This window comes from Aethalodelphis obliquidens, unplaced genomic scaffold, assembly GCF_003676395.1.
Source record: "Aethalodelphis obliquidens isolate GAN/ISIS:26980383/991018 unplaced genomic scaffold, ASM367639v1 scaffold9, whole genome shotgun sequence".
Lineage (NCBI taxonomy): Eukaryota > Metazoa > Chordata > Mammalia > Artiodactyla > Delphinidae > Aethalodelphis > Aethalodelphis obliquidens.
Genome location: NW_020837953.1, coordinates 25,161,386 through 25,232,512, shown reverse-complemented (window position 1 = coordinate 25,232,512; position 71,127 = coordinate 25,161,386). Strand labels below are relative to the sequence as shown.

The 71,127-nt window shown below is 50.1% G+C and overlaps 3 protein-coding genes across 6 annotated transcripts; all 3 read left to right on the top strand.

Moving 5' to 3' along the window:
* Positions 1–28,534: 28,534 nt before the first annotated feature.
* Positions 28,535–31,891, top strand: GJB5 (gap junction protein beta 5). Its single transcript, XM_027109183.1, has 2 exons — positions 28,535–28,669; positions 30,699–31,891. Exon 2 carries the CDS (start codon positions 30,723–30,725, stop codon positions 31,542–31,544), a length of 822 nt encoding a protein of 273 aa, XP_026964984.1. The 5' UTR covers positions 28,535–28,669; positions 30,699–30,722; the 3' UTR covers positions 31,545–31,891.
* Positions 31,892–33,510: 1,619 nt separating this feature from the next.
* GJB4 (gap junction protein beta 4) lies at positions 33,511–35,634 on the top strand. The gene is made up of 2 exons (XM_027108277.1): positions 33,511–33,549; positions 34,646–35,634. The coding sequence occupies exons 1-2, from the start codon at positions 33,511–33,513 to the stop codon at positions 35,465–35,467; spliced, it is 861 nt and encodes a 286-aa protein (XP_026964078.1). The 3' UTR covers positions 35,468–35,634.
* Positions 35,635–63,654: 28,020 nt separating this feature from the next.
* GJB3 (gap junction protein beta 3) lies at positions 63,655–68,788 on the top strand. Of its 4 annotated transcripts, none has more exons than XM_027109187.1 (2): positions 63,655–64,302; positions 67,129–68,788. In XM_027109187.1, exon 2 carries the CDS (start codon positions 67,185–67,187, stop codon positions 67,995–67,997), a length of 813 nt encoding a protein of 270 aa, XP_026964988.1. In that variant the 5' UTR covers positions 63,655–64,302; positions 67,129–67,184; the 3' UTR covers positions 67,998–68,788. The 4 variants fall into 4 exon arrangements, with proteins under 4 accessions (XP_026964988.1, XP_026964986.1, XP_026964987.1 ...); XM_027109185.1 differs by having other exon boundaries at positions 63,656–64,302; positions 67,151–68,788; XM_027109186.1 differs by having other exon boundaries at positions 63,656–64,302; positions 67,030–68,788.
* Positions 68,789–71,127: the final 2,339 nt, after the last annotated feature.

The following is a 71,127-nucleotide window of genomic DNA, read 5'->3' as shown; positions in this document are numbered from 1 at the left end:
CCACAATGAGAAGCCTGTGCACCCAACGAAGAGTAGCCCCCGCTTGCCGCAACTAGAGAAAGCCCGCACACAGCAACGAAGATCCAACGTAGCCAAAAATAAATAAATAAATTTATTTTAAGAAAAAAGAATCAGGTAGGGCTACTAGGCTGGAGGCAGAAGGGATCTTACTCTGAAAACTTTCTTTTTAAAGCAAAGCAAGAAACAAATGGCTCTGCAGTCCACAGGGATCACCTAGGGTTGGAAATTTAAAATGCATTAAGGTTGAGCGACCTATAAACATGTCATAACACCCTCTGCAAGCTGCTGCCTCCGTGACTTGCGGGCACGGGAGCCCCAACGGGCACAGGCAGGCACGTTCCCCACGCACACAGATGGACACACACCCATGCGCGCCCATCCCTGGAACACACTCTTTCACGCCTGTGCTCATATGTGCATGCATTCTCCCTACTCTCCACACACAGCTCTGTGCACACGGTCCCCCAAACATACGTGCATTCACAGAGCCTGCACATGCGCTCCTATAGGAAGAGAAGCGCCACTACATCCAGCCCCACCTTGTGCATACTCACACCTGCTGCATTCACACATACACACAGATTTGCACGCTAGTCACCCCACACCCTGCACATACCTTCACCCTGCATATACACAGATGCACACGCTCACTCACACCCGCCCCACCCACATATAAGGATGTGTGTGTACATTCACATACACTCATCCAAAATATAGACATTAATATGTATACACAGTCATCCCACACCAAGTGTATGCATTCGCTTTACTCAAAGCAAAGATGTGCACAAACATGAATGCTCACCCACGCACACAGAGCATGTATACAAACTCAGTCCACTGAGTTGCAACACAATCACATAAACATTCAGCATTCCCACAGACTCCAGTAGCCATCTGGGTGACCACCCAGCCTGGACTCTTGATTTTTTTTGGCTTTCTTTTCTTTGGAAACGATGCCACCATTTGCCCAGTGGCTCTTCTGAAAGCCTGAGCATCACCCTTGATTCCACCACCTTCCTCGCCCTCCACATCCAGATCATCCTTAAAGCCAATCATTTCTCTCATCTCCGAAGCCATCGTTCCACTCCATGGCACCGTCCCTCATCTGCACCACTGCTACAGCCCCCTCCCCAGCGTCCCCATTTCTCCTGTAGCCACCTACAATTCATCCTCTACGTGGCAGCCTGGAGCAAAAGACCTTTCAGTGGTTTCCACGGCACTCTAACTAAAAGGCAGACTCCTTACCCAAGCCCACAAGTGGATGTGATCAGACCTCTGTCTCTCAGGCCCTGACCTCATCTCACACCTCCCCTCCCCTCTCTCAACCACCTCGGCCTCCTTTCATGGTCTCGAGCAGGCCAAACCCTTCCTCCCTCGGAACCTTTTCATATACTGCTCCCTCTGCCTGGGATGCTCTTTCCCTGACTTTTCCTATGGCCACACACATCCTCTAGGTCTCTACCGTAATGTCACCTCCTCCAGTAAGGACTCCCCTGATTTTCTAATCTAAACAGGATGCTCCCCATCATTTTATTTTTTCTATTGAAGTATAGTTCATTTACAATATTGTGCCAATCTCTGCTGTACAGCAAAGTGACTCAGTTTTACACATATATAAATTCTTTTTTTAATATTCTTTTCCATTATTGTTTATCCCAGGAGATTGGATATAGTTTCCTATGCTATACAGTAGGACCTTTTTGTTTATCCATTCTAAATGTAATAGTTTGCACTTACCAAACCCAAATTCCCAGTCCATCCCTCTCCCTCGCCACCCCCACCCCCCTTGGCAACAACAAGTCTGATCTCTATGTTGTGATTCTGTTTCTGTTTTTGTAGATACGTTCATTTGTGCCATATTTTAGATTCCACATATAAGTGATCTCATGTGGTATTTGTCTTTCTCTTTCTGACTTACGTCGCTTAGTATGATAATCTCTAGGTCCATCCGTGTTGCTGCAAATGACATTATTTTATTCTTTTTAATGGCTGAGTAATATTCCATTGTGTATATATGTACCACATCTTCTTTGTCCATTCATCTGTTGATGGACATTTAGGTTGTTTCCATGTCTTGGCTATTGTGAATAGTGCTGCTATGAACATGGGGTGCATGTATCATTTTGAATTATAGTTTGTCTGGGTATAGGCCTAGGAGTGGGATTGCTAGATCATATTCCCCATCATTTAAATCCACTGTATCTTGTTTCCTGCATAGTACTTACCATAAGCAATTTCTTTATGTTCATGTCTGCCTTTCCTCCTAAGCCTGCACTGTCCAATAGAGTAGTCACATGTGGCTAATTAACTAAAATTAAATAAAACCAAAAATTCAGTTCCTCTGTCAAGTTAGCCACATTTCGAGCTCTCAGTAGCCACATGTGGCTAGTGGCTACTCTACTGCACAGAGTGAACATTTCCATCATCACAGAAAGTTCTAGACTGCAGCTTGGAGAGAGCAGGGCAATGTCTCCTCTACTCACCAACACGTACTCTGTGATCACCATGGTGTCTGGCACACGGTAGGGGCTCAGGGAATATTTATTGAATGAATTCACACATGTGTACACAGTCCTAAAAAAGAGATACCCCTTCCACATATCAAAGACCCCATTCAAACGCCACCTCTTTCTTGAAGTCTTCTCACCATCCTTCCCTTCCCCTTTCTCCCAGCCATGGTGCATATATCTCGGTCACAGATGGGTCCTTATTGGGCACAGACCTGAGTTTGCTGCAGGCCCTTTTACCCGACACTGGCTGTGAGATGAGACGAGAAGAGGAATGGTTCAAGCTGTATCCTCATCAAGAACCCCCTCCATTCACCTCTTTAAAGGCAGCAGAGCAACTGCATTAAAAGCACAAGCACTGGACACAGGCAACCCTGGTTCACACCCAGCTCTGCCTCTTACTAGTCATGACTCTGGGTAGCTTGCTGAACCTCTTTGAGCCTCAATTTCCTCATCTGTAAAATGTGTGTAATAATGCAGACTTCACCGCTATTAAAAGTAAAAGAAATAATGCACGTCGAAGATGTTGCAACATTCCCTTGGAGGAGGGCGTTGCCTACCTTAGCAGAAGTAGGATTCATTTACATCCCGCCAGCCCTAAACCAAGCCTTGTGTGGAAACCTCAGTTTCTTCCTAATTTATTCCAGAGATGTCTGAAATTCCTGATAGATGGCTGCTCCAGATCACTGCCCAGATGGCCTAACGATTAACGAGGCTCTGATCCTGGCCCCGTGGCTGCAAGTCTGGAGCAAAACAGTCAATGGCTATACCTCAGTAATTAGTTTACATGCTATTAAAACACAAGTATTCATACCAACATTTTGTTAAAAGCAAGCTACAGTTACCACTGAGCCCCAGCCATGGTCCTCGGAGGTCACTCCACCCAAGACGGGGTGAGGTCCATGGAGGAGCCTCCTTGGTCCTTCTGGCTTGAGTCTCTCCAGGTAGGATGATGGGGGAAGAAGGCCCTGGCCAAAATAAATGATCAGAAAGGAAGGAGCAGGCCCCCGGAGGAAGCAGCTGGTTCAGGAGGATAAAGGACGGGCGATTACAGGGACGTTAACCCTCCATGTCTTGGCTATTGTGAATAGTGCTGCTATACGGAAAAGACAGTATGTGCAGTGATAAAGTCGTGGCATCTGACGCTAAACTGCCTGGGTCCAATCCCAGGCTGTTCCTCACTGGCTGGGTGACCTTGACCAAGTTACTTGTCCTCTCTATGCCCTTGTCTGTGTAGCAAGGAAAATTGTAGTACCTACTTCAATGGGTTTTTGCGGGGATTGAATTAGTTAATATTATAAAATGCTTGGAATAAAGCCTGGCACCTGTTAAGTTCTGTACATCAATTGGGAAAGAGAGTTGAGGTGCACTAAGAATTGGGTCTGGGGGCTCTCCCTCCACCTTTGCCCTCTCTTCTTCCTTATGTCACCTTACAAAACCTTCCCACTTTCTCCAAAGTCCTCTGCACCCAACCAGCCCACACCCCAAGTCTAGGCAGATTCCATCAGAGACCCCGAGTGGCTCTGAAGGAAATACAAGCGACTGAAACGGGGAAAGAGGCTCAGACACCCATCCTTCTTGTCATCCAGGGTGCAGGAATTAAAACCACGACGAGGGATCTCGGAGAGTCTCACAGAGGGCCGAGATGCACTCAGAACGCTTCTGAATGAGTGCAGCTTTGTTCAGTTGGAAATCTTAATGCAGCATATAATTCTCTGGGCAGGCCTCAGGTGTCCATGATTCAGGTTTTTAAAATACTGAAATAACACTGGTACAGTAACCAAAATTGCCTGCATTTCAGTACAACAATACAGAGTACCAGAACACCAGAATATTACATTTTAAAAAGTCTTAGAATCCCCTTATCACGCCCAGATTTCATGGTCAAGAGCTGTTTCAGAAGAGAATACGTGGCCTGTCCACTGAGGCAGCCTCTCCATGTTGCGAAGCCTAGGGCCAGGGGTGGGGGGTCGGGGAGGAGGGAGAAAGGCGGAAGAGGAAAAATCATTGAAGAAGACAGATGGGCATCAGGCCTGTGAAAGGCAGTGTAACCGCCCCTAAAGATGTCCACATTTTAGTTCTTGGGATGTGTGAATGTGACCTTACAAGACAAAAGAGACTTTGCAGGTGTGATTATGTTAAGGCTCTTGCAGTGGCGAGATTATCCTGGATTTTCTGGGTGGGCCCAAAGTAATCACAGGATCCTTATTCTTATAAGGAGGCAGGAGAGTCAGAGGCAGAGAAAAAGAGAAGATGGTGATGACAGAAGCAGAGGTTGGAGTGATGTAAGGCCACAAGTAAAGATCTGGGAGGAGAGCATCTCAAACTATATGATTAGCCTTTGCTCTGTAACAAACCACCCTGAAACTTAATGGCATAACAAAACCATCATGTGTTTGCTCCCAGTTTTGCAATTTCAGCAGAGCTCAGGGAGAATGGCTCATCTCTGTTTCATGCAGCATCAGTTGAGATGACCCCCCTGGGGCTGGAGGGTGTACTTCCAATATGGCTCACCCATATGGTCCAGCAAGTTGGGAGGCAGACACTACACGAGGCTCTTCCACATCTGCTAGCCTCTCTCTATATTCCCGATAATGGAGCTATTAAGAACTGGGGGCCTCAGATGTTTAGTTTATACCATGCCCCCAAAGGGCTGCATGATGTGGCCTCTGGTGTGTCACAGACACACAGTGGGCAGTTCGTCACCCCTGCTGCTTCTAGAACTCAGATTGTAGGAGGAACTTCCTGTGTGCCAGGCACTGTTCTAAACTTTGTATCCAGATGTATTATCTCACTATATCCTCACAATAGCCTTATGAAATAGGTCTTATTACAGATAGGAACACTGAGGCCCAGAGTCACAAAGTTAGAAATTGGCAGATCTAGAATTTGAACCCAGGTAGGTTGATTCCAGGGACCACTACCCTAGACTGCCACATAGCCATCATTTGAAATCCCCAAATTTAAGGATGGCAGGAGACCCTGCAACCTTCCCTCTTATGGGGAGAGGCACAGGAGATGCAACAGACCTTCCTGGAGAGGGGCACGGACCAAGGCGGCATGATGTTTCAGGAAAAGAACCAGCTTGGAATAACGTATACACACTACTATATATAAAATAGATAAAAACAAGGACCTAGTGCATAGCACAGGGAACTATACTCAATATTTTGTAATAACCTATATGGGAAAAGAATCTGAAAAAGAGCTCTTATATATATATATATATATATATATATATATATATCTCTGAATCACTTTGCTGTACACCTGAAACTAACACGACACTGTAAATCAACTATACTTCAATTAAAAATAAAAAAGGAAAAGAACCAGCTTGAGAGTCAGATCAGTGTGGAACCAAGGCCTGACTACCACTTCCTAAGGGACCACAGGGAAGAACCTTAGATCCATTTAGCCTCATCTTCCATTCAATAACACAGAGATCCTCATTCATTCAGCAAATAGGTACTGAGCGTCTTTTATGTGCCAGGAACTGTGCCATGAGTGACACACACACTGTCCCTTGTCCTCATGAATCTGACATTCTAGCTAGGAAGACAGATGAGAAAACAGATGAACACACAAAATAGATTTAAGCCCTAATGAGATCCATGAAGGAAATTAACAAGGAGCTGAGGGCAAAGAGCAGGGGAGGGTACCTCTTTGGGATGAGAATGGTCACCCTAAGGATAAGAAGGAGCCGGCCACGCAGAGAGGAGGCGCAAGAGCACCCGGGCAGAGGGAAGGGCACGTGCCAGAACCCCAGGAAGTTTGGGAAGCAGAGGAGCCCAGCAAGGCTAGCGCGCAATGAATGAAGGGATCATAGCAGAAGATGCTCGTCACTCTTCTGGGCTTGTCATGAGCTTGGAAAAGGATCCTGCTCGGAAGGCTGTAGGCATGACGCCTTCAGTAGGCATGCGGTAGACACTTAATAAACGTGAATTCTCTTTCCTCCCTGAGAGAGCTGGGTGCTCTGGGTCCAGAGAGAGCCTCCTTCTCGGCCAGGAGCTGGGGTCAAAACTTCCGGGCATCTTCACCCACGAATCCCTGATGGCTGCTCGAGGTCCCCGAGCTCCAAGCCTGTTTGCCACCATCCAAGTGCGCATTTTCTCCCTTTGTCTAATTATTCCTAATTGGAAGAAAAATTGTTTGGAAAATCAGCTGGCATCTCCTCAGCTCCGGTGTCCTAGCAACCCAGCTCTCGAGGATGACACTAGGAGAGGAGGCGCTTTGTCGCCTCCGCACTGCAGGAAGCGCCAAGGAAGGGCGAGCGCCACAGCGACGCCCCCAGACTGGCGGCTCCCCCACGCGCCCCTCCCAGCCGCACCCCATCCCCACGCGCGCACACACCCGCGCACATCCGCGCGCTCACTCCACTGAGGCCACCCGCTCTGTCCCTGCCTGAAACGTCACCTCAGCCTCTCTGGAAAGCAGAAGGTGTCTCCAAAATAGATTTCTAATTTTCCAGCCACCTGCTCGGCTGAAAGATATTCTGGAGTCTATAATTACTTTTTAGGCACTTAACTAGAGTCTAGTTTCTAGGGCAACCTGATGCATCTCTTAATGTGTTTATGGATAAATCGCACCTTCAGGCTTAGGTAGAGTGGCCCGAGAGTGGCCCAGCTAGGCCCCGGGGGAAGGAGCCGCCTCCCAGCTTCATTCAGACGTTTTTTGTTTTTTTTTTTTTTTTTTTGCAGTACGCGGGCCTCTCACTGTTGTGGCCTCTCCAGTTGCGGAGCACAGGCTCCAGACGCGCAGGCTCAGCGGCCATGGCTCACGGGCCCAGCCGCTCCACGGCATGTGGGATCTTCCCGCACCGGGGCACGAACCCGTGTTCCCTGCATCGGCAGGCGGACTCTCAACCACTGCGCCACCAGGGAAGCCCCCATTCAGGCTTTTTAAGAAAAATAACACTGACCTCCACGAGTCTGGGGAAGGAGTAAATGAGATGATGTGGGTACAGCTCCTGGCACAGGCCCAGGGAAGTTCTCCGAGAATATTTAGCAGCTGTAGTAACAGTTTTAATGAAAACAGATGGCATGGCCTCCACCTTATGGAAGCATGCAGACTCGGAGGCCAAGCCTCAGAGGCAGAAGCCACATCTAGCTTCCACCTGACACCTTTGGAAGGCAGAGAGTGTGGTGGCTGGACCAGGGTTCCAATCCCCACGGCACCATTTACTGGCTGTGTGATCATGGCAAGTTACTCACCATCTCTGTGCCTCAGTCTCTCCCCCTGGAAAGTAGAAATAATGATGGCACCCCCCTCAGAGGGTTGTGATGGGGCTTAAAACAGTTAATTCATGGAAAGCACTGAGCACGGTGCCTAGCTCATCGTGAGTAATGAGTAAGTATTCTATTACTGTTATTATCAAAAAAAAAAAAAAATAACAGAACAGCTCCCCCGGGGCCAAGAAAGCCCCGTGTGGGTGTCAGGAGACAGAGATGGCTTCGGGGGGGCTTACAAACTAGAGCAGAGGTCTCCCATGGGAAGAAAATACCCACATATTGTAACTTCCATTTGTGTTTTTATCTCATCCTTTTTAATTTATATTTTATATATGTCTTATGATGCTTATATTATATATTATATATTATATATATGTATGGCCTCATTCAATCACGTTTCAAGGACAGGGGAATGTGATTCAAAAAAGGGTAGGTGAGGGCTTCCCTGGTGGCACAGTGGTTGAGAGTCCGCCTGCCGATGCAGGGGACACAGGTTCGTGCCCTGGTCCTGGAAGATCCCACATGCCGCAGAGCAGCTGGGCCCGTGAGCCATGGCCGCTGAGCCTGCGTGCCCGGAGCCTGTGCTCCGCAACGGGAGAGGCCACAACAGTGAGAGGCCCGCCTACCACAAAAAAAAAAAAAAAAAAGGTAGGTGAGAGGGAGTAAAACAAATTATTTCAAATGGAAGGGGCCCTAGGGGTCATTCCACAAACCCCCACCCATATTTCACACATGCGGACACCGAAGGCCAGCAAGGGGACCGCACTCAACCCAAAAACAAGAACCAAAGCTCTGAGAAATCCACAGAGAGCCCAAGAAACTGGAGCCACAGGATTCCTGGGAGACAAGGGCCCCATGGGCAGCGCAGTCAGGAAGGCTTCCTGGAGGAGGGGACAGGGACCAAACTTTGAGTGAAAGAGCAAAGTCTCATCTGGGCAAACCTCGGAGAGGAGGAGCCATTGCTTATAAAGCCCCTCAACATGGGCTCCCCAAGGGTCATGACGTGGGTGGACACTCCCCTTGGTCACCTCGTCTCCATCCTTCCCTCTGTCTCCCTTTCTCTGCATTTTTGTCTGCCTGTCTTCTTTGGGTCAGTCTCTCTCTTTCCTGAGGTATCTGGTCATTCTCCAACCTGGGGCGAGGGGCCAGGGAGGGGTCTCCTTCCTGGATCCGTATTGTGGGTCCCTGTCTCTCCCGGGCTCTGGGTCTCTCGGTCTCCCAGTATCTCTACCTCAGAGCACATCCGTGGGTTGACTTGACTGTCTGTCACCTCCTGGGCCTGTTTCTCAAGTCTCTCTCTCTCTGGCTCTGAGTATGTGTGAATGGGGGTGGTACGCAGCCGGGTTTCTCCTTGTCTGATTCTGTCTGTCCATCCGTCTGCCTGCCTGACGTCTCTCTGGGCCTCTCTTTAAGTAGATGATTCTCAAATTGTAGTCCAGAGACCAGTAGCGTTTCTTGGGAATCTGGTAGAAATACACATTCTTGGCCCCTCCCCCTGCAAAGATTCTGTCTTCGACCAAACTCTATTCACGCTCCTCTGAGCTCTTCTTCAACCACGCTCTTTTCCAACTCAGCTCTTTTTCATTGGTTTCCATGTTCATCTCTGCATTGTCCAATTTTAGCAAGAATCCTGCTAAGTCAGTTTAACCAGAAGCACCCCACCACCACCCCTCAATAGATATCTGACCAGGTTCCTCATCTTCCACCATCCCTCACCTGATGTCTGATCACCCTGGCCTCCCTTCAGCAAAAATCCCGCTAGGTTGATTTAGCCAAAATCTCCCCTCACCCATGACGTTTCCTCTTAGTAATTTTCCATCCACTGACCCCCTACCCTGCTCTTTGGCTGTAAGTTCCCACTGACCCAATCTCTCTCCCTCACTGCAGAATCCCATTGCAGTAGTCCCTGTACCTATCAGGATACCATTTCCCACCCCCAGCCCCGGGAATAAAATCTTCCTTACTGTGCTGTAACAGCAGCATTGAATATTTTTTCCTTTAACACCCCAAACAGACTGGATCTGAACCCTGAGGTTGAGCCCAGCAATCTCTGTTTCTAAAAGCCCCTCCAGGTAGCTGGGGGTGTCTGATAACAGGCCAACTTTAAGCACCAAGTCAATCTTTCTGGCTCTGTTGGGAGTGGGGGATGGAAGGGGGCTCCTTGCTCTCAGCCTCGTCTGTCACTGTGTCACTCTCCTCTAGGTCTATGTCTGTCACATCCAAGGCGACGGGACAGGAAGCAGCTGCATCCCCAGGGGTGTACTTCACTTGCTGTCCCCTGTCTCCAACAGCTCAGATGCAAACGAAGAGCAGACATCTGAGAAAAGGAGAGCTGCCCAGTTAGAAGCACAGAGCAGTTTGTTGACTGACCACAAAGCCTGGAAAGTCTGCTCTGGATTAATTGGGAAACATCAACTTCTCCTTCTGCTGGAAATGTCTAGTCGGATCACCTATTACAGCTGTAGCACAGAATCACCTGGGTGCTTTTAAAGCTGCCAGGAACAACTGCCGGAGATTGTGATGCAGTTGGTCTGGGCGGAAGCCCGGGCATCAGCATTTTTTAAATGCTACCCGGGTGATTCTAATGTGCAGAGAACAAAGTCCTAGGGTAACCCTCGTTACCCCCCTTAAAGATGGAGATCAGGATCCCCCTTTTACAGATGGAGAAACTAAGGCTCAGAAAGGGAAAGTGCTTGAGTTAAAGTCACGTAACTAAAAGTGGCATAACTGAGATTTGAACCGGAGCTGTGGTCCATGTTCTTTATTCCACTCCGTGCTTTGCATTTTGCACATAACACTGTCATTCTCCATGGCTCGCTCACTTCTGGTCTCCCAGAGTGGCTGTATGTTGCCCACTCCAGCCAAGCCAATGGCATCTTCCTCGGCCAACTCCACCCCAGTTCTCTGCAGCAATGAGGGCCCTGGCCCTGGGCAGCCAGCTCTGCACCTCAGAAATGGCTGACCCCTCCCAGCAAGTGAACTCTCCTTCTTGGGCTGTTTGCAAGATTTGTTATTTCCCCACCAGGGAGCTTTCCTTCCTAATACCACCCAGAGTGCCTCCCTCCATATAAACACTCTTCCCCAGGCCCCTGCCCTAGAATCTGGCCAGCAGATTTCACGTTATGACCGCCTGGAGGGGTGGGATAGGGAGGGTAGGAGGGAGGGAGACGCAAGAGGGAAGAGATATGGGAACATATGTATATGTATAACTGATTCACTTTGTTATAAAGCAGAAAGTAACACACCATTGTAAAGCAATTATACTCCAATAAAGATGTAAATAAATAAATAAATAAATAAATCTCATTATCTTGTGGAACAAAAGAAAGAAAGAGAAAAACAAATACCATATGCTAACACATATATATGGAATCTGAAAAAGAAAAAAAAAGGTTCTGAAGAACCTAGGGGCAGGACAGGAATAAAGACGCAGACGTAGAGAATGGACTTGAGGACATGGGGAGGGCAAAGGGTAAGCTGGGACGAAGTGAGAGAGTGGCATGGGCTTATATACACTACCAAATGTAAAATAGATAGCTAGTGGGAAGCAGCCGCATAGCACAGGGAGATCAGCTCCGTGCTTTGTGACCATCTAGAGGGGTGGGATAGGGAGGGTGGGAGGGAGACACAAGAGGGAGGAGATATGGGGATGTATGTATATGTATAGCTGATTCACTTTGTTATACAGCAGAAACTAACAAACCATTGTAAAACAATTATACTCCAATAAAGATGTTAAAAAAAAAAGTCGTTGGTTGCTTTCGCTTGGAGTCCTGCACCCTGTGCTCTGCAGCTACAATACTGACAGCAGCGCAACTGCCTAACAACAGTTTCTGAGACCCACCACAGAAGTGCCCCAACCCACAGGAGTGACCCCAGACCAGCGGGGGTTTGGACCACAGGGCCTCTTAAGCTCAAAATGTCTTTGAAGCCTCATATTTTCTCTTTAAAGCCATGTCAACTTTGCATTCTACTCCATAATGCATCAGGGTTTGTTTCAATATAAAATAATGCCAATGGATTGAATTTTCACAAGGAACATGTATTACTTTGTAATGTAAAATATTCAATTAGTAAGTAAATATAATGCTTCTAATTCCTTACCATCAAGTAAAGTATAACTGATGATCCAGGGAGATGCCAGGTTCACTCTGTGGCTTTATGAATTCCCAACACACCTAGGGTGTCCCTAGGGGCACCCATAATACAGTCATTCTGTCTTTCATTCACTCATTCAACAAATATTCTTAGAGTACCTAGAGTGCCCCTGGCATTGGGCTGGAGTTTGAGGATATGAAGATGAGTAAAAGAGAAATGGTCCCTGCCTCCAGGGAGCTTCCAGCCCACTCAGGGGACCAAGATGTTAAAACACACACACACAAATAAAAGTATAATAACTTGTAATAAATGCATTGTAGAAAAGGCAAAGGATGCCCTGAGCAAGAATAATGCGGGGAACTAAACTTATTTACAAAGGAGTGGCATTTAAACTGAGACATAAAAGATGACTAGGAGTTAGGCAGGTAAAAGGGAGCAGTGGGACAATGCTCTAGGCATAGGTAATAGCCCAGGTGAAGAAGGAAAGGAGATAAACCCAAACTTTTCAAGAGGCTCAGAGGTGAATCCTTCATCCTCTGCAGCAAGAGCTCCCAGGCTAGAAGCAGCAGTAGCCCCTTCCCAAGCCCTGGGAGGCAGCCAGGCTCTCTGCCAGACCCAACGCAGCTGCAGTCTCTGGGCACAAAGCCACCTGTGATCACACAGCCAGCTCCCAGCTACATACCGGCGCTGAAGGAGAACCTGGAGCTAGGTGGGGTGAGGGCTGGTGGGACCCATGGATTCAGCCCCCGGATGACAAGGCATAGGACTGTGGTCAACTCTAGGTCAGGGTCAAGCCCAAACGAATCCTCTAAGCTTCCCCACATCTTCCTTGAAGTCTGGCAACAGTACCTTCGGGGCACATGGATGTGGGCAAACAGCCTTTAGGTACCATAGGGCCAGCTGCCCTCTGAGCCCAGGTCTGGTCAGAGAGTCCACCTGTTGCCAAGGTCACCCCTCACCTTGTGCTCCAGGTGTGGGCCTCAGCCCCTGGTCCTGATTTGCAGCCCTGACACCTTCCTGGCAAGCCAGTCCATGTAGGATTGGGGGCTGCCCCACTCCTGTCTGGGCTGGACCCGTGTCCCGAGCCCTCGGCCACCACGGCAGTGGCGGGCTCCTTCTGGGGTCTGGTCCCACCCTCCCCGTGCTCAGCCCAGCTGCCCCGCAGGATGCCTCCCACCAGCCGCCTAGAGGCCTGGCTGGTTCCTCACGGACCCTGCCCTCCTCCCACCTGGACTATTGCCACAGCTTCCTGTCTGGATTTCGGCTTCCATCATCCTTCCTCCTGTAGCCAGAGTGACCTTTCTAAAAACACAAATCTGATAGTGTTGCTTCCCTGCTTCAAACATTTCAGTGAACTTTCCATCACCTTAGGGTAAAGTCCAAGCATCTCGGTAAAAGTCAGGCAAATTCTGCACCTCCACCCGACTCCCCACACCCCTCTGCTCTCAACTTCCAGAAAGAAGACTTGTAGGGGAGGAGAGGACACAGGAGAAGGTTGAGGGGAGCGTGTAGGAAAGCATTCAGAGGCAGGAGCCCAAGCTTCAGCACCCCAAGCCTTTGGCCTGAGCGCCCCTCCACTCACCCAGCGGAGCTGGACCTGCCACCAGAGAATGGCTCCTCCCCTCGCTCTGAGGGCGGAGACTGCCGAACGGGGAGCTCAGCCAACCTGGGCCTCTGCTGCCACCCAGAGGCTGAACGGAGCAGCACAGGCAGATGAGCTAGTCGCAGCGACCCGCAGGGGAGCCCCTCTCCCCTGGACTCCTCAAGGGTGAACAAGGTCCGGTCAAGGGGAGGGGCCAAAAGCAAGGGCCTCCGTCGGGGTGACAGTGTCAGGATCCAGCTTAAAGGGTCCTAAACACATTTCTTTTATGCATCTGCCATAATGCTTTGTAATTTACCTGTTCCCACATTTGGCTCCCCCACTAGACCCCGTAATCTGAGGTCTCTGCTCACAGAATAATCCCCTGATCTCCGGTCAGCCAGCCTCCCCAGCGTCTCGCGCCCTTACCGCTCTGCCCTTTCCTTCCCAAACCCCTGGATCGTGGGCAACCATCTCAGGACAGCTAACTCCGGTAGAGCTTCAGCCTCTGCACACGCACCGCCTCCACCACCTGCCTGCAACGGTACCTGCCTTTCCCACCACCACCATGTTTGTCCTGTCATTCATTCATTCACGAATTACTGAGAGCCTCCTAGGTACCTGACTCTACACTAGACCCTGGGGTGATGGCCTCAAGCAGACAGACAGGATCCCCCTCTCATGGAGCTTACCTTCTAGCTGGGGCAGACAGACAGACAAATGAGCAACATAATTTTAGGTAGTGATACACTGTGACGAGTTAGAGTACTAGGAGGGTGACAGTGAGGAGAGAAATTGGTGGTCAGGGAAGGCCTCTCTGAAGCCAAGCGTAATGGTTTTAAAGTATGTCCATAAATTCTATGAAATATGTCCACTGGTTTCACAAAGTAGAATCTAATATCCCTCCCCATAGGCCCCTTATGTGCAGGCTGTACTTAGTGACTCATTTCTAACAAAAAGAATATGGCAGAAGTAAGGATATGTTGACCATGTATGACTTCCAAGATAGGGCATAAAAGGCATTGTGGATTCCACCTGACTCTCTCTCTCTCTTTTTTTTCACTCTAGGGGAAGCCAGCCATGAAAATGCTCAAGGAGCCCCATGGCGAGGCCCAGATGGCTGGGAACTGAGGCCTCCTGCCAACAGCCATATGAGTGCACCATCTTGGAAGTGGATCCTCCAGGATCAGTCAAGCCTTCGGATGACTGCAGCCAGTGCCAACATCCTCACTGCAGCCACATGAGAGACCCTGAGCCAAAACTACCTGGCTGAGCCACTCTGGGCCAATTCATCCACTAGACACAGGAGACACAGTGCCCAGGGCCCACAATACTTTTAGGACCCACAAAAAAGTTTTAATTTCCATTCAAGTTAGGAGAAAGAAATTTTAGGCCAAAGAAAATGCTTTAATATATAATACTAATGTATCTATCGTTATACCAACACAAGTCATAAAATATAATTTTTTTGGCCATGCCCTGCAGCATGCAGGATCTTAGTTCCCCAACCAGGGATCAAACCCATGCCCCCTGCAATGGAAGCAGAGTCCTAACCACTGGACCGCCAGGGAATTCCCAAAATATAAGTTTTAATATTCTTTTAAGAAGGAAGGGGCCAACAAAGACAAACATCATAATGTGGTTCTGCAGCTGCTCTCAAATTCCTGACCACAGAAACTTTGGGATAATAAATATTTGCTATTTTAAGCCACTAAATTTGGGGGTAATCTGTTACACCAAATTACCAAATTTTGAGCACCATTTGTTACATGGCCTTGTGAAGATTTGAGGGCAGAGCACTGCAGACAGGGAAGATTTGAGGGCAGAGCACTGCAAAGGCCCTGGGGTAGATGTAATCTTGGCATGTTCAAAATGAACAGAAAAAAACTTAACCCCTTTCAGCCTCTGTTTTCTCATCTGTAAAATGGGGGTGGTGATCATCACAGCTCCCCATTAGTTTGTTGTTGGGGGTTAAATGAACAGTATCTGGCACAAAGTAAGCCCTCTATGTTTGCTTTTATTATCCAGCCTCCTCCTGGCCTCTATTCCTCCTCCCATGTCCTGCCTGTACCCGATATCTGAAGGCCTGAGCCATCCTCTCAGCTGCCACCTCAATCTTCTCCCACCCCTGATCTCCACCCACACGTCCAGCAGCTGGGGGTCCAGAGAGGCTTCTAGATGGGATCCTGAGAGAAATTTTTCTTGGAGAAACAGCTGTTCCACAGATGGGGATGGGAGGAATTCAAGCTTTGCAGCTCTCTCCTGAAATCACTGCTTTCCTTTCCCATCACACACTTGCTAACTTACCCAGATCCAGTGAGAGTCTCCTACAATCCTAGAAAATTCCTGATTCTCAGGCAAAGCCCCTACTTTCCACTAAAATCCCACCATTTGCCCACACATCCACCTGTGCTCTGCCGAAGCAGGGAGAAGCCCTCCTCCACCACTGTGATGGCGTAAAGGCCAAAGCAGAGTCATAGCCCAAGGTCCCAGCCACAGTGGTGGAGGGAGGGTCAGAATTACTTTACACACACACACACAGACACACACACACAGACACACACACACACACACACACACACACACACACTCCTGTACAGGGAAGTCTGAACTCTCCCTTTGCTTAGGATGAGTCCTTCAGACAGGATCACAAACAGGTTAGGAAGGAGAGTGTTGGAGTCAACAGTCCATGGACTGGCTGGGTGTAGCAGATGCTGGCTCCACTCACTGCCCCTGCCAAGCAGAGACACCATATTCTGTAACGGTAATAACAACAACAACAGTAATAATAATAATCTGTAGTGGCAGGGTGCTTCCTCCATGCCAGGCACTGTCCTAAAACCTTTACATGCATTCAGTCCTCACAGCAACCACATAAGGCATGGACCATTATTACCTCCAATGATGAACTGAGAGCACAGAAAGGTGAAGTAACTCGCCCAGAATCACACAGGGGCCAAGTAGGGATTCAAAGCCAAGCTCTCCATCAGCAGAGTGCAGCCTGAGCCATACTGGCCTGCGTGCCCCACCCGTCTAGGCCACAGCTGCCTGGACCCCAGGGTGGCCAGTCCACAACCGGAAGGGCAGGCCAATCTGTTGCTCTGTTAGCTAAACTGGCAGCAGGGGGCACAGGGGCCAAAAGGAGAAGCTGAGCACCCAGGGTGTAGCCGGGACAGATGGCCTTCAGGGCCCGGTGTCAGAGAGGACAGAGCGGCAGTGCAGACAAGAGCCAAGATGAGATGACAGAGGAGCTACTGGGTGAGGGGCCTGAGACAACCTCGATTCTGCGGCTCCCAAGTTCCAGGCTGCTGGAGGCCTGGTGGTCTGGCACTCCTGCCCTCGGAGACCTGGAAACCCTGCTGCATCTACAAGACATCCCCTTTATGGGGCGAGCTTGGAAAAGTCTCCCGTCCTGGCTCTCAGATGAGCTCTGGCCAGAACATACTGTGTGACCTTGGGCAAGTTACTTAACCTCTCTGAGCCTCAGACTACTCCATGGAATGGAATTTTGTGAGAATTCAAATAGATATTGTGTGTGGAGCAGTTTAGGAGGCTGCCGGCACTTGATAGGTGTGAAGTAGATGGTAGAGACTGCCGGGATATTTCTGGTACTTTTTCCCACCACCTCCACCTTTTGGTGAACTAAATCAGGGTGAGCACAGTTCACACTTGGGTTGGGGCCCTGGTGACACTTGGCCAATGGGGCCCTAAGTGAGTTGCGCCACGAGCCTCAGGTGCCCCATCTGGGTGAGAACATTGCTGTGGGATGCCTGGGTCAACTGTCCGCACCCCAGCTCCCCTCTGGGGCCCTGACCTCTGCCCAGTGTTATCAGCCCCCTTTCCTGCCCCCAGCCAACAGCTAGAATCTGCCCTGTTGTTTTCCTTTAATAAACTTATTTGGAGATAATGTAAAAATTACACATGTAGTTCAGAGAGCTCTAGTATACCCTTCACCTAGCTTCCCTTCCTGTTAACATCTTACACAACCGTGGTGGTATGCTTACCAAAACCAAGAGATTAACATTCACACAATTCTGTAAACCGAACTCAAGATGTATTCAGACTCCAACTTCACTGTCTGTCTTCTGCCTGGTGTTTAAATTTGCTGAGTGTTCTGTGCAGGGATTGAGATGTCCCCAGCCCAGCCCTGACCTCAAGGAACTCACAGCCTGGGGCGGGGTGGGGATCAGATATGGAAAAACAAGCCGATTACCCAGAGAGAGGAAGCACGCCTTGCCCTTAGCTCCTGCAGGGGAGGGTCTCAGTCTGAGCCAGCCTGGAGGGACAAGTAGTGCCTGCCCCCTTTTCCTCTTTCACCATCTCCAGAAGCCAAAGGGGTTCCTACAGGCCCATTTCCCCATGACTTCCCAGTGAAGGCAAAGGCAGAACCACAAAGTAAGCAAAGACGAGGCATTCTGGAAGCAGACAGACCGACCAGCCCAAGCCCAGCTTCACCTCAGCGCTGTGTGACTCTGAGCAGGTGACTTAACCTCTCTGGGCTTCGGTTTCCTTGCTCTTTCCTTCCCTTTCTCTCCATCTCTCTTTCATACCCTGCGTTGCGGGCTCTCTCTGTCAGAAACAGTGTCTTTCTGTCTCCAGTTCATCTCCCCTCAGCCTCCCCCAGCCTTGGCCCTCCCCCCATCTCAAACCCCTTGGAGTCCCATTAATTTTGAGAGGCTGTCTGTATGGATTGCTGCCTGGCCCAGTCCTGGGGCTCAAAGAGCTGTGTAACTATCCACTTGGAGCCAAGGGGAAGTGATAACCAGTTCTTCCTCCCTCCTTCCCTGCCTGCCTCACGTTCGTCCATTTTCCTCAAACGTCCCCAGGGAAGCTGATTATGGAGAAGCCCGCTGGGTGAGGAGGGGCAGAAGGTCAGAGAAAGTGAATGGGGGCATCCCTCCAACCTCCACCAAATACTATGGTCGTGACGCCCCACCCCCCTATCCCCTTCCCTACCCCGTCCCCTCAACTCCCAACCCCCACCTGGGCCCTTTGTCTGCCCTGGACATCACAGCTTAATCTCTAGACCATTATCTCCAGCCTGGAGCTCTCCTATGTTCCAGCCTTGTTTAGCCAACTGTCCCCGGGACACCTCCCCGTGTACATTCCACTGGCCCTGAAACCTCCAAACCTGGACACACCATCCCCGCCTAATTCCCCCAACCCTACCCTCCTCCTCCTGATGTCCCGAAGCACCTGCCACCGCGGCTCTCAATCATACACCTGACATCAGTCTTGCCTCACTCCCCTCGGCTAAGCCTCCATAACCACCCATTTCTCTGTTTACCACAGACACCAGCACCAGCTTCCGCATCCTAAAAGTCACCTGGGAACAGACCCCTTCCTCAGGATAGCCTGGGGTCCCTTCAAACAGGCAATGCCCGGGTCTGACTATATCATCTTCCCCCCAGTCTCCCTGCTTCATCCGTGGCACCTCTTCTTCCCAATCACTGATCCCAAACCTCTCTTACTCCTCCTTCCCCTCTCTACCTGCAGCCAAACACTCCCTGTTTTTTGCCAGGAGAATGAACTTTGGGGTCGGTAAGAACTGAGCTACAATCCCAGATGTATCATTTCCTAACTGTGTGACCTGGAGCAGATGACTTCACTTCTGACCCTCAGTTTGATCATCTGTAAAATGGGGCTAAGGGTACCCACCTTGCAGGGCTGTTGAGAAAACGCCCAGAACGACCATCTCAAATGACTACAGGGCCAGGCAAGTCCCATGCATGAGGGAAGAGGCCGGGAGGGGTCAGTGCAAACTAGAGAGCAGATGCCTCATCAAAAGGGGGCAGCTGTTCATCACTCTACCTATCAATGCCACAGGGAATGTGGGCCCCGCGTTGCTAGAACTTCCAAGTTTTCAAGAGCGGCCCCCAACCAGCTTTTCATGTGGACTCTCCAGATATGTATATGTTGGCAATTAATTGAAATGTTTCTTTAAGCCCCATGAAGGCCAAACAAAACATTTGCCTCCAGGTCACCAGTCTGTACTCTCGGAAGTGTGCAAGGAGTTGGACCCAGTGCCCGCGCATAACAGAGAGTCAATAAACATTAATTCCCTTCTCTGCCCTGCTTATCGATTCTCTCAAAAGGAAAAAACAAGAGTCACTCCCGGCCGTTCCTCCCACTCTACCCTGATCGTCATCATCATCTCCACGCAGCCCTCACTGGCCAGCAGCCGCCAGGCCCTGTCCATCCACAGACCCCGGCAGGGCTCTGCACCCCTCATCCAAGGTGCCTCCCCTCCCTGGGTCCCCCCATTCCTGGCCTTCTGGGCAGAAGGGAGCTCTCTGCTTGGGTCCAACCCTTCAAAGCCCCTGCCCTTTCACTGTCTAACTTATATTTCCGACAACCTATAAAGTATTATTGACCCTAACATGCAAATGAGGAAAATGGGGTCCAGAGAGTGTACATCAGTCAACAGATACTTATCAAACACCTACCATGCACCAGGCTCCATTAAATGGCAAACCCAGGGTCACACAGAGTATTCTTGGTTGCGAGCGACAGAAACCTAAATTAAACAGACTCGGGCAGAGGGACCGTGCAGTGGGGAAACAACACTGGGTTCCAAAGATAAACGGAGCCGGAGACGCAAACATCTTCCAAGCACTCACGTGCTCTTCATCTCTGCTTCCCGCTCTGTCCCAGGATCATTATCTCATCCAGCCGAGCAGCATTTCCAAACGGCAGGACACCAGCAGGTCCAGCGTTTATCATCAACGGACTCTGTCCCTGCGCATATTCCAAAGTCCCAGGGAAGGACCCCTGGCAGATCAGCGTGGGTTACACTGTCACTTTGGGTTGATCAACTGACAAGGTAGGTGTGACTGATGAGCTCGGTTTGGGGCCAGCCTCACCCCTGGGCCAATCGACAGTCTACAGGAGAGCAAGCTTGTGAGGCTGGTTAGCCTAAGGACGGGGGAATCGCACAGGAAGTGAGGCTGCTGCTTGTTCAACAACAGATGTCTTAGTTTGGGCTCTCCCAAAAGGCAAGCCTGAGACACGGGTTTGCAAACAAGTTGCTTATTTGGGAGGTGATCCCAGGAAATATGGGCATGGGAATGGGGAGTGAGGCAGAGAAGGGAAGGAAGCTGGTGAAGGTATGTAATTGAGTGAGTTTCTCTGGACAACTGAGCTCAGTCCTGCTGGGGATTGAACTCAGTCTGGGAAAGACTAGGACGTGGACCTCACAGTTATCTCAACCCAAGGGGGAGGAGCCGGGAGGAATCTTGCCCTAACTTCCGTAAGGCATTGGCTGAAGGCTGCCCCCCGTGAGGTGGTAATTCCCTGGCACTTCCAGGCTGCCCCATTCATGGGCAGAGAGACCCCAGAAGCCCAGAGAGCCCCGGCCGGCCTAGTGGCAGGTGCCGGCCACTGGGCACTGAGCCCACCTACTGTAAGTCACCATGCTTTACATAGGTCCCCTCGACCACCAAAGCAGAACAGGCCAAGGAGACGTGGGCTGGGTTCTGACAGCACCCGCCCCCTGTACTCACCGCTTCATGGAACAAAGTTTAAAACCCAGATCTGCCCAATTGTTTGCAATAAGCCATGTGGTCCCCACACTAGACCGTGACTGAGCAGAGGTGCTGAGCACCCAGGCCAGAGTCCACAGGGAGGTCCCTGGCCCTGGAATGCCAGCAGCAGAGAATGTGGTGGCCAGTGGCCAAAGCTGCAAGAACTGTACATCGGCCTCCCGACCCTCTGCAGAGGAGGCTGCGCAAGCTGCCCAGGGACAGCAGAGCACCCGGTGATTTGGGCCTGGCTGGAGGGAGGGGGAGGTACGGAAGCATTGGGCCCCCAGCCTCAGGGACAGTGGGCCTCACTGCTGCCGTGACTCAGTCCGCCCAGAGCCACAGAAATAGCAGAGAGAGGCCAAGGGGCGAGGCCAGCTCCAGCCCCCTCGGGCTGAGCACGGGAGCATAGGCAGAACTGGGGGTGGGTCTAGGGCCCCAGGGGAACAGCGTGGCCATGTGACCACCTGGGGCCCCAGGAAGATAAAATAAGAACGTTGGGAGTTCCCTGGCGGTCCAGTGGTTAAGACTCCGTGCTTCCACTGCAGGGGACACGGGTTCGATCCCTGGTCAGGGAACCAAGATCCCCCCGCATGCTGCGCGGTGCAGCCAATATTATTAATTAAAATCTAATATCTAAAAAAAAATAAAATAAAAAATAAGAATGTCCACCCAAGCAACCAGAGAGTTATAGCCTGCAGAGCAGGGAAGTAAAGGAATGGGGGCTGGCCGTGCCAGCCATGACCCACCACACTTTTCCTCTCTATCACTTTCCTCCACATCAGCCGTCACCCCCGGGTACAGGAATGACACTAAGTCTCAGAAAGAAAACTTGGCTTGGTCAAGTACATGCGGCTAGGGAGTAGAGGGGGACTTGAGCCCGGGTCTGTGCGGGCTCTGTCTGTCACCCAGCTCTCTCCCCTTCCCAGCTCTGCTTCCTCTCTGCCGTGCCTGTCTCCCACCCTTCCTAGACTCCTGCCATCCCACAACTCCCCTCGTTCTGCAAAAGCATAGCCGTGAAGTCTCGCCAGGGATGGGAACTCACAACTCTTTCCAGGAGAAAGCAAAGCTTCTCCAGCAAAGGAGCAGGCTGTCTGGCTAAAGCCAGCCCAGGCCTCACAGCAGACGCAGGTCAGCAGCAGAGGAAGCTCTCCCGGCGGCTGGGTCCGGCTCTTCCCCCAGAACCTACGTGACGGGGTCTCCCCCACCCCGCTCTAGGCATCTGGAGGGAGGAATCCGATCTGCAGCATCTCGTGTCCTTCCAGTGACGGAGAAGGATTGGACTGCTCAGGCCCACACGGCTGTTTACCTCTCCCCGCATTTCCCCTCAGCGGAGCTGAGACGGGCTCTCCCAAAGACATGTCCAAGTCATCGGGGACAGGAATCAGAGAGCAGCGTCAGCTCAGTCTCACTCCCAGATAGCGGTCCTGGCTGAGAATTACGGCAGCCAGCATTTATTACATGTTTATTAGGTACCAGGTGTATATATTTTACATATTTTTATTCATCTGAGCCTTACAACGATCCTATGAGGTAGGTTCTAGCGTAGTCCCTATGTTCCATGTGAAACTGAGGCCCAGAGAGGCTAAAAACTTGTGCAGGGCTGCACAGCCGGGAAGCAGGATTGCTGGGGTGGGAATTCAGGCAGCCAAGCTCCAGAGCCCAGACTCTCAAAACAGTTTCACTTCAGTACCCTTGTGCCCAAGGATTTGGCGGTGTTCTTGGCTTTTTTACTTTCGATAAACAGAATCATTCATCCGTTCATCTCCGAATACTCATAAAGCACCTACTACATGCCAGGTGCTGTGCCAGATGGTGGAGATGGAGCAGCGAGCATGATTCCCATGGCCTGACCTCTGGGCCTGGTCCTCTTGAAGATTACGGTCCAAAGGAGGAGAGGACATTAAACACACAAGCACACCCATAACTCTAGGAATGCAGTTGTGACAGGGATACAACAGAGAAGCACATGCAAAGAGAATAGATAACAAAGAACCTGACCTAGTTTCAGGGGTTAAGAATGGCTTTCCTGAAAGTGACATTTAAATTGATATCCAGAGGGACTTCCCTGGTGGCTCAGTGGTTAAGAATCCGCCTGCCAATGCAGGACACGCGGGCTCGAGCCCTGGTCCGGGGAGATCCCACATGCTGCGGAGCAACTAAGCCCGTGAGACACAACTACGGAGCCCGCACGCCTAGAGCCCGTGCTCCACAGCAAGAGAAGCCACCGCAATGAGAAGCCTGCGCACCACAATGAAGAGTAGCCCCCGCTCGCCTCAGCTAGAGAAAGCCCGTGTGCAGCAATGAAGACCCAACGCAGCCAAAAATAAATAAATAAATTTATTTTTAAAATAATAATAAAAAAATAAATTGATCTCTGGAACTTGATGGTAGCTAGCTCAAAGAAAATGAGGAAAGAGCATTGAGTCATGTGCAAAGGCCCTGAGGTGGGAAAGAGACTCCTCCGTTCTAGAAAGTGAAAGAAGGCCACTGTGCTGGAGCACAAACACGGAAGGGAAGAGACTGGGAACAAAGGCTGGCAGAGGCCAGGTCATGCAGGACTTTATAGGACATATTAGCAACCGGAGTTTTTTTTCAAGACAATGGGGAGCCTCTGAAAGACCCGGAACAGATTGTTTTAATATGATTTGTGTTTTCCAAAGATGACTCTGCTTGTGTGGACAACTGCTTAGAGAGGGGCCAGGTGAGAGCAGGGAGTGTTACACACAGGATGCACATAGAGCATTTGACATGGTTTCTGGCACAGGGGCGGCGCCCGGTGACGAAGCTGATACCATTACCCCATTGTCCAGCCTTCCCACCTCTCCTGAGAACAGTGAACGGACACCACCTTGGCCTCACAGGCCAACCTAGCTTGTTCGTCCAAGACCAAAAGTTTACTTGCCTTTGGGAACAGTAGTTTTGATGGGTAACTGGTGGGGTATCGGGCCCCGATGCCTGTGCTGTCCTCTGCCCTCTGCATTCAGAAGGGAGCCTGGGGGGACGGCTAGTCTCCAGAAAAGACTCCAACTCTCACCCACCCCACACCCATGAACAGGGAGAACAGGCAGGGCTCAGCCTGAGCCAGAAGAACATGTTGGAGGCGGTGACAAGAGCCAGGAGTACCTGGGCTGAAAACTGGGGGGACAGAGACAGCCCAGTAGAGGCCAGGGAACCAGGAAAGAGCAGAGTGGGGAAGGGATAGGGTGACAGATATAAAACAAGATCTAACTGCAGGTCAGATGGCTCTCCAGCAGCTCCTTTGATGTGTCTGTCCCCATCTCCCCAGAAGAAGCGAACCCTTCCCCAGCTCTGATCCCCCGCCTTTCTACCTCGCTTGTCAGCTTCCTGAAAACGTGCCACCCACGGCTCTCTGGCTTCTGTCCCCATCACTCTGCAGAAATCACTCGGGCAAAAGTCCCCAGGGACCTGACCGGCCTCTCTACCGCTGGGTTTCCTCCCCTGCCCGCCCTGGTTTCCCTGTCCCTTACTGTGCTTTCTCCTCCACAAGCATCTTTCTTGCCTGCTTCCTAGACGTCAGTGCTCCCCCGAGCTCTGCCTGGACCATCTTCTCTTCTCACTCTGCACACTCTCCCAAAGTCACCTCGTCCACCCCGACAGCGGCTCCCACCACCCCCTTGGGGCTGAGAACCCCCAAAGTACATGCCCAGCTGTTGCTGCCAGCTGCTGGCTACGGACAATCCACACAGCTGTCCTCCACACTCTCCCATTCAGCACATGGAACATTGAACTAACTCCCAAACATCTGGGAAGAACTCCCCCTCACCTGCTCCTCCCCTCCCCCCCAAGCAACCTGCTCTCCTCCCGTATTCCTTCCTTCCATCAGGAGACCCACCACCTGCCCAATCACCAAAACTAGCAAACTGGGCGCCCTCCTGGGTCTTCCTCCTGCCTCCTTCCCTGCATCCACTCAGAGTCCAAACACTGCCAGTTGTATCTGACAGCTATTTCCCAAATCCACCCGTCTGGCTCATCTCTTCCCCAAATCATTGCAGTAATTTTTTTACTGGTCTCGCACGCCTCTTCCTTCGAAGAGCGGGAGCTTTCTAAACATACCATCAATCCTCATTATTCACAGATTCCATATGGGTGAGTTTGTCTAGTCACTAAAATTTATTTGTTTAACCCCAAAATCAATACTTGCAGTGCTTTCGCTGTCATCCGTGGACACGCACAGAGCAGCAAAACACTTGAGTCACCGATGTGCACATTCCCAGCTGAGGTTGAACAAGGGGTTGCTTGGTCTTCTTGTTTCAGCTGATACTGTAAACAAGTGCCCCACTGGAGGTTGATTTAGTACCCCTTTTTTGCATTTTTGTGCTTGTGGAAGGTGATTCTGCTGTTTAAACTGGCCCCCAAGCGTAGCACTGAAGTACTGTCTGGTGTTCCCAAGCATAGGAAGGTTGTGATGGGCCTTAGGGAGAAAATACGTGTTAGATGAGCTTTGTTCAGGGGGACTTCCCTGGCAGTCCAGTGGTTAAGACTGCTTGCTTCCACGGCAGGAGGCACGGGTTCAATCCCTGGATCCCTAAGATCCCACATGCCGGGGCCAAAACAAAAGAGGATAGAAAGATGAGCTTCGTTCAGGAGTAAGTAATAGCGCTGTTGGCCATTGAGTTCAACATTAATGATTCAACACTATATATAATTAAGGTGTCTTTCAAGAGAAACACACGTAGAACAAGGTTACGTATTGATCAGTTGATGAAAATGCTGTAACCAGAGGCTCGCAGGAACCGAACCCTGTATTTCCCCTACTGGCAAAGTTTCAAGATTTGCTAATTCAGTGTTTGTGGTGACTTACAGAACGTAACTACCATGAAGAATGAGAATTGACTGTACCAATCTGAACACATAGCCTCCTTCCTTCCCCCAGGTCTCCCTCTGCACACAAGATCAATCCAAGCCCCTTAACACAGTGTTCCAGATCTTTCACAGTCCAGAATGTCCTTGCTTTTTAGTGCCCCCACTGCTGCCTCCTCCAGCCCACTCTCCAAAGCTCTTCCATCATCCTTCACTGCACACTCTATGCCCTCTGCCTCAAAGGCCTGTCCTCCTCATCTCCTCTTGGTGAACTCCTACACATCCTTCAAGACCCAGCTTAAATGTCACTTTGTCTGGGTCTCCCTCTGGCAGAACTTGACACTCCCCTCTCTGTTGTATGTCTCTTATAGCTCTTCTCACAACGTTGTACCCGATCCATTCATGTGTCTCCTCTCTCCTGTACTTGGCAATCATTTGGAGGAAGAACGTGGAGGGGGACAGATATGTGTGACTCTCTTTGCAGGGTGTGTATATTTCATACATCATTCATTCCAAAAACGTAAACAGAGGCCTAACGTGGTACCTAACAGGCCCCATACTAGGCACTCAGGGCCCAGCACTGCCCCACAAGTGTGTAGCATCATGCCCATAGTGTGGCCTGGGTGGAAGAGTGTGTGCATGTGGGATGTGCCACGCTCGCTGTAGACCTGCGGTGTTTGTGGCTCTTGGACACACCGTCCATTGAATTCAGGCCCCGTGTGACCTGCTGATAAAGGGCATCTTAGAAGCTAATTAGACCAACAGGCTGCGACCAGGCACTAATGAGAAACCCTCCCGGGGCACGTCCTGCCTGCCCTCCCCACTCCCCAACCGTCACTGCCTGACCCGGGTTTTGCCTTTTTAACCCAAAGACATCATCCATCCACATGAGATTTCCTCTGGCGAGTAGTCTGTCTCCCCCTCCTTTCTCTGCCTTCCTTACATCTCAGAGAGAAGAGATGAACAGGGAAGGGGGGAGGAAGTCATTTTGGGTACCCACCACGTGCCAGGTGTGTGCGGGCAGTTCACATACATCAGAGGCAGTGGTAGAAAGCGCTTCCTTTGTGCCGGGCACTGTTCTGGCACTGTGTCTCTATTGGCTGGGCTAATCTGTGCGCCAACCCTACGAGGTAGGCAATGCTATTGTCCCACTGCACGGATAGGAAACTGGCACCACATGCAGAGGAAGAGGCAGAGCCGGATTCAGGCCACGCAGCCTGCACTCAGGCACCGCCCTGCATCGCTCTCACTGTCCTCACAGGACACCCCTCACGGGCACAAAATGTCTCATTGTACATCCGAGAAACAGGGAAAGTCCCCAGATCTGAAGGAACCAGAGGTGAGATTCAAATCCAGGGCTGTGAGATTCCAGATGCAGGGGTGTGGGCCCAGACGTAGGGGTGTATGAGCTCCAGATGCAGATCTCCCCTGCCTTAAGGCAGCTCCTTCTTCTGCCTGACCCATTAGACAGGGAGGCACCTGCTCTGGACAGGACTCATCCACTCCAAGGGACCCCAAGTCCCTTCTGCTGGAACTCACCCTCAACGTCCTTCTTACATCTCTGTGTCTCTGGGACCCTATCTGTGTGCCTGCCCCGGGCTGGGAGACCCTGACAACCTCTTCTGCTCCTCTCTTTATCTGTGTAGCCCAGCCCCAAACACAGCACCTGGCACACAGCCGTGTCTCAGCAATGATTCTTGAATTCAAAACACGGGCTGATGGAAGGGCTAGTGTGTCTGGTATGGGGGTAGGGGGCAGCCCCTCGGGGTCGGGGTAGACAGTGAAGGGCAGTCAGCCATGAAAGGGTTGGGGAGGAGCTTGGTGTACGTGTTTGGGGAGGAGTGGGGCTGTGTGTGCAGGGGAGAGGGTGGCTTTCTGTACAACGTCTCAGATACTCAGTGTTGGGGTGCAAAGACTGAACTAGATTCCAGCAGCAATGGGAAGCTGGGCCCAGAAACTGTTCCACGAGCTCTTCGCCATCATGAGAGGCTATGCAGCTGGTACTAGACTTATCAACTGGTAATTAAGGTCAAGCTGGTGAGTTCCTGGGGGTCAGGGGCTGATCCGTGTTATGTTGTGCTCATGACAAGCCCCTAAAAATGTCCGTTCATGGGAACTGATTTGCTCATTCAACAGGCGGGTCCCTGGAGCAAATTCAATTAAAATCAACTACTCCAATACAGTCTGATGAGAGTGTGGAGGCTGAGGGCAGTGGAAGCCCCGAGATGGGGCCCTAAGCCACCTGGGGCTGCACAGTCAGGGAAGGCTTCTTGGAGGAGTAGGCCAGGTGAGGAGAAAGGTGAAGGAAGGGCATCCAGGTGGGGACTATTGATGGGCAAAAGCATTTGGGCTGGAGAGAGAATTTGGGACTCATGGCATTTCCAAAGGTAACTGAAGCTGTGAGAACAGAAGGCCACTGAGCAGCAACTAGAGAGGGAGGAGTGTCTGGAGCGGCCCATAGCGTCCCAAGAAGTGGCAGTGGGAATTTCTGGAAAGGATAAGAAGCCAGGTCAGGCCTCGGCTTCTTCCACACAATGCCAGGGATGGGAAGACAAGCGGGGACTCAGAGTGGACCTGTGGTTGTTCCCAAGAGGATGCCAGGATTTGGGGCCCAGCCCCTGGGAGGAGGGAACCCCTAAATTTCCTTGGCCTCATCAGAGGCAGTCTGGGGAGGCTGGGGCCCAGCCAGTGGCAGTGCCTGGCGCAGCTCCTCCTCCTGGCCGGCGGCACACCCAGGCTGCCTGCCGAAATGTGCAGGCTCTGTCCTAGGAACGGGCTTCCCCAGACACTCTCCCTGGTTCTGACATGAGTTCCCGCTGCCTGCTGAGTTCGATGGCTGGCAGCCAGGAGCCGGTACCCAGAGAGCCCAGAGGAGTAGCCACTCAGGTAAGGCCATCTGTGTCCAGATGTGCTCTGCCCCTCAGCACACCTGGAAGGGGGAGACTTCTCTGGTGGAGTGCCGGGGGAGTGGCCTGAACACAAGGCCGCCCTGCGTCCTGATGGTGGAGGAATGAAGATGGGCCCCCCCCTCCTCTGCTCTGAGTTTTTCCCCTTTCTCCCCAGCTGAGCAGAGGTGGGAGCCAGGGACTGAGTGGGAGAGGGGCTCCCAGAGGGGCCAGGAGCTAAGCAGATGGGGCAGCTCTGCCTGGGCCTGCAAAACCCCGCCAACCCCAGGTTGGGCTGGGCGGAGCACCCCTGGGCTAGAGCCTCCTTGGGTGTTCCCTGAGAAGCTGCCAGGAGTTCCACCCACCTTAAGCAGGACTGAGCAAAGACAAGCGGATGATTCAGAGCGGGGGGGCCCACATTCTTATGTAGACAGGACAGTGGAGAGACAGGGCAGGGAGCAGAGTCACCCCCAGCCTCCCCTACCGGGGATTCACCTGGTGGAGGAGGGAGTGGACACAGCAGGCAGCTTCCCGAAACCCAAGGAAAGGGGCCCAGGCCCAGAGTGTGGGCTCCGAAGCCAGCCTGCCTGGGTTCAAATCCCAGCTCTGCCGCTTACCAGCTGTGTAACTATGAGCAAACCTCTCTGTGCTCCACTTTCCTCATCTGTAAATTGGGAATAAAACATATACCCTTTTATACAGTTGCTGTATTGATTCATGCCAAGTGCTCAGAACAGTGCTGGCGCTGCATAAACACCCGATAAATGCTGGCTTTTATCACTACCCTGCCCATCTGCAGTGGATCACGCAGCTGGTGGAGGGGGCGGCGGGGGCAGGACAGCACAGTCACCTTTGGCCTAGACCAGCACTAACCCCTTAGAGCAACAGGCTGTGCAGACAGGCTCCCTGAGGTCCCAGGGAGCCCAGTAGGGTAAGACCACCGTGCACAGGTCTCAGTGGACCGCCCCCAGGAGCCAGACAGAGGAATTCCAAGAGAGGCCGTGGGCGCCCCTCACTCTGAACCATAGTCACATTCCCTAATTGGAGGTAAATCTGATTCCTGTGTGTTCATCACACCAAACTCGCCAGCAGAACTGACCAGAGCAGCATTTCCCATTTCGGTGTCTTGACAAGGCTGTTCTACAAGATGACAAAAAAGGGTTCTACAGTCAAAGGAGTTGGTGCAATGCTGCATATTCTGTCCTCCTTTGGGAGATTCATAATGTGAATTTATTAGCATGGTCAAGTAAAGGGACCTATTTAACTGTGCGCTGAACATAGTGCTTGACTACTTTTCTTGAACACAGAAGAGAAGCCTTTTCTCTTGCTGCTTCTGTTGCCAGCCTATTGAGCAGGGTTCCATGGAACACCAGTTTGGGAAGCACAGGAATACCAGGCTACTCTACGAAGCCTATTGTATCAATATCAAGAGAATCATCGCTTTTGTTTCAGCTGCATTGCCGTTGGCCTTGCTTCAAGTGAGCCGCACGTGAGCAGGACACTGCCTCGATATTTATGGTGTTACACCAGACGGGAGTTTGGGGACGAGGTTCCAGCCTCCTCTCTAGCCCCATCCCCCAAACCAAGTAAAAGGCAAAGAGCGGGTTCCCCTTGGGAGGAAGCTGTCTAAGGGGAGACAGCCTAGCTCAGAAAGGAAAGGAGAAGTCATCCCCAGGTCTGACTCGCTGAGGAGGAGGGCCATGGTTGGGAGAGAGAGGGAAGTCAGCATGTCCCACCTCCTTAAGACCTGGGAGGACGAGTGGCTCCCCGGACCTGCCTTCACCCACTGCTATGGGGAAGAGTTGGGCTCTGGGCTGAATGACCTGTGCTCAAGGCCCAGCTCTGCACCTAATCGTGTGTGACCCTGCACAACCCCTCTGAACCTCAGTTTCCCTCAGCTGTAAAGGGGACGATAATAGAACCTAGCTCCGCCGTGGCTGGGAGGATCCAATCCAGTGACACTGTCTTATAAGGTGCTGAGCGTGAGCGTTCTATAAACTTGGGAAATGACAGTCATCCTCTCCCTGCAGTAGCGGCCGACGCCCGGGGCCACCATGAACTGGGGGATCTTCGAGGGGCTCCTGAGCGGGGTCAACAAGTACTCCACAGCCTTCGGGCGCATCTGGCTGTCCCTGGTCTTCATCTTCCGCGTGCTGGTGTACCTGGTGACGGCCGAGCGCGTGTGGAGTGATGACCACAAGGACTTCGACTGTGACACCCGCCAGCCGGGCTGCTCCAACGTCTGCTTCAACGAGTTCTTCCCCGTGTCCCACGTGCGCCTCTGGGCCCTGCAGCTCATCCTGGTCACGTGCCCCTCGCTGCTCGTGGTCATGCACGTGGCCTACCGCGAGGCCCAGGAGAAGAAGCACCAAGAGGCAGCAGGGAAGAACGGCGGACGCCTCTACCCGGACCCCGGCAAGAAGCGGGGCGGGCTCTGGTGGACATACGTCTGCAGCCTGGTGTTCAAGGCCGGCGTGGATGCCGCCTTCCTCTACGTGTTCCACTCGTTCTACCCCAAATACACCCTCCCTCGCGTGGTCAGGTGCCACGTGGCTCCGTGTCCCAATACGGTGGACTGCTTCATCTCCAAGCCCACAGAGAAGAACATCTTCACTCTCTTCATGGTGATCATGGCCGTCGTTTGCATCGTGCTCAACCTGGTGGAGCTGGCCTACCTAGTGAACAAGAGGTACCGGGAGTGCCTGCTGGTGAGGAAAGCCCGGGCCACGGGCCTGGGCCACCGCCGGAACTGGGCCACCGCTTCCTCCAAACAGGACGACCTCCGCTTGGGCGACCTCACCTTTCTGGGCTCAGACGCTCCCCCTCCTCTCTTACCAGACCACCCTCAAGACCACGTGAATAAAACCATCCTGTGAGGGGCTGCCTGGTCAGGCCTGGGTTGGAAGGACCCGGCAGCCAAGGTGCAGCCTTGGGGGTGGGAGCGCTGTGCGGGGAGTGGGGACAGGCAAGAGGGAGGGTCCGACGACCTGGGTTCAGATCCCTTTTCCCCAGCTCCTGCCACCTACCCCAGCCGTGTGGCCTTGGGCAAGTTACCCCTTGGAGCTGAACCTCGGCTTCCTTTTGTGTACAACGGAGATGATGAGGCGCCCCCCAACAGGGCTGCCGCTGTGAGGAGGGGCTTAATACGAGAATGGATGTGCACATGCCTTCAGTGTGTGGTGCCCATGGTCAGGGCTTAATAAAAGTCAATTCATTCACTGATTCAAGGTGACCTTTGATCCTTCGACCTTTGTGAGCCTTATCAGGTCATGGGGTCAACATCTCTGCCCCTGCAAAGGGCTGCACTTGATCTAGCCAGGTAAGAGCGCCCCCAGCACTCCTGTGGGTGTCATGCCCCTTGCTCATGCTCAAGTCTAGCCTTTATCCTCAGTTGCAGTTTTAGGCCCATGGGTTGTCTGCAAAGAGAATGGAGCTTAATTACATGGGGAACCGCGTGTCTCGGTGGAAAGTTAATGGACTTTTGAGTCATAACACTTGCATTTGAACACAAGTTCCAGTGGAACTCTAAGAAAGCGACTACAGCTCCTCTCCAAAATGGGTTAACAATGCTGAGCTGGTGGGGTCGTGAGTCTGGATGAGCTCACGACTGCGGATGGGGTTAGCCGGCTGTAAAAAGGCCACATAAGCATTAGTCACTGGTGTTAGGAAGTGCTCTATAAATGCTTGTGGGAAATGAGGCAAAGGAGCCCCTCCCTGGCTGCACATTAACGTTCACTGTTCCAGGCCCAAGGCCTCTCTGCAGCCCCCACTGGGTCACACTCCGACTTCCCTGGAAACCCAGGCCCATAGAGGCTGGACAGGGAGGCTGTGCATTTCATGCTGCGACCTGCATTCCTTGTCTCCACCAGGGCAGCGGTGCCCTCCCACGCCCTACACAACTCACCAGCAGCCCAAGCTCTAGTCCCCAGAAATGCCCTGCCAGGGTAGAATGCAATCCTGGACTGGATCATAGATCCATAGATGTCAGCTGCTGAGGGCCTCAGAACCAGGCTTCCAGAGGAAAGGTAGGAGAGAGGCCTGGGGACAGGGGGACGGGGGCAATAGGGCAATGGGAGGGGGACAGGGACAATGCCATCTGGTGCCAACCAGGTCCCGAACACGAGGCTACCAGGCTCCTGCGCCTGCTCGAGCAGTGTCCCTGCCAGCACAGGGAGCCAGACCCAGCCATGCCTGGCCAAGCTGCAGAGAAGGCGTGGGCCAGGGGAGAAGAGACACAGGTGTTTGCTCTGAACGTGTGCCCAGCAAGCCCGCCCGCCTACCTGCCTGCCCACCCAATCGCTCTCATTTGGTTCACTGGCTCAGAAAGCTCCCCCAGCAGGGGAGTGAGGAACAAAAGCTGCCTCCAGGAGGCCCTCAGGCAGATGGACAGACAGACCGGCCCAGGGACAGGAGACTGGCTGCTAGACCCAAGAAAGGTGAGGACCAAATCGGGAAGGAGGCTGGGCTGGGAGGCAGGGATGGGCTGACGATCCCCAGGGGACCTCGGGCTGTGGGCCAGACTTCAGGGAGGAGTAGGGGGCACAGAGGATCTCTGGAGAAACCCCAGGGAAGCCCCAAGGAGGGGAACGAATGTTCTGCCAGACCAAAGGGAGGACAGAAGACTAGAGAAGAGATAAATAAGAGGAGGGATGAGGAAGAAGTGGGGTTTCGACTGGGTTTAGCAAATGTCTATTGTGTGTTCACTGGGCCAGGCTCGGTGCTGAGTCCTGGGGAACCAGAGACGAATGATATGCGGAGGCTGCCCTCCAGAAGCTGACAGTCTGGCACGGAAAACAGGTGAACAGACCATTTAAGTACCGGTGAGGCATTCTTCCAGAAACGATGGAGGAGGAGGCTCAGAAAATGTCCCAGAGGCACAAGGTGTGAAGATGCTGATACCTGAGTCAGGGATAGGGGAGGGCCCAGGGCCAGAGGTGGAAAACGATGTCACTGCAGGTAAGGGGTGTGGAGGATGGAGCACGCAGGACACAGCCTGAATGAAACAATGGCCTGTGTGGGCAGCAAACAGCCACTGAGCGGACGGAGAGGGGAGATGTCCCTGAAAGAAAAGGTAGGTGGTGGGGGGAGGACCGTGCCAGAATCTTAGCTCTGTCCCCTCCCCAATCCCTCCCAAAGGCTGGAATGGTTGGAATTCCAGAGGAACCCACTGTGGTCAGGACAGTCAGCCCTCAGGCCCAGCACCAAAAGAAGGGGTGGCAGGATGATACCAAGCCACCATGGTTCCAAAGAGCCTGTTTCATTTGGAAGGGAATGTCAGGGTGGGGGACATCCTGGAGCCGGAGAGGAGAATGAGGATGGATATCACTCCGGGGTCTGCCCACCAGGCACAGGGCCTGGCTCATGCTGGCGCTCAGTTGGAGAAAGTTGAAGGATAAAAATCCACATCCCTCAGATTTCCCTGGCGGTCCAGTGGTTAAGACTCCATGCTGCCACTGCAGGCGGCACGGGTTCGATCCCTGGTAGGAGAAGCTCTGCACGCTATGCCATGCGGCCAAGAAAAAAAGATGCACATCCCTCCCGTCCTGCCGGCTCCAGCCCTGGGGGCTGATGGGAGAGCAGATCGTCCAACCCACACTTTGTTACTATTTCTTCAGAAATCATGTGACGCCGCAGGCCTGAAGGTTGGAGTCGATGAGGTTGGTGGGCACATCATGCAGGACGATTACCCTTCACATGTATCTATTACTTTGTAGAATAAAATATGCCCTGATTTTGGAACTGGAAGATGGAAGTTCAAGACCAGCTCTGCCACTTCCAGCCGTGGGCCTTGGGCGTGTTCCTCTCTGGGCCTTAGCTTACTCCCCCGTGAACTGGGGACAATGGCAATCCTTACCCCACCGAGTCATTGCCAGTGTGGATATGATGATACGGTGGTCGTGAAATGGTTTGCCAGTCACACCCTTAATGAAGGTTCCCATTTCCAGGTTCTCCTAGGCCTTGGGACCCCCTGGTCTAGATCATCCACACGAGGAACAAAGGCCACAATCAGCATGAACTGGGGTTCCTGCGGGGCGTCCTGAATGGGGTGAACAAGTACCCCACGGCACTGGGCCGCATCTGGCTGTCCGTGGTCTTCATCTTCCGCGTGCTGGTGTACGTGGTGGCGGCCGAGGAGCTGTGGGATGATGAGCAAAAGGGCTTCATCTGCAACACCCGCCAGCCGGGCTGTGCCAACGTCTGCTACAATGAGTTGTTCCCCGTGTCCCCCGTGCGCCTCTGGGCCCTGCAGCTCATCCTGGTCACGTGTCCCTCACTGCTCGTGGTCATGCGTGTGGTCTACCGCCAGGAGCACAAGCGGAAGCACCGCCTGAAGCACGGGCCCGACGTCCCATCCCTATACAACGACCTGGACGAGAAGCGGGGCGGGCTCTGGGGGACAGACCTGCTGAGTCTCCTCCTCAAGGCGGCCGTCGACTCTGGCTTCCTCTACATCTTTCAGCGCCTCTACCAGGACCATGACATGCCCCACGTGGTGGCCTGCTCTGAGTCGCCAGGCCCCCGCACTGCGGACTGCTACACCTCCCGGCCCGCGGGGAGGAAGGTCTTCACACACTTCGTGGTGGTCGCAGCCATGCTCAACCTCAGTGAGGTCACCCACCCGGTGGGCAAGAGGTGCCTGGAGACCCTTGGCTCCAGATGCCGGGGGTCTCAGCGCTGGACTCACCTGCCTGAGACATGCCCACCGTATGCCCTCTCCCAGGGGGAGCACCCCCAGGATGGGAACTCTGTCCTAATGAAGGCTGGATCAAGCACAGTGGACGCAGGTGGGTATCCATAACGGGTGAGGTCAGTGGCTGAGACCACCAGAGCCTCTGCCTGCTCCCTAAGGCCACGGCAGGGCAGGTGAGGAACGTGGGTGTGGAGCTCAGGAGACCCACCCAGAGGCTAATGCTGGGAAGCAAATTGGTCTCTGGGTCCTCAGCCCCAGGGCAGGAAGGTTGATGGCTGGAGGGGATTTTATATATGGTGATAGGGTATGTCAAACCCTTAATAAATACGATTTTCTCAGTGTTTTGCAGACCAGGGAGGGAGTGATGGGAAGGAAAGCAGGGGGGTTCACAATGGACCTTGGAGAGGAGGCCAAGACCGCTCAGTGGGCCTCTGAGCCCTGGAACCTCAGATCCAGGTTTACCCATCACACACACACACACACACACACACACACACACAGGCACACCACACTCACACACCCACACCACACACAGAGCATGCCCCCAGGACGTGGTGGGAAGCCCAGAGGCTGACCCAGGGGTCTCTGGACTCTGCAACCAGCTGGTCAAAGCAGGAGGGGAGGGACCCCAGGAGACCCTGTGCCAGCATGAGTTGGTTCTCAGTGAGTGTCACTCAGATGAGTGCACATGGCTCCCCCATTCCGGCCTCCCGAACCCTGCCCAGCACAGGTCCCCAGAGGTAAGTCCCTTGGAGGGTAGGAGAGGCAGGCCTGCTGTGCGTGGGGCAGTGCCGAGAGCACGTCCCGGATGGGCAGTCTGCCAGTGTGTCTAGGAGGCCCACGCCCACAGGCCAGGGACCCACGGACAGCATCCAAGCTAACAGGCCCCTCACAGATCCTCAAGGATGAGGAACTTCCCTTCTCTTTACTGGCTACACAATCCCTCATCCTCCCCTATACACACCACTCAGACCTTGACAACGGCCAAAACCAGCCTAGACTTGCCCTGAGTCCCAGAACACACACAAATGGCTCATGGGACAACCATCTGGGAGACCCCCAGGCATCTCCCACTCGGCAACCCCCAAACTGACCACGTCATCTTCCCCAAACCTGCCCTCCTCAAGGATCACCCCCCCCCCCATGAATAACACTGCCATCCGCCCAATTGTCTAAGCCAGGAGCTAGCCTGACATCCTCATCTCCACCCCATCTCCCAGCCCCTCACACCCCACCTCCCAGTACAGCACCAAATCCCACTAATTTCAACCCCTAAATGTTTCCTGAATCTACCTCTCCTCTCCCACCCCACAGCCTGACCACCTCCCACTGGGCCTCTCCCATCTGCCCTCCTCTACGGGGACAGAGCGGTTGTGTACGAATCTGACCACATCATTCCTCCTGCTTTGACAGTCTTTCCAGCATGGCCACCACCCCCACTGCCCTCCACCTGGCCCCGCTGACCTCCCCAGCCTCACCCCCACCCTCCTCATACCATCATAACACACCAAAGGGCTTGCAGATCTCCAACCAGACATCCCATCACGCTGGGTCGTGCCGGAAGCTTTTGGACATGCTGTTCCCTCTGCTGGAATGCCCTTCCTCCCTCCGCTAGGACGCTTCCTCAAACCCCAGGGACAGCCTCAACCACATTCTCCGTGCACCAGCCTCGCCTGTACCTCTGCCATTCTCCCCGAAATGGAGGGGTCCTCTCCGCGTGAGTCTGTAAGCCCTTCACGCACAGGACGATGAGTCATCCAGCTCCCTGCTGCCTTCAATAAAAGTTTGTTAAATGAGTGAAGGGGCGATGAGCTGCTTGACAGAAGGGACCGTGTCTCGTTTATCTGAATCTGAATCCTCCACCACACCTAGCCCAGGGAGTTCAGCATGGTGTTTCCTTGCTTGTGTGTTTTGTTGTTTTAACTAATCCAGCCTAAAGGTTGTTTGTTTGTTTTTTTAAGGTATTCAGCAATTATTCTTTATTGTTACTGGAGCTGATAGATACTAAATCATTTAGGAGACACCATTTCATAGGTAGTATACATCCCTTAATCAACTTCATTGTTGGGGAGCTAGAATTCGAAAGAAGGAACATCGTGCCAGCCTCTTCAGCTTTCCAGGGGAACTTGGTACTTCTTCCCAAGGTATCCACCCCCATCATACAGTGAGGGCACAGCGGCAGGAAGCTTAGGTCTGAACGGAATGGCGTTATGCAGATACACTGAATAAGTCCATATTACATATCTTTGGTTGACTCAGTCTCCCACCCAATAGTTTAAAAACTTCAGTTCACATGTGGGCACCTTCATTCATTCTTTTATTTGTTCATCTAAAAATAGTTATTAAGCACCATTTGTGGGTGCTTATCAGCTATCAGCATCCTTCCCAAGAGGGAAGCTTTGGGGAAACTGGTCATTCCATTTCTGGTACCTCCACACAGCCTAAAGGTTTTTATAGGTGAGGAAACTTTGGCCTAAAGAGGGAAGGGGACCTTCCAAGCCCGCAGAAATAAGCTGAATCTGTGGGGGGCTGTGTCCCCCATGATCCCTGGAGAGCCTCCAAGCCCACCCCTGATTATTGAACAAGATCAGAGAGCCACCGCATCTTAGGTCAGGGTCCCTGGAAGCAGAGCCCGTGGCAGGAATTTGTGTGCATGTAAGGAAGGAACAGAGGAAGCAGGATGGCAAGGGGGAGGAGCTGAGCAGGGTGTGTGTTCAGGGAAACTCAGCCTTAACCTGATTGATCCCCATGGGGTGAAGGGCATTTGGATCATAAGTCCCATCACAGCGTTGTCCCCCCCGGAGGAAAGGGCATCAGGCTTAGGAACTCCCATAGCCATCAGTCATTGGTTTCACCCCAAGCAGGAGGGCTGGCAGGAGGGGTAGGTGGCTCCCACTCAGTCCAGGTCAATTCTCCAGGGGCAGCTATAAGCCATGAGTGGATGTCCCCCAGGAAAAGGGACATGGGCAGGGTACCAATACCATCCACTGAACTCCCGACCTCAAGAAACAAGGTGGCCCCCACTGCCAAGCTGTGACCACCCAACCCTGGGGAAAATGGTGGCCCTCTCGACCAGTTCAGAACAAGACGGCCCCCAGCTGCTCAGCCCAAGGCAGCTCCCACATGCAGGACAGCAGACAAGCCACAGGCAACACCCTCTGAGATTCCAGGCTTCCCATTCCAGGGGCTGCTGCTGGGTCCAACACAGGGCGAGAGCAGCCTAGGACCTTGACTACTCCCACGCCAGCCCTCTTCGTGGGCACTATTCCCAGAAGTCTCAAGTCCTGAGCCAACTGAGCCAGGTGGAGACCAAACACCATCTGACCGGCCTGAGGCCACCACTCTCTGACATTCCACCTCCATCTTCTTGAAAACTCTTCCCTCTTAGGCCCTGCCATCTTTCCCCCCAACCCTCCACCCACCCCCATGGCTGCACCTACTTCTCCTCGTTCATTAAAGACTTGAGCACGTGACTCGGAGTCTTCTGGTATTCTCTCACGGCCCAGGGCTGCGGGGACCACCCACGCGCCACACTGCCCTCTTCATTCCATGCCGTCCTCGTGTCCTGTGACCTCCTCCTCCTCTCCACTTAGCTACCCACTTGTAGGACCACACCCCGGACCTTGTCTTCCCCCACAACTGCTCCACCTCTAGAATCTTCCAACCAATTCAGGTCAGTGAATATTTATTGTTCACTTTTATGTGACAAGCCCCGTGCCAGGTGCACAGGATTTATCTGGGAAGAATCAGGCACAGTCCCTGACCTCGTGGAGCTTACATGCTATGAAGAGGATGGCGGCTGAACTCCTGACACCTGGGGAAGCAGGGGGTGCTGGGGGAGGGGGAGGAGGAGCCAACATCCGGGCACCCAGGAAAAGCTTCCCTGGGACTTCTTAAGCTGACATCTAGAGAAAGAGGAGGATTCTGCCAAGCAAAGAGGGGAGGGGATTCCAGGCAGAGGGGAGAGTATATGAAAAGCCTAGAAAGGAGAGCAAACCTGATGCCAAGGACAGGAAGCAACCCAGGAGGGCTCATGGTAGGAGTCCGGCCGAAGTAGACAGGGGCTGGATCATACAGTGCTCTTTCTCTGGAAATCTCCATTAATGATTTTGGACTTTATCCTAAGAACAATGAAAAGTCACTGGGGAGACTTCGTACAGAAGCGACATGATCTAATTTCACAGCGTCTGGTCACAGTGTGGAGGGGCCGAGGCAGGGCTCTCTGTTTAGAGCCTGACACAATAGTCCAAGTGAGAAACAACAGTGGACTCAACTAGGGTGCGCACAGTGGTGATGGAAAGAAGTAGCTGGATTTAAGAGACGCTTACAAGATAGAATCGAAATGATTTGGTGACTTGGTTGGGTGTGGGGATCAGGTAGAGAGAGGAATCAAAGTGACGCCCGGGTTTCTGGCTCTGGGTGGTGGTGCCGTTTACCAAGTGGAGGAGCAGGTGTGATAACTTCCACCTGATAACTTCTGATAACTTCCGTTTCAGACGAATTAGACTGAGACACAAATAAGGTGGTTATCCCCTCTCATTCATGGACTGCCTTATAACCCTGGCTCGCTACTAAGACACTTATTATCATTCTTAGTGACTTCACACCCAAAACCTTGACCTCTCAGTTCCTGGACTTCCTTGTTTCCAACAATCTTTTTCTCCACCCATTGAACCTGTCCACATGTGTGCTCACACCCTAGACCCTGTGTGTACCGAGAGCTGCACAACCTCCTATCTGTGTAACTCACTCTCTCTCGTTACCACTCCAGCAATCCTTCTGCCCCCTCTATTAGTCAATAACCCCATTACCTCAATGTCCGTCACCCCCTTCATATCCCCACCTTCCCTCCTTCCCCAGCTAGAGTCCATGGGCCCCCACGTCATTGCCGACTCGTAGTTATCCTCACTCCCTTGCCTTTCTGTGCTTCTATGATCACTCCCCAGGCAAGACCCTAACTTCAAGTAAACCCAACTCTTCATGTGGCCCCTGTTCCAGAACACCAGGAGAACAATACCACTGGACCGGCTGGTTTCAGGTGCAACTTCTAGCCACAAAGATCAAGTGGGCACTCAGCATCTCTAAGAAATTCTACGTTTTCCTAAAACTTTAACTCTATTCTCCAAGATAACTATATCATACCTTCTCTTTCCCCAGACCTCCAGCCCCCATTCTCCTAATCCCCCATTTCAGCCGAGAGCCAGGCATCCTGTGCCATTGGGCAATAGAAGCAGTAGGCAAGCACTAACTTATCCCCTACCACCAAGTCTGCCAGCCTCCTGGCATGAGTGCCCCTTCACTCTGCCTTCTCCCGTATAACATGGATGAAGCATCCCTGCTCCTGGTACCCCCGCCCCCAACCGTATGTGGGCACTGGACGCCATCACCTCTCACCTCCACTGTGTCACGATTCCTTTCTATAAACATATCCTATAAGGTTTTCCTCTCTCTCCTTTTTTATTTTTATTTTCTAATATTTGTTTATTTATTTTTGGCTGTGTTGGGTCTTGATTGTAGCACGTGGGCTTAGCTGCCCTGTGGCACGTGGCATCTTAGTTCCCCAACCGGGGATCGAACTCACGTCACCTACATTGGAAGGTGGATTCTTAACCCCTGCGCCACCAGGGAAGTCCCTCTCTCTTCTTTAAAATTCCCTCTTGACATCACATCCTTCTCCAGCTACTACCCTGTTTACAGAAAAACCAAAATCCTCTAAAAGTTGTCTACACTCGACAGCTCCCCTTCCTCACCACTTTAACCACTGCAGTCAGGACTGCTCTTGTCAAGGTCACGAATGGCCGACACATTGTCAGATCCACTGGTCATCCTCATCTTAACCCCGTCAGCAACATTTGGGTGTTGAGAGCTCCCTCCTTAAACCCCATCTTCCCTTGGCTCCCGGGCAGCACCCTCTCCTGAATCCACCTCTCTGACGGGTCTTTCTTGACCTCCATGGATTCCTCTTCCTCTTGCTGATCTCTGAACGCAGGATGCCCCAGGGGCCAGTTCTCTACCCTCTTTTCTCCTCTATCTACACTTCCCCTCTGTGATCTTGTCCAGAATCATCCATAAAATCATCTATAAGCTGCTGACGCTCACATTTTTAAGTTCAGACCTAACCACTCCCATGAGTGTTAGACTCATGCATCCAACTTCCCGTTGGTCACCCAAAATAGAACTCTTAATCCCGCAACAGAGAACGGATTTATGCTTCCTCTTGGTCTTCTCCACCTTGGAAGATGTCATTCCTGTCCACCCAGCTGCTCGATTCAAAGACCTAGATGTCTCTTTCCGCATAATCACATCCACACCATTAGTGAGTCGAGTTGGATATAATTCCAAAATATGCTCAAAGTCCATTCCCTTCCTACCATCTCCAAGTGCCACCTCGCTGAACACTGGATACCTGCAGTTGGCTCCCTGCCTCCACTCTTGCTCCTCTTCAATTCCTCCTCCACGCGACAGCCTGAGAGATCTTTCTATCATGTAAATCAGGCCAATTCACTCCCTTGCTTAAAACCCTCCAAGTGACTTCCCATCAGGGCCGTAAAACATGAAGATAAACTCTTTGCCATGCCCGCAAGTCCCTACCTGTTTAGGCCCTGGTTACCTCTCCAAACTCATCTTCCTAAGCCCGCCCCTCCCCTTCTCACACGCACCCCTCCACCACCATCACCCGGCTCTCCCCCACCCACCCCCCACCCCCACGCGTGCACACACACCAGCCTTCTCCCACCTCGGTGTCTTTGCTCTGATTTCTGCTGCCAGTGCTCTTCCCCAGAGCTTCACACAACTGCCTCCTTAGCATTCTCATCTCAAATCAACATCCTCTCCTCCAGGCGGCCCTTTGTGGCCCACCCACCCCCAATGAAACACACAGGCCACACAGTCGCCCTCTACCATATGACCCCATTTTATCGTCTTCATGGCATTTACTAGTATATGAAATTTTCTTATTTGTTTACATGTTTATTCTCTGTATCATCCCACTAGGATGAGCTCCTTGAAAACAGGGACTCTGTCATGTTCACCCCTTTATCCACCAGCACCCAGAACAGTGCTTGACACATAGTAAGCACTCAGTAAAAACGCGTTGACCCACTGAGTGATCGGCACCCAGGTGGAGACGTCTAGCAAGCTGTTGGGTATAAGAGGGAAAAGCCCTGGCCAGGAGATATCAATTTGGGAGTTGTCAGCAAAACATCTACATATGAGATAAGACTTTGCTCCAAAATTATCTCTGAGGTAGGAAAGATTTGTCTTATATTCCAGTCCTTACAAAGCCTCCTGAATTACGGGGCAGGCTCTCAATTACTACGTTTTGAACAACAAAATGCTCTTTGGGGAAAACTCGTTAGCCTGAAATAACCTCAATCAATGAAGTTTTGGATATGCATGGAGGTCGCTGGTAGAATCAAAAAAAAATGGAGGCAAGGACATTTCACACAGATTCAATCATTATTCCTACGGGTATGACCTTATAATTTCAAGTATTCATCTTTTTAAGCAAGGCTTTCTAAAAAAAATCACTTCAAGAACAATAAAGAAATTGGTTATGTTGTGGAGACGACAAATACACACCTACCAGATGATTTTTTTTTTTTTTAGTTTATGTAACCTAATATTATGCAATCAGGTTTTGTGGCAAAGAATAAAGTTTCCAGCATCACACACAGATTCAGAAAGCACTATGACACAAATAACTTGGGCAAAAATAAAGTTTGTGTGTTCTATAAAAGGTTAATGATAACAAACAAAAGCTCTAATGGTCCTGACCCAGGTGTTAAAGAGAAATGTTAAAAGTTTAAATAAAATTGCTTCATAAAATATGAGGGGAGAAAAAAAATAATGTATTACTACAATGTCTTATATAATATGTGATTTTTTTAACATATAGCAAACTAAGTTAATAAAGTACATCAGTACTTCAACCACACTAAAAGTTTATGTATTCAAATTAGGCTCCAAACTTTTTGGAGAGTCTCCTCATTGGGAATCTAGGGGATTGCTTTTAATTTGGTTTTATTCTTATATCTGGGCCTCTATGGTAGGTGGTAACTTAAGCCCTGAGACTGTCTAATACTGTACAGAGACTGTTTGGGGGAGAGATAAGAAGATGCCCTAGGGTGGAGGCTTAAAGACCAAATGGAGTGGGCCTGTGGGATAAACTGGTATCATATAAGCCACGGGAAACAATGTCACAGAGGAGGAAGTTGATGTCACGGAAGCCAAGAGAAGTTTCTAGAAGAGTTTCTAGGAAGAGGAGAAAGTGATCATCGGTGCCAAACACTGTCATGGGTCAAATCACATAAAGACTGAAAAGTGTTCTTTGGATTAACAAAGATGGTCATTGGTACCCATGGAAGGAATATCTGTAGAGAATGGGGTGCAGAAACCAGGTCCCAACAAAGTGAGGGACAGTGAAGGTCAAGCAAATGGAGATAGCAAGAGCAGACAACTGGTTGGAAAATGGTGGCTGTGGGAACAATAGAAAATTAAAGGGTACTGGCTGCAAGAGAATGGGGGCAGTCAAGCAAGTTTTTTTCTTTTTTTATAATGAGAGAGGCTTGGGAATATTTAAAAGTGGTGAGATTAAACCAGTAGAAGGGAAAGGAGGTCAAGTTCCCCAAGAGAGCCAGAGGGAATGGGGTGCAGAGCCCAGATGGAGGCTCAGACTTCAACAGGAAAAGTACAGTTCAGTTATTGTAACAGGAGGAGAGGAAGAAAGGGTGAGGCAGGTATGAGTCAACCCGCTGTCTAACCAGTTACCCCAGCCTTCTCACTTCTCTCTCCCTCAACAGCTGCCCATGTTTGTTGACCTCACGGGCACCGCCAGAGCTGAGCCTGTGACCCTCTCCTGCCTACATTCCCTTCCGTCTGTATCCAGCCTACATTCGGGCTCCAGAGAATTCCTCCCACCACCCTCCTCTCACATGGGAGCTTCTAAATTGATGTCTAATATCATATGATATCACTTATATGTGGAATCTAAAACAAGGCTACAAATGAACTTATCTACAAAATTGAAATAGAGTTACAGATGTAGAAAATAAACTTATGGGGACTTCCCTGTGGTCCAATGGTTAAGAATCTGCCTTCTGATTCAGGGGACACGTAAATCCCTGATCAGGGAACTAAGATCCCACATACCATGGGGCAACTAAGCCCATGCACTCTAGAGCCCACGCACCACAACTAGAGAGTCTGCACACTGCAATGAAAGGTCCCACCTCCCGCAAACAAGAACCAATGCAGCTAAATAAATAATTTTTAAAATAAATAAATAATTTTTTAAAAAAGAAAATAGAAGCTTTTTAGATAGCCTCATCCACCAGAGGGCAGACAGCAGAAGCAAGAAGAACTATAATCCTGCAGCCTGTGGAATAAAAACCACATTCACAGAAAGATAGACAAGAGGAAAAGGCAGAGGGCTATGTACCGCATGAAGGAACAAGATAAAGGCCCAGAAAAACAACTAAATGAAGTGGAGATAGGAAACCTTCCAGAAAAAGAATTCAGAATAATGATAGTGAAGATGATCCAGGACCTCGGAAAAAGAATGGAGGCAAAGATCTGGAAGATGCAAGAAATGTTTAACAAAGATCTAGAAGAATTAAAGAACAAATTAATGCACAGAAATCTCTGGCATTCCTATATACTAATAATGAAAAATCTGAAAGTGAAATCAAGAAAACACTCCCATTTACCATTGCAACAAAAAGAATAAAATACCTAGGAATAAACCTACCTAAGGAGACAAAAGACCTGTATGCAGAAAATTATAAGACACTGATGAAAGAAATTAAAGATGATACAAATAGATGGAGAGATATACCATGTTCTTGGATTGGAAGAATCAACATTGTGAAAATGACTCTACTACCCAAAGCAATCTATACATTCAATGCAATCCCTATCAAACTACCATTGGCATTTTTCACAGAACTAGAACAAAAAATTTCACAATTTGTATGGAAACACAAAAGACCCCGAATAGCCAAAGCAGTCTTGAGAACGAAAAACGGAGCTGGAGGAATCAGGCTCCCTGACTTCAGACTATACTACAAAGCTACAGTAATCAAGACAGTATGGTACTGGCACAAAAACAGAAAGATAGATCAATGGAACAGGATAGAAAGCCCAGAGATAAACCCATGCACATATGGACAACTTATCTTTGATAAAGGTGGCAGGAATGTACAGTGGAGAAAGGACAGCCTCTTCAATAAGTGGTGCTGGGAAAACTGGGCAGGTACATATAAAAGTATGAGATTAGATCACTCCTTAACACCATACAAAAAAATAAGCTCAAAATGGATTAAAGACCTAGATGTAAGGCCAGAAACTATCAAACTCTTAGAGGAAAACATAGGCAGAACACTCTATGACATAAATCACAGCAAGATCCTTTCTGACCCTCCTCCTAGAGAAATGGAAATAAAAACAAAAATAAACAAATGGACCTAATGAAACTTCAAAGCTTTTGCACAACAAAGGAAACCATAAACAAGACCAAAAGACAACCCTCAGAATGGGAGAAAATATTTGCAAATAAAGCAACTGACAAAGGATTAATCTCCAAAATTTACAAGCAGCTCATGCAGCTCAATAACAAAAATCAAACAACCCAATCCAAAAATGGGCAGAAGACCTAAATAGACATTTCTCCAAAGAAGATATACAGACTGCCAACAAACACATGAAAGAATGCTCAACATCACTAATCATTAGAGAAATGCAAATCAAAACTACAATGAGATATCATCTCAAACCAGTCAGAATGGCCATCATCAAAAAATCTAGAAACAATAAATGCTGGAGAGGCTGTGGAGAAAAGGGAACACTCTTGCACTGTTGGTGGGAATGTAAATTGATACAGCCACTATGGAGAACAGTATGGAGGTTCCTTAAAAAACTACAAATAGAACTACCATATGACCCAGCAATCCCACTACTGGGCATATACCCTGAGAAAACCATAATTCAAAAAGAGTCATGTACCAAAATGTTCATTGCAGCTCTATTTACAATAGCCCGGAGATGGAAACAACCTAAGTGCCCATCATCAGATGAATGGATAAAGAAGATGTGGCACATATATACAATGGAATATTACTCAGCCATAAAAAGAAACGAAATTGAGATATTTGTAATGAGGTGGATAGACCTAAAGTCTGTCATACAGAGTGAAGTAAGTCAGAAAGAAAAAGACAAATACTGTATGCTAACACATATACATGGAATTTAAGAAAAAAAAATGTCATGAAGAACCTAGGGGTAAGACAGGAATAAAGACACAGACCTACTGGAGAACGGACTTGAGGATATGGGGAGGGGGAAGGGTGAGCTGTGACAGGGCGAGAGAGAGGCATGGACATATATACAGTAACAAACGTAAGGTAGATAGCTAGTGGGAAGCAGCCGCATGGCACAGGGATATCGGCTCGGTGCTTTGTGACGGCCTGGAGGGGTGGGATAGGGAGGGTGGGAGGGAGGGAGATGCAAGAGGGAAGAGATATGGGAACATATGTATATGTATAACTGATTCATTTTGTTATAAAGTAGAAACTAACACACCATTGTAAAGCAATAATACCCCAATAAAGATGTTAAACAAACAAAAGAAAAAGAATTAAAGAACAAATGAACAGAGATGAACAATACAATAACTAAAATGAAAAATACACTAGAAGGAATCAATAGCAGAATAACTGAGGCAGAAGAACGGATTAGAGACCTGGAGGACAGAATGGTGGAATTCACTGCCACAGAGCAGAATAAAGAAAAAACAATGAAAGGAAATGAAGACAACCTAAGAGACCTCTGGGACAACATTAAACACAACAACATTTGCATTATAGAGGTCCCAGAAGGAGAAGAGAGAGAGAAAGGACCCGAGAAAATATTTGAAGAGATTATAGTCGAAAACGTCGGTAACATGGGAAAGGAAATAGTCACCCAAGTACAGGAAGTACAGAGAGGCCCAAGCAGGATAAACCCAAGGGGAAACACACTGAGACACAGAGTAATCAAACTGACAAAAATTACAGACAAAGAAAAATTATTGAAAGCAACAAGGAAAAAATGGCAAATAACATAAAAGGGAACTCTCATAAGGTTAACAGCTGATTTCTCAGCAGAAATTTTACACACCAGAAGGGAATGTCATGATATATTTAAAGTGATGAAAGGGAAGAACCTACAACCAAGATTATTCTACACGGCAAGGATCTCATTCAGATTCGATGGAGAAATCAAAAGCTTTACAGACAAGCAAAAGCTAAGAGAATTCAGCACCACCAAACCAGCTCTACAGCAAATGCTAAAGGAACTTCTCTAAGTGGGAAACACAAGAGAAGAAAAGGACCTACAAAAACAAACCCATAACAATTAAGAAAATCGTAATAGGAACATACCTATCGATAATTACCTTAAATGTCAATGGATTAAATGCTCCAACCAAAAGACACAGGCTCACTAAATGGATGCAAAAACAAGACCCATATATATGCTGTCTACAAGAGACACAATTCAGACCTAGGGACACATACAGACTGAAAGTCAGGGGATGGAAAAAGATATTCCATGCAAATGGAAATCAAAAGAAAGCTGGAGTAGCAATACTCATACCAGATAAAATAGACTTTAAAATAAAGAATGTTACAAGAGACAAGAAAGGACACTATATAATGATCAAGAGATCAATCCAAGAAGAAAATATAACAATTATAAATATATATGCACCCAACATAGGAGCACCTCAATACATAAGGCAACTGCTAACAGCTATAAAACAGGAAATCGACAGTAACACAATAATAGTGGGGGACTTTAACACCTCACTTACACCAATGGACAGATCATCCAAACAGAATATTAGTAAGGAAATGCAAGCTTTAAATGACACAATAGACCAGATAGATTTAATTGATATTTATGACATTCCATCCAAAAACAGCAGATTACACTTTCTTCTCAAGTGCACATGGAACATTCTCCAGGATAGAACACATCTTGGGTCACAAATCAAGCCTCAGTAAACTTAAGAAAGTTGAAATCATATCAAGCATCTTTTCTGACCACAATGCTATGAGATTAGAAATCAATTACAGGGAAAAAAATGTAAAACACACAAACACATGGAGGCTAAACAATATGTTACTAAATAACAAAGAGATCACTGAAGAAATCAAAGAGGAAATCAAAAATACCTAGAGACAATTTATAACGAAAACACAATGATCCAAAACCTATGGGATGCAGCAAAAGCAGTTCTAAGAGGGAAGTTTATAGCCTACCTCAAGAAACAAGAAAAATCTTAAATAAACAATCTAACCTTACACCTAAAGGAACTAGAGAAAGAAGAACAAACAAAACCCAAAGTTAGTAGAAGGAAAGAAATCATAAAAATCAGAGCAGAAGTAAATGAAATAGAAACAAAGAAAACAATAACAAAGGTCAATAAAACTACAGGCTGGTTCTTCAAGAAGATAAACAAAATTGATAAACCATTAGCCAGACTCATCAAGAAAAAGAGGGAGACGACTCAAATCAATAAAATTAGAAATGAAAAAGGAGAAGTTACAACAGACACCGCAGAAATACAAAGCATCCTAAGAGACTACTACAAGCAACTCTATGCTAATAAAATGGACAACCTGGAAGAAATGGACAAATTCCTAGAAAGGTATCACCTTCCAAGACTGAACCAGGAAGAAATAGAAAATATGAACAGACCGATCACAAGTAATGAAATTGATACTGCGATTAAAAATCTTCCAGCAAACAAAAGTCCAGGACCAGATGGCTTCACAGGTGAATTCTATCAAACATTTAGAGAAGAGCTAACACCCATCCTCCTCAAACTCTTCCAAAAAATTACAGAGGAAAGAACACTCTCAAACTCATTCTATGAGGCCACCATCACCCTGATACCAAAACCAGACAAAGGTACTACAAAAAAGGAAAATTACAGACCAATAAAACTGATGAATATAGATACAAAAATCATCAACAAAATACTAGCAAACAGAATCCAACAACACATTAAAAGAATCATACACCATGATCAAGTGGGATTTATCCCAGGGATGCAAGGATTCTTCAATATATGCAAATCAATCAATGTGACACACCATATTAACAAACTGAAGAAGACAAACCATATGATCATCTCAATAGATGCAGAAAAAGCTTTTGACAAAATTCAACACCCATTTATGATAAACACTCTCCAGAAAGTGGGCATAGAGGGAACCTACCTCAACGTAGTAAAGGCCATGTACAACAAACCCACAGCAAACATCATTCTCAATGGTGAAAAACTGAAAGCATTTCCTCTAAGATCAGGAACAAGACAAGGATGTCCACTCTCACCACTATTATTCAACATAGTTTTGGAAGTCCTGGCCACAGCAATCAGAAAAGAAAAAGAAATAAAAGGAATACAAACTGGAAAAGAAGAAGTAAAACTGTCACTGTTTGCAGATGACATGATACTATATATAGAGAATCCTAAAGATGCCACCAGAAAACTACTAGAGCTAATCAATGAATTTGGCAAAGTTGCATGATACAAAATTAATGCACAGAAATCTCTTGCATTCCTATACACTAATGATGAAAAATCTGAAAGAAATATTAAGGAAGCACTCCCATTTACCATTGCAACAAAAAGAATAAACTACCTAGGAATAAACCTACCTAGGGAGACAAAAGACCTGTATGCAGAAAACTATAAGACACTGATGAAAGAAATTAAAGTTGATACAAACAGATGGAGAGATATACCATGTTCTTGGATTGGAAGAATCAATATTGTGAAAATGACTATACTACCCAGAGCAATCTACAGATTCAATGCAATCCCTATCAAACTACCACTGGCATTTTTCACAGAACTAGAACAAAAAATCTTAAAATTTGTATGGAGACACAAAAGACCCCGAATAGCCAAAGCAGTCTTGAGGGGAAAAAATGGAGCTGGAGGAATCAGACTCCCTGACTTCAGACTATACTACAAAGCTACAATAATCAAGACAATATGGTACTTGAACAAAAACAGAAATATAGATCAATGGAACAGGATAGAAAGCCCAGAGATAAACCCACGCACCTATGGTCAACTAATCTATGACAAAGGAGGCAAGGATATATAATGGAGAAAAGACAGTCTCTTCAATAAGTGGTGCTGGGAAAACTGGACAGCTACATGTAAAAGAATGAAATTAGAACACTCCCAAACACCATACACAAAAATAAACTCAACATTGATTAGAGACCTAAATGTAAGAAAGGATACTATAAAACTCTTAGAGGAAAACATAGGAAGAACACTCTTTGACATAAATCACAGCAAGATCTTTTTTGATCCACCTCCTAGAGTAATGGAAATGAAAACAAAAATAAACAAATGGGACCTGATGAAATGTCAAAGCTTTTGCACAGCAAAGGAGACTACAAACAAAATGAGAAGACAACCCTCAGAATGGGAGAAAATATTTGCAAACAAATCAACAAAGGATTAATCTCCAAAATATATAAACCACTCATGCAGTTCAATATTAAAAAAACAAACAACCTAATCAAAAAATGGGCAGAAGACCTAAATAAACATTTCTCCAAAGAAGACATACAGATGGCCAAGAAGCACATGAAAAGCTGCTCAACATCACTAATTATTAGAGAAATGCAAATCAAAACTACAATGAGGGATCACCTCACACCAGTTAGAATGGGCAGCATTAGAAAATCTACAAACGATAAATGCTGGAGAGGGTGTGGAGAAAAGGGAACCCTCTTGCACTGTTGGTGGGAATGTAAATTGATACAGCCACTATGAAGAACAGTATGGAGGTTCCTTAAAAAACTAAAAATAGAATTGCCATATGACCCAGCAATCCCACTGCTGGGCATATACCCAGAGAAAACCATAATTCAAAAAGACACATACACCCCAGTGTTCATTGCAGCACTATTTACAACAGCCAGGTCATGAAAGCAACCTAAATGCCCATCGACAGATGAATGGATAAAGATGTGGTACATATATACAATGGAATACTACTCAGCAATAAAAAGGAATGAAATTGGGTCATTTGTAGAGACATGGATGGATCTAGAGACTGTCATACAGAGTGAAATGTCAGAAAGAGAAAAACAAATATCCTATATTAACGCATATATGTGGAACCTAGAAAACTGGTACAGATGAACTGGTTTGCAGGGCAGAAATAGGGACACAGATGTAGAGAACAAATGTATGGACACAAAGGGGGGAAAGTGGTGAGGGGGTGTGGTGTGATGAACTGGGAGATTGGGACTGATATATATACACTAATATGTATAAAATGGATAACTAATAAGAACCTGCTGTATAAAAAAATAAATAAAATTCTAAAAAAAATAAAGAAAATAAACTTATGGTTAACTGGGGGGCAGGGGGAGGAGAGGGATACATTGGAAGATTGGGATTGACACATACACACTACTAAATATAAAATAGACCAGGTGTCCCCAACCCTCACACTACCAGTCTGTGGCCTGTTAGGAAACGGGCCGCACAGCAGGAGGTGAAGCTTCATCTGTACTTACAGCCGCTCCCCATTGCTCGCATTACTGCCTGAGCTCCACCTCCTGTCAGATCATCGGTAGCATTAGATTCTCATAGGAATGCAAACCCTGTGAACTGCACAGGCGTGGGATCTAGGTTGCCCACTCCGTATGAGAATGTAATGCTTGATGATCTGAGGTGGAGCTGAGGCAGTGATGCCAGCACTGGGGAGTGGCTGCAAATACAGATTATCATTAGCAGAGAGGTTTGACTGCACAGAGACCATAATAAATCAATTGCTTGCAGACTCATATCAAAACCCTATCAGTTGGTGGCAAGTGACAATTAAGCTGCATCTTATGGAGTAGACTGGACATAAGCAACACACTTTGGCTGTCACTGTCTCCCATCGCCCCCAGACGGGACCATCTAGTTGCAGGAAAACAAGCTCAGAGCTCCCACTGATTCTGCATGATGGTGAGTTGTATAATTATTTCATTATATATTACAATGTAGTAATAATAGAAATAAAGTGCACAATAAATGTAATGTGCTTGAATCATCCCAAAAGCACCCCCACCCCCACCCTGGTCCATGGAGAAATTGTCTTCCACGAAACCAGTCCCTGGTGCCAAAAATGTTGGGGACCGCTGAAATAGATAACTAATACGGACCTACTCTATAGCACAGGGAACTCTACTCAATACTCTATAATGGCCTATATGGGAAAAGAATCTTAAAAAGAGTGGATACATGTATTTGTATAACAGATTCACTTTGTTGTACACATGAAACTAACACAACATTGTAAATCAATTATACCCCCCCAAAATTTTTTAAATAAATAAATAAAATAAATTGATGTCTGCCCTCCCTACTAGAGGGCAAGCTCTCCGAGGGCAGGAACAGAATCTGCCTGGCTTGCCAATGTATCCTCAGGCCCTACACCACACCTGATATACCGTCAAGGGGTAAGAAATATTTGCTGAGATAAAACTGGAATGGATTGCCATCGTACTAATACCCCCATTGTCCCTCTGCCCCTCCTGCTTGTTTTCCCACCTCTGCACCCTGTGATGGGCTCTGCTGGTGTGAATCAAGCCAGCAGCATGAGGCCACTGCAAATTCATGTTCTCCGGTCCAATCTGACTGTCCTCATTCTTCCCTGCTTCGGTCTCTCTGCTGTTGTTCATGCTGGTAGGCTTCTCAGCTTTCTCTACTCTCCTTCTCGCCAGTTCCATCTTGTTTTCATTCTACCTCTCCAAGAAAATAAAAGCTGCCTGAGAAGAACGCTCTCCCGTCTACAGCCACCAGACCTATAGACCAATCGTATCCACACGGGTCCTCCTCCTTTCCCCCAGCACAGAAAAAGGCGTGAGCCTGCTCCAGCCAAGGCTCTAATCTGCCCCTCACCCCATGCTCAGATGCCCTCCCTCCCCACCCCCTTACTCTCTCCTGTTTCTTCAACCTCTGCTTCTCTCCAGGCTCTCCCAGCATCCAAACATGCTCACCTCTCTCCATCCAAAAAACAAAAACAAAATCCTTCCTTGACCCCATCTCCCGCAGCTACCTCCTCATCTCTCTCCTGGCTCTCACAACTGTGCCTCCTGAGTCAGAGGTCTTGGTCTTCATGTACTGACTCGATGTCGTCACCTCCCGCTCACTCCCACCAGCTATGAGCCAGTCTCTGCCCCAGCACTCAGACTTGTCCTTGCCAAGCACACCTAAGAGTCTTTTGCTGCTAAAGCCCAGCAGGTGTTCACAGTCCTCATCTTAAACCACGAGTCATCTTACAGGTTCAACAGCCTTCCTTCTTGAGCCTCTTCCCCTATGTGTCTTGTGCACCCAGGATTCTCCCCTCCCTCTAAACTGGGGTGCTAAAGGTATAATAGGGAAGAACATTTTGTGTTCTATTACAAGTTAATCACTAAAGGGATGTTGCCTATAAGCTTAAATTATACATAATGGCCCATCTCTGGGAACCCTGTTACCCAAGTAATGAGCATTAAGCTAAAATATCTTTGTTTAGCTCACAGGAAACATCCTGGCCAGGTTCACCTGTGAATGACTGCAGGGAGGAAGAAATTAACACATCCCCTACGGTGGCTGATGGGAACCAGGAAGTGTTTGACTTTACTCCTTCCCCTTCTGGTATAAAAGAAGTCTGAGTTCTAACTCAAGCAAGATGGTTCTTTGGGGCATGAGTCCACCATCTTTCTCAGTTTGCTGGCTTTCTGAAAAAAGTCGTTATCCCTTGCCCCAACAACTCTCAATTATTGGCCTGCGTGGAGCGAGCAGTATGAGCTTAGACTCGGTAACAAAAGCAACTATCAACATATGCATCCTGGCCCCCTGACCTCAGAGTGGATATGTGCTCGAAGTGGGGTCACTCAGGTGTCTTCTCCAGGTTACTTGAATCCTTCCTAAAGGAAGCATGTAGCAGCAAAACCTGGGGAGGTGTGTGCTCAGGTTGCTGCAGGCCATGAGCAAAAGCCTTGTGCAGAGGCTTCCCTGGTGGTGCAGTGGTTAAGAATCCGCCTGCCAGTGCTGGGGACACAGGTTTGAGCCCTGGTCTGGGAAGATCCCACATGCCACAGAGCAACTAAGCCCGTGCGCCTCAACTACTGAGCCTGCGCTCTAGAGGCCACGAGCCACAACTACTGAGGCCGCGTGCCACAACTACTGAAGCCCACACACCTAGAGCCTGTGCTCCGCAACAAGAGAAGCCACCGCAATGAGAAGCCCACGCACTGCAACAAAGAGCAGCCCCCGCTCGCCACAACTAGAGAAAGCCCGTGCACAGCAACAAAGACCCAATGCAACCAAAAATAAATAATAAATAAATAAATTTTAAAAATTAAAAAAAAAAAATCCTTGTTGCAGAAGCCCGTCCGTACGAGGAGAGAGGAAGCCAGCAGTCCCGGAGGAGCAGAGGGAGGCAAGCAGGAGAGACATCCTAGAAAGCAGACCTGACTTGGGCCAGGTGCTGGTGGGGTCCCAAGGTACCCCTGCCCTTCCCACGTTTCTGCAAACCAATCAATTCCCCTTTGTGCCCAAACTAACTCAAGGTGGGTTTCTGTCATTTGCAATCCAGGGTGCCGACTAATACACCCAGGCTTCTAGGACACCACTCCTCCAGCTTTCCTGCTGTTCCAGCCACTCCCCCTCAATCTCCTTCACCTGCCCACTTGGTTGGGGAGGTCCTCAGGGCTCTGTCCCAGGCCGTCCATCCACAGTCCTCAGCCCTCCCTGGGTGAACTCGTCCTCCCCCATGGCCTTCATTACCATCTGGACACCACTGACTCCCAAACCCATATTTCCATCCCCTTTTTCTTTTTCCTTCATTTTTTTAATGGTGATAAAATATATACAAAATGAAATTACCATTTTAATCATTTTTAAGTGTAAAATTCAAGAGTGTTAATTACATTCACAAGGTGTACAACCGTCACTACTATTTCCAGAACTTTTTCATCACTTCTGAAAAAAAGTCTATACCCATTAAACACTAACCCCCACCCACCCTTCCACCTAGCCCCTGGTAACCTCTGACAACTTACTGTCTCTATGAATTCACCTATCCTAGATATTTCGTATAAGTGAAATTATACGATATTTGTCCTTTGTGTCTGGTGTATTTCACTTAGCATAATGTTTTCAAGATTCATCCATGTGGTAGCATGTATCAGAACTTGATTCCTTTTTATGGCTGAATAATATTCTATTGTATGGACAGACTACATTTTGTTCATCCATTCTTCCTTTGATGGACATTCAGGTTGTCTTCAAACACTGGCTATTGTGAACAGTGCTGCTATGAACATTCATGCACAGGTATTTGAGTCCCTGTTCCCAGATCTTTCGGGTATACACCTAGGCGGGAACTTGCTGGGTCAAGTGGTAATTCTATGCTTAACTTTCTGAGTAACCACCAAGCTGGTTTCTTCAGCGGCTGCACCGTTTTGCGTTTGCACTAGCAAAGCACGAGAGTTCCCAGTGTTCTCTTTCCTAAGGCCCAGACAACTGCCTCCGGACATCCACATGCGTGTTGTCCCACAGGGAGCTCAGACCACCTGGCAGGGCACTTGGATGCAGGGGACAGTTTGGCTGTATAGAAACAACCATTCCTGAGCCACGCCCCAGCCCTGAGGACCTGGGAGAGGCCATGTGTTGGGCTTCCGGTGAGGTTCAGGGATGGAGAGGCAAACGGGGCAAAACTGTCTTCTACATGCTTGCATTGCAAGAAAGGGTTTTTACAGCCATGTCAGAACGTCCCGATGGCCCCTGTCAAAGTGGCTGCAAGGGAATATCATTTACAAACACAAATATCATTTAGCAAACTCCAGGCACAAGCCCCCCCCCAATTTTCTTCTTCCCCATCCTGTCTGCTCCTCTTGTGCTCCCAGCTCAGCTAATGGCGGGCGAACCACCTACACAGGTGCCAAGATCGTGACCTCCCCAGTTCGCAGGAACAGTGAGTTCAGGAAACACAGTCCTGCAGCCCAGACCCAGTCCAGGCTCTAGTCCCCGGTGCCCAGTGCCCATCACCTAGTTGGCCCAGGACCAAGGCTCCAGAACCTCCCGCACTGCAGGCGGCTGGTTGGCTTCAGGCATATTGCACACGCCGCACCCCAGGCTGGCTTCTCTGGCCGCCCTGATGCCCAAGCAAAGAGCTTCCTCCCATCCAGAAGGACAGCAGTGGCTGGATGAGGACAGACAGACTCAGCCAGACACACAGCCCACCTGACCCTTGAATTCCAGGGATTTGGGCCTGGTGGCAAGAAGAAAGGGAGACAGACAAGGCTCACTCAGTAAAGGCTTCCTGGAGGAGGGCAGGCAGTCAGGGAGAGACTTCTGGAGGGTTGGAGGGTGGGAGGCTAAGCTGGAAGGGGCTGATTAAACAGCTGCTATGTGCTGGCCTGGGACAGGAGCTAACTGTGCTTGAGGGTACCATTCGCTCATTTGGTGAGTACTTTTGTCCACAAAGTGCCAGGCACTGTTTCAGGCATCGGGAATACACTAGTGGACGCAACAGACAAAGATGACTGTAGATTCTAGTGATGGGGAGACAATTAACAAGAAGCATAAGCAAAATATAAAATATGCTACATGATTCTAGTGCTAAGGAGAAAGATAAAGCAGGAAGGGATGGAAGGAGCACAGGGACGGGAACTGCAATTTGAATGGGGAGGCTAGGCAAGGTGAGGGGGCAAGCCAGGCAGAGGTTTGGGGGAATGTGTGTCAGCTAGAAGGAAGGGCAAGTTCACAGGTGCTGAGGCTACGGAAGACCCAGTGTGGACCCAGGACAGCAAGGAAGTCAATGAGGCAGAGCAGGGGGAGAGTCAAGAGGTGTGGAATATGAGGCCAGAGCACACTGGTGAGGCTGAGAAGGACCAGCTCACACAGGGTCCTAAAAGCCATCCTGATGCCTTTGGCTGTCACTCTGAGTGAGCAGGAAGCCTGTGGAGCATTTCTAGCAACAGATAGATAGGGCAAGGAATAAAGCAGGGTGACCAGCTGTAAGGCTATTGCAGTGATGCAGGAAAGAAATGATTCGTGACTTTAATGTTACCAGAATAACACTAATGGGGTCAGTGAGTAGTGTCCAGATTCTGAAAATAATCTGAAAGTAGAGACAAAATAATTCAGTGCCATTGAAAGTGTGGGCTCTTTGAGCCCGAGCCGCCCGTCCTCCTTGCTCAGACCTTGCAATAAACCTTTCTCTGCTCCAAAGTCAAGAAAGAAAGAGAGGAGAGAGAGAGAGAGAGAAAGGAAGAAATAGAGAGAGAAAGAAAGAGAGAGAGAGAGAAAGGAAGGAAGGAAGGGAGGGAGGGAGGAAAGAAGAAAGGAGGAGAGACAGAGAGAAAGAAAAAGAAAGAAAGAACAAAAGGAAGGAAGGAAGGAAGAAAGAAAGAGAAAGGAAGGAAGGAAGAAAGAGTGGAAGGAAGGGAGGAAACAGAAAAGAAAGGGAAAGAAAAGAAGAGAAGAGAAAAATGATTCACTGCCATTGAATGTGAGGTATGAGAAAAATGAGTCAACGTGACTCTGTATGGGGCCTGAACAGGTAGATGAGTAACATTGCTGTTTACTCCAGGAGTACATGAGTAGAGAAGGTGGAGAGGAATCTAAGGAGTAGGTTGCTAGATAGAATACAGGACACGCAGTGAAATTCCAATTTCAGATAAAAAACAACAAATTTTTTTTTTTTAGTTTTAAGTATGTCTCATGGACTATGTGAAACTTAAATTTAACTGAGTGTCCTGGGTTTGGTTTTTCGTTTTTGCTTTTGTTTTGCTTCGTTTCTAAATCTGGCAATCCTATTAAGAAGATGAATTAGGGATGTGAGAAGTTTGCGATACCTGCTAGACGTCCTGAGGGATAGGTTGAGTGGCAGCTGTACACAGGGGTCTGGAGTTCAGGTAAAAGGTCTGGGCTGGAGATAAGTATTTAGGAGTTGTCAGCCTAATTTTGATATTTTGAACCCTGAGAGGGATGGCATTACCAAGAGAGTGAGTGAGGACAGAGAAGGAGTCCTAGGACTAAGCCCCCAGGCACCCCAATATTTAGAGGTCAGGGAGATCAGGGGGAACCAGCAAAGGAGACCTAGAAAGAAAGGCCAGAAAAGAAGGTGAAAAGTCAGGGGACGTGATGTGCTGGCCGCCAAACGCTGCTGCGAGTGCAGGGAAAGATAAGGGTTGAAACTTGACTGTGGGATTTAGCTGCGGGAACCTTGGCAAGAGCGGTGTAGGTGGACTATATGGAGCAAAAGCCTGATTAGAGTTCCAGAGAGAAAGTAAAAGGAAGCAAGGAATCAAGACAACTCATCCGAGAAGTTTTGCTATAAAGGAATGGAAAGAAACGAGGCAGATGCTGGAAGATGTGGGGTCAAGGGACTTTTGTTTGTTAAGATAAATACCAGAGTATCTATTGTCATGGGAAAGACCTGGTAAAGAGCAAAAGGGTGGGACTTCCCTGGTGGTCCAGTGGTTGGGAGTCCACCTGCCAATGCAGGGGACACGGGTTCGAGACCTGGTCCGAGAAGATCTCACATACCGCGGAGCAACTAATCCCATGTGCCACAACTACTGAGCCTGCACTCTAGAGCCCGTGAGCCACAACTACTGAGCCCACGCGCCTAGAGCCTGTGCTCCACAACGAAGAGAAGACACTGCAATGAGAAGCCCACGCACTGCAACAAAGAGTAGCCCCCACTCGCCGCAACTAGAGAAAGCCCACGCACCACAACGAAGACCCGATGCAGCCAAAAAATAAATAAATAAATTTTAAAAATAAAAAAACAATTTTTTAAAAGAGCAAAAGGGTGATGACATGGCGTAAGGTCTGGGGGCGGTGAGAAGGGGTGGGATCCCAGGACACATGTAGAATGACTGAATCCTGACTTCAACTCAGAAAAGTCCTGGATTACCTCTATCTGAGGATAGAGCTGGGCAGAAGTTCCAGGTCCCTTGGGATGTCTTGGAAGGAAAGCAACATTCTAGCCCAGATCCTGGGGCATCTCTTCCTACCCACAGCCCCAGACACACTACAGCAGGACTGGAAAGGCCCCATGCTTCCGCCAACCTGCTTTCCAGAGGATTCTGCCTGCCCCATCTCTGTGCTCAAAGGTAGAAAGGACCTTCAGGCCCAGGAGAGGGCCCAGGTCCCTGCCGTGTGCACAAACACACACACACACACACACACACACACACAAACACAAGAAAATCCCAGCAGGAGAGGGAAGCCCTTGCCCGAGGCCTGGGCAGAGTTTCAGACACAGGGGCTCTTGCCTGGCAGCAAGACCAGCTGGGCCAAGGTCTGAGCAGGAAGAACACAGTGGCAGGCTTCAGGCCTGCTGCCCCAGAGAGCAGGTGCAGGCCCTGAGGGGAGTGGGGTGGCCAGGGCAGCTGCTAAGCCCTGGTGCAACACAGCCCTGCCCTGAGGCGGGAGGATGGCCTAGATGGCCTCCCACATACTCGCCTGCTCAGGAAGCAGAAACTCGGAGTGGGCCAAAAGGGCCTGGGGGTCCTCAGAGCCTCTTCCTGGAATGGGGACTCTTCCAGCTCACTCCAGAAAAAGCAAAGGCCGGTTGTTGGGGGCGCTGCCTGATGTCAGGAATGAGTGGTGGCATCTGGCAAGGTCGGAGTGATAGGGAAACCGTGCACCTCAGATTGGGACTCGTGAACCCACGTGCCGGGACTCGAACCCGGACAAAACCCACAGTCTTCCAACTGAGATCACACACCTGGTTTCAGGACTTAATGAAGCTCAGGTTTTTGATGTCTCATGGCAGACAGAATTCAGTGAGAGACAAAGTGATAGGTAAGAAGTGGATTTATTTAGAGAGAAACACACTCCACAGAGTGTGGGCCATCTCAGAAGGCAGGGGGGCAGCCTTGGGAGAAACTCACTCCACAGACAGAGTGTGGGCCATCTCAGAAAGGGAGAAAGGCCTCAGGGTATGGGGGTGTCCGTTTTTATAGGGGTGGGTGATTTCATAGGCTAATGAGTGGGAGGAGTATTCCAGCTATTTCAGGAAGGGGCGGGGATTTCCAGGAATTGGGCCACCGCCCACTTTTTGATCCTGTGGTCAGCCTTGGAACTGTCATGGTGCCTGTGGGTGTGTCATTTAGCCTCCTGATGTGTCAGTGAGTGGAAGTTGACTTGTCCGCCATCTTGGACCCATTTGGTTCTAATCAGTTTATGTCATGGCCTCAGGCTATGTCATTCTTTCACATGTTGTGCCCTGCCCCCTTCCCTCCTGTTTCACTAGGACCTGGGCAATCAAATCACCTGGTCACCAGAGCACATTCACCCAACCACACACACAGCCTGACATGCACACAACCTCACAAAACCCTAGCAGCCACTTCCACGAGCATGCACATTCACAACCACACACACCAACCATACACACCTATGCCTCATGCTACCCCCTCGACCCCCAGCTACCCCACCCCACACGGTAACAGACAGTCCTCACACACAACCTTATGCGCGCCCAACTTTTACTTTACAAATAGGAACTGATGTCTACAACCAGTGAGCTCCCTACTCTCCTGGAAATAATTTCAAAGACTGTTCTGAAGAGTGACTGCTGAGGAAGTGGGTGAGGTCTCTTCAGGTGGGGTGACCAGGGAATACCCCTGTGAGAAGGTGAGACGTGAATAAGGAGGAAGAACCTGCCAGCTGAAGCGCAGTCCAGGCAAAGGGAACAGCAAATGCAAAGCCCAGAAGGCTGGACACAACATGGACTGAACATGCTGTTTGTGGAACAGAAAGCAGGCCAGTGTGACTGGGGAGCAGTGATCAAGGGGACGTGTGATGGGAGGTGAGGCAGGACTAGGTCACTTGGGGTTCTGTAGGGCAATGTCAGGAGAGTGGGTGCCAGGATAAAATAGGTGAGGGACATGATCTGATTTACATCATTAAAGCACTAGTTTAGCTAGAAGGAACCATGGGAGAAAAACTTTTTCCAGTTGTCAGAGGGGGGGAAGGCATTTCTAATTATGACCAATCCTAGAGGCCATAAAAGATAAGATTGATACACTTGACTACGTAAAAAAATGTTTAATTCTGCAAAGCAAAAACCCCATAAGCAAAGTCAAAATACAAGTGTCAAACTTGGAGGGGAGGGTGAAATCCTTGTTATTTGCATCATAGACACAGGGTATATTTCTTTAATATGTAAAGAGCCCCTAAGAAATCAATAATTTTAAAAAGGCAACCACCCAACAGAAAAATGGGCAAAAGCAAAAGACAGTTCACAGAAAAAGAAACACAAGTGGCCCTTAAGCGTATGAAAATATGCTGATTCTCGCTCATAATAAAAGAAATGCAAAATAAAATATAATGAGATACCACTGGCAAAGATAAGGTTTGCTAATGCTCTATATTGGCAAGAATATGGGGAAACACACACTTTATGTCTGATGGTAGCATAAACTGATACATCTATGGAGGGGACTTGGCAATATCTATCAAAACTTTAAATGAGCATACTTTAACCCCAAAATTCCACTTCTAAGAATATATCTTATAGACACAATTTTAAAAAAATGTGTTCAGTGATACTTATCCAACTGTATTTCTTGCAATGATGTTTACAACAGAAAGAAATACAAGATTGAAAACACCTTAATTTTCATCAATATGGGAGTGATTAAATATATTATAGTACCTATGCTATTCAGCTGTTTGTTTGTTTGTTTTAAGAGACAGCTCCCCATCTACTAAGGGGAAAATGAAATACTATTCAAGCATTAAAAAAAATGAGATAACTCTATATCTACTGATAGAGGAAATGTCCTATATTTTGTTACGTGAAAGGACATGAAAATAGCCAAGTACAGAACCATGTACACAGCACACCTCCATAGGGTAAATGGAAAAATAAATACCTACAGAGTCGAATACGCAGTTGATCTCAGGAAGGAAAAACCAGTAACTGGGAACCGAGTGGTCAGGTGGGCAGCCCTGATACATAGTCTGGTGTTCAGGGAGAAGCACTAGAAATGTGGGACTCAGCAGCCAATGGATAGTACTGGAAACCCGAGGACTGGATGAGCTCACCAGGAGAGAAGAGGCTGAGACCAGGATGTGAGGCCTCCGAGGTACAAGGAAACCAGGAGTGGGGCGTCAAGGAAGCCAAGAGAAGAAAGTGTTTTGAGAGGGAAGGAGCAGTCAGCTGTGTCAGGTACTTCTGAAGGTGCAGGAGGAGGACAGAGACATTACTGTCGTTTTTAGCACCCTTGATAGGGCTGTCTTTAGTTACATGGTTGGGTGAAAACATTGTTCAACGGATTGAAGGCTGACTAGGAGGTGAGGAAGTGGGGAACGGGTTTTGCTCTGAAATGCAGCAGAGCCGGAGAAGGTAAGGTGCAGGTGGCAGTCATGGACACCCCACCGGACACCATCATACTCACACATAGTCCCACACTGACACATGCACAGAAGCACTCGGCCCACCCCAGCACTGGTCAGTCTCAGCAATGATTTTCAAAGTAAAAGATGGCCTCTGCCCTGTGGCTTTGCCCTATCCGGAAGCTCAGCATGGCTGAGGCCTCCAGAGCCAGCTCTGCTCCTTATTATCTGTGTGACCCAGGGCAAGTCACACAACCTCTCTGGCTTTCTCACTCATAAAAGTGAGAAGGATTGTACCTTCCTCATCTGGCACTGTGATGATGAAATAAAGCCTGCGGGACAGTGCAGGGACCAAAGATATCTCTGAGCCCCCGGTGCAGTGTTAGTTTTCTACCAGGAGTAGTAGGTAGGGTGATGGTGTAATTGATCTTTCCAAGTTTGGAGTTACTTTTGAGAGTAAACGGGGATGCTGTTAATTACACCAGGGCCACAGGCATAAACCAGTACAGTCCTGGGAAGATGCCACGTATAATCACCCTTCAGCTAGCAACATCATCTCTGTCCAGACAGGGAGTGCTCAGGCCCTTTGGTGACTAAGACACCAGGACTCCCCGGGAGGCTGGAAACCCTGGGGGTTCCCCGACCAGGCTGAGGCCCCGGGGCTCTCTCATTACGTTCCTAGTCGTGGCACACTAGTAAATAAGACAAAGCGTCCTTGCCTTCAGAGCCCAGCCCAGCCCGGCCCAACCGCAGGCCCCGCCTCCCTCCGCAGGAGATCTAAAGCGCAGCCTCCGCTCCTTCACTTCTCTCTTACTCCCGCTCCGCACCGCACATGGGATTTGCCCCCTGCAGTAACTCCAGGCAACGGCCTCTCCCCATCCGGCCTTCACCCCTGGACGAAGGATCCCCCCATCTCCTTTCCAGGCGCAGTGCCCCTTCCTGCTGCGGGCACAGGGTCTGCCCCCCAACCTGCCCCCCACTTCTCCAAAGTGCCCATGCCCATTCCAGGACGCGGAGCCTGAGCCACGCACCTACGCGGGGAGGGCAGCCTCCGGGAGTGGTCGAGACCAAGCGCCAGGCGGGGACAGTGACCCGCAGGGCGCGGACACAGTACCCGTGGTAACGCACGTGGGCTAGTCCTGATTGCAGTCCGTCCGGGAAACACTTGACACTTAACCAGTTTAGAGCGCTTCACGCTCCGAATCTCATCGGACCCTTTGCCACAGCCCTGCCCAGGGCCACAGATGCCCCCGTTTCACACATGAAGAAGAAGCCCAGGCTCAGACGGGCGTCAAGCCCGGGAGAAGGTTGCCGGGGGAACGAGTGACAGTGTCTGGACTAAAACCCGACCCTCTGCGGCGGGCGGCTCCAGAGCTCCTCCCCTGACCCTCCCTCCTCCACGCCGCCCCCGGCGTTGCCTGCAGCCACGCGCCTCGCCGCCACTGCAGAGACGCGGCTCCGGTCCCGTTCGCCTCCGCTTTGGGCCTCGAGGACGCGGGGTCCCGGCCCCCCGCTGGCCGCGCCGCTGCTGGTGAGTGCGGGGCGCCTCCCCACCCCGCGCCCACGGCCGCTGAGCGCTCCCCGGCGACCCTGGGCGGGGCGGGGGCTTGATCCTGCCTTCGGGCCAGGCTGAGACTGGCAGGTGAGGGGATGGGAGGAGGTCGAGGGAACTAGACCCACCCCACTCCCCACCTGCCTTCTCACCCCTCGGTTCTGGGCGGGGAGGGGGCTCCAGCTGCTGAAGTTTCCCGGACAACCCCCTCCCCCGTCGGCAGGCTCCCAAGCTGCCTGGAATGGACGGAAACTTGGTGCTGGTGACGGCTGGGGTGGGGGGTGGAGAGGGGAGGGGAGTTCTACCCCGAGGAGCGGGCCGGCCGGCACTGTGGAGTGGCGGTGAAAGCTGGGCGCGCCTTGGTCCCGGGGCGGGGGAAAAGCGGATAGCTGGGAGCTGCTGCTGGGGGGCCGCATGGGGGGCCAGATCCGGCTCCACCAGTCCCGGGCCTGGGCTTGGAGGGAAATTCTTTGCCGGTGAGTCGCGTCCCTAGGGTGTGTTTGACAGGACTGGGCAGACAGGACTGGAAGGTGGAAGGTGGGGGCCCAGGAGGGGGCAGCCCCCAGGTGGGCCGCCCTGAGAAGGCTCAGGTGGAAGCACCTGTCAGGGCCCTTCTCCTCCGGGGCTGGCAGACAGGGTTCCAACCTCCACTCCAGTCTTCTTGAACTCTCGCCAGGTGAGTGCCAGGCTGGGGAAGGAATGGCCTTTTACTACTCTTACCACAGCTCAAGAAAGTAGGAATTATTTCTCTTTAGAGATAAGGAAGGAAGGTCAAAGAGATTAGGAGAAATTGGAAGTCACCCAGGTAGAAGGGGTAGAGCTGAGGCTTGAATCCAGATGTGACTCCACGCTCAATACACATCCCACTCCCCAAAGGACAGGTCTTAGAAGGAGCTGAGTTGAGGCAGACACGTTTTTTTTTATTCTAAGTATGTTACTGTATGCTGCTGCCAGTGCGTATAAAATAAGCGCCCTTGTGAAACAGAAGTTCATGAAAATTCAGAGAGGTAGAGGATTAAACAAATACTTTAATTCCCACTGGTAATTAAATTCCGGGGAGAAAATAAAGGGGACAGGAGCAGAGTGACTGGGAGGGCAGGGGCTTCCAGGTCCAGGGTAATCTAGGGTGGCCTCTAAGAAGAGGATGTTTTAGCAGAGGCCTCAGTAATGAGAAGGATGCAGCCATGCAAGTTTCTGGAGGAAGAGCATTCTAGGCAGCAGCAATAATTACAAAGCCCCAGAGGCCCCCATTGCGGCCTGAGCAGAGAGGCAGGTGGAGAGTGTAGGAGAGTAGGGCAAGAATGTAGAAACTGGGGGTTTATTCTCAGTGTAATGGAAGCTAGTAGAAAGTTTTAAACAAGGGCGTGACATGATTCAATTTAATGGACTCTGCGGGCATAGGAGCAGACACTTGAAGGCCAGCCAGGAGGCTTTGGTAATAATACCAGCAAGGGTGATGGTGGTTTGGAGCAGGGGGTGGTGGTGGAGGGGTGAGAAGTGGTGATGCAGGGGTGGACCCTCAGTCAGCATGCATGCTCAGAGTCACAGAGCGGCTCCAGGAGCACTCACGTGTGCACACAAGCCCACACGTACACACGGAGAGGCACATGCTCCCAACACCCTTTGCAGCATGTAGACACTAGGTGCACTCAGGCAGACCCACCTGTCCACACCCTCTGAGTCATTCCAGGACTAGGAGGAGGATGTGTGATCTGGGGACCCGAACAAAGCATGACTCCCCACCACAAAGCTCCGGCATCCCGGTTTGCTGGTGTGTCTGGGGCTCCCTCAGGTCCTGGCACAGGGAAGGAGGGTGTCCCTAGATTTTTCCTGGATCTGGTGTCCCCAGGAACCAGACCATTACCCTCTCCATGTGCCTCCCCCCGCAACCTGAACTGGTCTCCCAACTTCACCACCCACTGCCTGTGGGACCTTGGGGAGATTATTTCCCCTCTCCAAGCCCCAGTTTCCTATCTGGGGTTCATCACCCCAACTTCACAGGATGATAGCGAGGCATCAACAAGGTAAGTTTTTAGAAGCTGGTCTGGGGCAGGCATCCAGCAGAGAAAGGAGAGCAGGCGGTGGACAGCCCAGCCTTGAATTCAATTCTAGTTTTAATTTTTTTTTTTTTTTTGCGGTACACGGGCCTCTTACTGTTGTGGCCTCTCCTGTTGCGGAGCACAGGCTCCGGATGCGCAGGCTCAGCGGCCGTGGCTCACAGGCCCAGCCGCTCTGCAGCATGTGGGATCTTCCCGGATCGGGGCACGAACCCGTGTCCCCTGCATCGGCAGGTGGACTCTCAACCACTGCGCCACCAGGGAAGCCCCAATTCTAGTTTTAAATGAGTGACTTGACCGCTCTAGATTTCACAATGGATAGCCAGCATTTATTGAGCACTTACTGTGTACTGAGTGCTTTGCAATCCTTTTCTCATTTGATTATCAGTTTCTTCATCTGTCAATGAGAAGCATAATAGTGTCTACCTCCCAAGGTCCTTATAAGGATTAAATGAGATCCAGCACATAAAGTATTTAGCTCCTTGCCTGGCTCGTTGTAAATGCTCAATAAATAATAACTGTTATTATCAGCAAATGCACATTCCCTTCCTTCCGGCATATAGCTCTGTGACTTTGGGCAGGTTACTTAGCCTCTCTGTGCCCGTTTCCTCTCTGTAGCTTAGGAAGAATAACAGTCCTGATCTCATAGGGTCGTTGGGATGATCAAACGAATCCATCCACATAGAGAACTCAGAACAGCGCCTGGCACATAGTAAATGCTCTGTAAATGTCATCTACCCGTTCTCAGACCGGTTTTCCCATCCTGTCAGGCGGGCACGGCCCACAGCGCCCCCACCAGGCACCATGGACTGGAAGACGCTCCAGGCCCTACTGAGCGGGGTGAACAAGTACTCCACTGCCTTCGGACGCATCTGGCTGTCGGTGGTGTTCGTCTTCCGCGTGCTGGTGTACGTGGTGGCAGCGGAGCGCGTGTGGGGGGACGAGCAGAAGGACTTTGACTGCAACACTAAGCAGCCAGGCTGCACCAACGTCTGCTACGACGAGTTCTTCCCCATCTCCAACATCCGCCTCTGGGCCCTGCAGCTCATCTTCGTCACGTGCCCGTCGCTGCTGGTCATCCTGCACGTGGCCTACCGCGAGGAGCGGGAGCGGCGGCACCGCGAGAAACACGGCGACCAGTGCGCCAAGCTGTACGACAACGCGGGCAAGAAGCACGGTGGCCTCTGGTGGACCTACCTGTTCAGCCTCATCTTCAAGCTCCTCATCGAATTCCTCTTCCTCTACTTGCTGCACACTCTCTGGTACGGCTTCAGCATGCCCCGCCTGGTCCAGTGCGCCAACGTGGCCCCCTGCCCCAACATCGTGGACTGCTACATCGCCCGGCCCACCGAGAAGAAGCTCTTCACCTACTTCATGGTGGGCGCCTCCGCCGTCTGCATCGTGCTCACCTTCTGCGAGATCTGCTACCTCATCTCCCACAGGGTCGTGCGAAGCCTTCCCAGAAAGAGCGGCCTCCGGGGCCGCGGCCCCCCGTCCTCCGCCAGCCAGGCCTCCACCTGCCGCTGCCACCACAAGCTGGTGGAGGCCGGGGAGTTGGGCCCGGATTCCAGCGACGACAAGCTACGTGCTTCGGCACCCAACATGACCCCCATCTGACCACGGGCTGGGGAGCGATCCTGGGCTGCCCGTGGGGACAGGCAGGGAGGTATTGTGCCGGTGGAGGGGTCCTCCCGGGGCTGGGGGGCCCCACTCTGAATTCACTACACTATTCAATTTCACCTTTAGTAGATTGTTTTGAGCGCTGGGCACTATGCTGTCTGTCTGGTATAGGTCACACCACAGGCCCACTGGCAGCCCTCCTGGGAGAAAGACAAGCAAGTTAACTACTGCCTGCAAGGGGACACTTAGAGGACTCTGCTGGGCTTCACCTAAGCCAGGAGGGGATGATGGGGAGAGGCTTCCCTGAGGGAGGAATGTCTAAGAGAGGTGAGAAGTGCTTCCTAGCACACAAAAGCAGGTGCAGAGGCCTGGAGGCCACAAAGGGAAAGATGCTTGCCCTGGGTCTGGTGAGATGTACCAGACCGAAGGGAATCTTCATTCCTTCGGGAGAAGCACCCAGATTCCTGGGATGGAAAGGAAGTATCCTCCCAGCAGTGGAGGTCTGGAGGCTGCGAGTGAGCCTAGGAAGAGGAGGGGTAAGCTCTGGTGACACCAACCCCGGCTTGAGACACCCAGAGATCCTCTGGCTCACCACTGCCCTTTGGGAACCCGCCCCCCATCTTATTCCTCCACCCTCAGGCAGCTTTGCTCCCATCTTCCTCCCACAAGTGTACTCAGTCTGTTGCCAGCCTTTCAGACCCTACTCTCAGGGACTTGAGGTGGATGTGCTGATAGGAACATCCCCGAGGCAATTTCTTTGAAATCAATAAAGGCTGTCTTTTATACAGGTTGACTCTCTTCTTTTCTCCCACACTCCCACCCACAAGACCCTGAGGGCAGAGAAGGTAGCCCCTCAGAAGGGGAGAGAGCTCCATGGCTCGAGCTGAATTTAGGCTGGGGCTGGGGTTGACCCAGGAGGGATCTGGGGTGGAACCTACAGATATACATGCTGTGATTGTAGATGTGGTCACAAGAGGGCGCTGTGCTCCCTCTACAACAGCAGCGCTAGCCCTTCATAGTGAGGCCCTGCCCTGAGCGCACACAGTCACAGCCCTCTGGTTGCAGACAAACCACACTCCTTCCTCCTTTGTAACCCAGTCACTGCCATCCACAACGTGCATCCCCGCCCTGTGTACACAAAATCCCTGTTATTCATACTCTCACTCCTGTATGCTCACAACAGGCTCCTCTAAAGGCATGAAGCCCCAGCCTCACCCAAGCGCTATCCAGCTCCTTCCATTTTCCCTGAGCATTTTCTCCACCCCAGGCCCCTGGCAGACATGAGGACTGCACAGGGGAACAGGACCTGAGCCCAAGGAGCTCAGAGCCTGGGGGAGACAGAGACACACTCATCTCCTGCACTAACCAACCCCAGGTAGATCCCAGCCCCACTCCCAGCACTGTGTGATGACCTGAAATTTCAGGAACACCAACATCCAAGCCAGGACAGGATGGAAAGCAAAAGGGGGTGCAAGACTATACTCACGCAGAGGAACATTTAGTAACTATCAAAGCCAAGGCCAGGAGCCAGAAATCCAGGAGGCAGTGAGCCAAGAGCCAGTGCAGGCAGGGAAAGGACGGGTCATTGTGTCAACAGGACAGGCTGGGGTTCACCTTTGCTCTCACGTGTGGTCGTTACTGTGGTGGATAAGCCAGCCAAGTTTAAAGGGCCCGGGCCGGGCTGACACTCACCTCCCAGGTTAAATCATAGCTTAACCACTTCATGACCACAGCTTCACCATGCTGCACCTTGGACAGGCTTTCAGAACCTCAGTCTTGTCATCAATACAATGGGAATTTTATCGGTCAGGGTCTCAACAGGAAACAGATGGCACATTCAAACCAAGGAACTTCAAAGAGTCTCCTTGAGGGACTGTTTTTGAAGGTATAGGCATGCTGAAGGAAACCCATAAAAGGTGCCCTGGGGCTAGTACCAGGGTAGCAATGGACGGGTTGCCACACAAAGGCTGCAAGGAGGCATCCAACCGCAGCAATCAAATAAGTACCACGACTTCACTCTACCACCTCCTACTCACCTGCCAGCGGCTCCCACTGACCCAACACAACCAGAAACCAGAGGGCACAGAAGCCTATTGAGACGGTGAGTACGGGTCAGCCTCCCAGCGCACAGAGCAGATCTGAGGGGCAAAAGGAACATATTCAGCCCAGCACTCAGGACAGTATCCGCTCCTAGGATTGTTGCAGAGATTAAAGGAGACAGTGTCATAACATGTTAGTTCAGCGCTAACATATCCAGTAAATATCCATGCACAACCATGCTTAGGAAAGTCTCTGCCTGCCGCCCAGGCCATCTGGTGTGTCAGTCCCAGCTTGGAGTGGATGGTTGCCAAGGTCCCAGGGAGGGCTGATCGCTACCTATTTGCTGTGTTGCATTCCAGCATCTTCCAGGACAGTTCCCGCTGCCTGGATAAGGATGGCTTTGAGGTCAGAGCAACCAGAGAACAACATCAGCTATCCCAGCAGGGACTGAGCCTCCAGTCCTGGTCCCGCTTCTCCAAGCTGCGGGCCAGGACCACAGATGAGGGAATATTCCAGCCTTAAGCATCCCACATTTGGCCTGAGAGCTGTCCCCAGCAGTGCCGCTCACGCTTTCCATCCAGCATGTATTGAGCTACTGTTCACCATGGAGAGTCCCCAGCACACATCTCATGTCCCCTGGTCTTCTCTTATGAGGGTACACACCTCTACCTCCTCTTCCCCCAACCACGTGAGGAGTCACTGCAAGCTTCCTTCGATAGTGCTTATGATTACGATTTAGATTTCATATACACACTTTCGAGTCCACATCTACTTCATGATGTGACAGCCACCCTGCAGCCCAAGGCAAATAGATTATTTTGTATTCATCACCCTGATCCAAGCCCCTTGGTAGGGACTAAATGTTTGTGTCTCCCCCAAAATTCATATGTTGAAATGCTAACTTCCAGTGTGATGTTATTAAAAGGTGGGGCCTTTGGGAAGTGGGCTCATGAGGATGGATTTGTGCTCTTATGAGAAGAGACACGAGGGGGATGGTCTTTCTCTCTCTGCCATGTGAAAACATACTCAGAAGACAGCCCGATATAAACCAGGAAAAGGGCCTTCACCAAGAACCCAACCAGGCTGG

Bases quoted from the DNA above. Each gene is read 5' to 3' on its own strand.
- GJB5 (XM_027109183.1), top strand. From the start codon at position 30,723: ATGAACTGGGGGATCTTCGAGGGGCTCCTGAGCGGGGTCAACAAGTAC.
- GJB4 (XM_027108277.1), top strand. From the start codon at position 33,511: ATGGAGGAGGAGGCTCAGAAAATGTCCCAGAGGCACAAG. The intron at 33,550-34,645 runs GTGTGAAGATGC...CCCCTGGTCTAG, and splicing joins AAATGTCCCAGAGGCACAAG to ATCATCCACACGAGGAACAA.
- GJB3 (XM_027109187.1), top strand. From the start codon at position 67,185: ATGGACTGGAAGACGCTCCAGGCCCTACTGAGCGGGGTGAACAAGTAC.